This window comes from Zea mays, chromosome 2, assembly GCF_902167145.1.
Source record: "Zea mays cultivar B73 chromosome 2, Zm-B73-REFERENCE-NAM-5.0, whole genome shotgun sequence".
NCBI lineage: Eukaryota > Viridiplantae > Streptophyta > Magnoliopsida > Poales > Poaceae > Zea > Zea mays.
The window spans coordinates 10,906,347-10,974,620 of NC_050097.1; the positions used below are offsets into that span (position 1 = coordinate 10,906,347).

The 68,274-nt window shown below is 44.2% G+C and overlaps 9 protein-coding genes and 1 long non-coding RNA gene across 15 annotated transcripts; 4 read left to right on the top strand and 6 right to left on the bottom strand.

The window, feature by feature from the left end:
* The first annotated feature begins 546 nt into the window (after positions 1-546).
* LOC100282628 (zinc transporter 1) lies at positions 547-2,996 on the top strand. Its single transcript, NM_001155536.2, has 3 exons — positions 547-1,251; positions 1,693-1,842; positions 2,402-2,996. The coding sequence occupies exons 1-3, from the start codon at positions 604-606 to the stop codon at positions 2,705-2,707; spliced, it is 1,104 nt and encodes a 367-aa protein (NP_001149008.1). The 5' UTR covers positions 547-603; the 3' UTR covers positions 2,708-2,996.
* LOC103645952 (uncharacterized) lies at positions 1,246-2,452 on the bottom strand. Of its 2 annotated transcripts, none has more exons than XR_561912.3 (3): positions 2,341-2,452; positions 1,686-1,868; positions 1,246-1,596 (listed from the first exon to the last, which is right to left on the bottom strand). It is a non-coding gene; the product is annotated as an uncharacterized lncRNA (long non-coding RNA). The 2 variants fall into 2 exon arrangements; XR_004856136.1 differs by having other exon boundaries at positions 1,686-1,877; positions 2,341-2,428.
* Positions 2,997-3,877: 881 nt separating the features above from the next.
* On the bottom strand, positions 3,878-5,377 carry LOC100278829 (Vacuolar ATPase assembly integral membrane protein VMA21-like domain). Of its 2 annotated transcripts, XM_008669524.4 has the most exons (4): positions 5,008-5,377; positions 4,890-4,914; positions 4,450-4,566; positions 3,878-4,339 (listed from the first exon to the last, which is right to left on the bottom strand). In XM_008669524.4, the coding sequence occupies exons 3-4, from the start codon at positions 4,544-4,546 to the stop codon at positions 4,113-4,115; spliced, it is 324 nt and encodes a 107-aa protein (XP_008667746.1). In that variant the 5' UTR covers positions 4,547-4,566; positions 4,890-4,914; positions 5,008-5,377; the 3' UTR covers positions 3,878-4,112. The 2 variants fall into 2 exon arrangements, with proteins under 2 accessions (XP_008667746.1, NP_001145449.2); NM_001151977.2 differs by lacking the exon at positions 4,890-4,914 and having other exon boundaries at positions 3,880-4,339; positions 5,008-5,324.
* Positions 5,378-5,427: 50 nt separating this feature from the next.
* On the top strand, positions 5,428-8,142 carry LOC103645953 (pentatricopeptide repeat-containing protein At1g79490, mitochondrial). Its single transcript, XM_008670674.4, has one exon. It carries the CDS (start codon positions 5,454-5,456, stop codon positions 7,815-7,817), a length of 2,364 nt encoding a protein of 787 aa, XP_008668896.2. The 5' UTR covers positions 5,428-5,453; the 3' UTR covers positions 7,818-8,142.
* A 10,666-nt stretch (positions 8,143-18,808) lies between these two features.
* LOC100191885 (cinnamyl alcohol dehydrogenase 1) lies at positions 18,809-23,012 on the bottom strand. Of its 2 annotated transcripts, XM_035964496.1 has the most exons (6): positions 22,734-23,012; positions 20,832-20,945; positions 20,058-20,571; positions 19,521-19,674; positions 19,395-19,424; positions 18,959-19,320 (listed from the first exon to the last, which is right to left on the bottom strand). In XM_035964496.1, exons 1-6 carry the CDS (start codon positions 22,829-22,831, stop codon positions 19,088-19,090), a joined length of 1,143 nt encoding a protein of 380 aa, XP_035820389.1. In that variant the 5' UTR covers positions 22,832-23,012; the 3' UTR covers positions 18,959-19,087. The 2 variants fall into 2 exon arrangements, with proteins under 2 accessions (NP_001130781.1, XP_035820389.1); NM_001137309.1 differs by lacking the exon at positions 19,395-19,424 and having other exon boundaries at positions 18,809-19,320; positions 22,734-22,944.
* Positions 23,013-27,233: 4,221 nt separating this feature from the next.
* LOC103645954 (36.4 kDa proline-rich protein-like) lies at positions 27,234-28,006 on the bottom strand. Its single transcript, NM_001301442.1, has one exon. The coding sequence runs from the start codon at positions 27,950-27,952 to the stop codon at positions 27,515-27,517; it is 438 nt and encodes a 145-aa protein (NP_001288371.1). The 5' UTR covers positions 27,953-28,006; the 3' UTR covers positions 27,234-27,514.
* An 8,190-nt stretch (positions 28,007-36,196) lies between these two features.
* On the bottom strand, positions 36,197-37,673 carry LOC109944469 (protein ALP1-like). Its single transcript, XM_020549255.3, has 2 exons — positions 37,411-37,673; positions 36,197-37,334 (listed from the first exon to the last, which is right to left on the bottom strand). The coding sequence occupies exons 1-2, from the start codon at positions 37,638-37,640 to the stop codon at positions 36,302-36,304; spliced, it is 1,263 nt and encodes a 420-aa protein (XP_020404844.1). The 5' UTR covers positions 37,641-37,673; the 3' UTR covers positions 36,197-36,301.
* A 3,508-nt stretch (positions 37,674-41,181) lies between these two features.
* On the top strand, positions 41,182-43,120 carry LOC100273642 (Carbohydrate-binding X8 domain superfamily protein). The gene is made up of 3 exons (NM_001148058.1): positions 41,182-41,302; positions 41,489-42,355; positions 42,856-43,120. Exons 1-3 carry the CDS (start codon positions 41,215-41,217, stop codon positions 42,885-42,887), a joined length of 987 nt encoding a protein of 328 aa, NP_001141530.1. The 5' UTR covers positions 41,182-41,214; the 3' UTR covers positions 42,888-43,120.
* Positions 43,121-43,849: 729 nt separating this feature from the next.
* On the bottom strand, positions 43,850-48,979 carry LOC103645955 (ent-kaur-16-ene synthase, chloroplastic). Of its 3 annotated transcripts, none has more exons than XM_008670678.4 (15): positions 48,409-48,979; positions 48,035-48,217; positions 47,759-47,808; positions 47,386-47,671; positions 47,097-47,277; positions 46,600-46,817; positions 46,389-46,509; positions 46,215-46,312; positions 45,915-46,129; positions 45,729-45,841; positions 45,545-45,640; positions 45,253-45,468; positions 45,028-45,169; positions 44,708-44,953; positions 43,850-44,373 (listed from the first exon to the last, which is right to left on the bottom strand). In XM_008670678.4, exons 2-15 carry the CDS (start codon positions 48,126-48,128, stop codon positions 44,041-44,043), a joined length of 2,409 nt encoding a protein of 802 aa, XP_008668900.1. In that variant the 5' UTR covers positions 48,129-48,217; positions 48,409-48,979; the 3' UTR covers positions 43,850-44,040. The 3 variants fall into 3 exon arrangements, with proteins under 3 accessions (XP_008668900.1, XP_008668899.1, NP_001348116.1); XM_008670677.4 differs by having other exon boundaries at positions 48,365-48,979; NM_001361187.1 differs by having other exon boundaries at positions 43,874-44,373; positions 48,035-48,787.
* Positions 48,980-55,958: 6,979 nt separating this feature from the next.
* LOC100274033 (ent-kaurene synthase B) lies at positions 55,959-59,576 on the top strand. The gene is made up of 10 exons (NM_001148416.1): positions 55,959-56,141; positions 56,202-56,352; positions 57,110-57,207; positions 57,303-57,520; positions 57,612-57,724; positions 57,807-57,905; positions 58,000-58,215; positions 58,325-58,466; positions 58,549-58,794; positions 59,057-59,576. Exons 1-10 carry the CDS (start codon positions 55,976-55,978, stop codon positions 59,378-59,380), a joined length of 1,773 nt encoding a protein of 590 aa, NP_001141888.1. The 5' UTR covers positions 55,959-55,975; the 3' UTR covers positions 59,381-59,576.
* The last annotated feature ends 8,698 nt before the right edge of the window (positions 59,577-68,274 follow it).

Consider the following 68,274-nt stretch of genomic DNA (forward strand, 5'->3'; position numbering starts at 1 on the left):
TATAATTAAATAACTAATGACAACATAGTGTCAACATTGAAAGATGCTCTGACCATACAAGAAAGCACCATTGACCCATTCACGTCACAAGGTGCCAGTACATCCCACACCCTTTATTTGCAATGTTTTTCTTGCTCGATTCATTAGGTGAATGGAATCCGGTGCCCTATGCTTTTGCCCATCAACGATCCAGCAGTTGTGAACAGTGACAACCAGGAGATGTGGTAGCTGACTCATGATGATCACGAATTCACGATTCAGATAACTGAGCTTCAGGCTGAGGATCAGGGCTGGATCTCTTCCTTTTCATGTTTGATGGTTCAACGATCATTAAGCATCAACATAAAGTGGCAACTCACAGCAGCACTATGTTGTGGTGATGACAGGTAGAAGCTCCAGTATGAGCAACACCTCGCACTGCAGTTTTGACAAAAGAATATGGAAACTGAGAGTAGCAGACCCCACTCGGCCCATGGGATGCCAATCTGGCAACCATCACAAACAACACATTCCTCCTATATAAAGCACAAACCATATGCCTCTCTCATCGCAACTCATACTAGAACATACAGCATTTCACAAGACACAACATAAGCAATAGCCATGGGAGCTGTGAAGCATACATTGAAAATGCTTTCATGGCTCCTACTCTTCGCACAATTGGCTGCGGCCACCACCTCCAAGTGCACAAATGCCACAAATGGGACTGAGACTGACAGCCTGGGTGCAATGAAACTGAAGCTGATTGCCATTGCATCCATCCTCACAGCTGGAGCAGCTGGTGTGCTAGTGCCAGTACTTGGCCGCTCCATGGCCGCGCTACATCCTGATGGTGACATTTTTTTCGCTGTCAAGGCATTTGCAGCCGGTGTCATCCTGGCCACGGGCATGGTCCACATTCTGCCAGCAGCATTTGATGGGCTGACATCCCCATGCCTCTACAAAGGTGGCAGTGGTGGGAACATTTTCCCCTTTGCAGGACTCATTGCAATGTCTGCTGCAATGGCCACTATGGTGATAGACTCACTAGCTGCTGGGTACTACCGCCGGTCTCACTTCAAGAAGGCACGGCCAATCGACATCCTAGAGATCCATGAACAACCAGGAGATGAGGAAAGGTCTGGGCATGCACAACATGTGCATGTGCACACCCATGCAACACATGGGCATTCACACGGAGAGGTGGATGTCATCAGTTCACCAGAGGAGGCTTCAATAGCTGACACGATCCGGCACAGGGTGGTATCTCAGGCAAGTGTAGTCCCTTGATGTCCATAAGTCTCCCTTGAAAATAGTTAAAGTCAGTGCAACAAATAAAATCATAAAAAACATATCATTGCCAAAAGTAGTGCATAATCAATTAAGATATCGCAGCAGTTTGCTGAATTACCTTCAAATGTCTCATTATGATCAATCATATATTTACATTGTAAGATACATATGATTGCTGTTCACAGTCCCAGAGAACAAAAGGTGTAATAATATGTTTACAGTTCCCGTAACACACTAATGAAGAAATAGAGATTTGGACAAGGATATAAACACCTACAAAGTGGGTGTTACCTTGTGCTTCAGAGCATCATGTTCCTCTCCAGCCTGAGAAGTGGGTCTACTGCTCATCAGGCATCAGCTAGGTATAATTTTCAGGACAAAAACATATTAAAATAACAAATTAAATCTCTCACCATGCAGGTCCTTGAGCTCGGAATTTTGGTGCATTCAGTGATAATTGGGGTGTCCTTAGGTGCATCTGTGAGGTCATCGACCATAAGGCCTCTTGTTGGTGCCCTTAGCTTCCATCAATTCTTTGAAGGCATTGGCCTGGGTGGTTGCATTGTGCAGGTATATGCTTGGACTTGGACCATAACCTATAATACCTGAATATATCTCACTTAAAAAACTAACCAATCTCTTGCTTCAACCTATGACTGAAATAATGAGAAACTACAGCTTTTATGAAAAAGGCATTTTTATAACTCAGCATGTGAGGAAATTTATACCAAGTGCCCTTTTGGCAGGATGGGGGATAAAAAAAGAGAAAGAAGGAAAAAAGGAGATGTACAAAGTTGAAATGGAACATTCTTGGACAGCGACATGACATGTTACAAGAATAAACTGTTGCAAATCAAATTTTATAGTAATAACAAAAAGCACATATATCCCAACCAACATTTTCTGTTGAACAGACTTGTTGTGAAAGTTAAATCAGATAAATGTCAGACTTTTTTTAGAGAGAGAAACAACTTTTCCCAACTACTCCATGCAAATAGAACCTAGCAATGATATGTTAACATTTATTCAATAAAGAAAATATATGGACACAAAGAAGAAAGAATTAACCTGATATTGTGCTTGACATCAACAAAATCTAATGTCCTCTGGCTTCCATTCCTTGCTGCAGGCAAATTTCAAGTTGAGGGCTACCGTCATGATGGCAATTTTTTTCTCCCTGACTGCACCCATTGGCATTGCATTAGGGATTGGAATTTCATCAAGCTACAATGGCCATAGCACTACAGCGTTCATTGTTGAAGGAGTGTTCAACTCAGCCTCAGCAGGAATTTTGATCTACATGTCATTAGTCGATCTTCTGGCCACAGATTTCAATAAGCCCAAACTGCAGACGAATACAAAGCTTCAGCTGATGACATATCTTGCACTTTTCTTAGGTGCAGGGATGATGTCCATGCTTGCTATATGGGCATAGATTTTCAGACCATCAAAGGATGGCTAGAGTTGAAGAAATAAGTTTATTTGTCCAAGAGTTCTCCATTTTCTCAAACAAGATGCCCTTGGTGAAGGGTTCATCATATTAATCCACGAGTTCTCCATCTTCCGTACGATATAGCCTCAGATAGTCCTTTTGTACTTCATAATGTGAGATTACATGATTTGTCATTTGTTGGCATAGTCCATTATCCTAAAGCTATGATAGTCATTAGCTGTGGTTCATGTGCTGAACATTCAGTCATAAAGACAGAGCTAAGCCAATTCTATCATACAGTCAACCAATCTGTATCTTTAGCTTATCGCAATAACCAAAAGAAACATGTAAAAATCATAGTCAAACAAATGACATAGAGATATAAACTACAAAGGCCACAGATGTATGCAGGATAATCAACAGTGGTACACTCTTGTGACAGACAGGTTTAACAAATACTGGCCGAAGTGCTATTAGAAGTAAACCAAATTGGTCCTATGTTGAGAGAAATCTTCATAGAAGATTCACGTCGTTTAGAAAGAATGCCAAATTAACAAAAAAAAGCTATAAGAGTTTAGATGCCCTTCATAAATTTTATGGATGCAATTAGCTTCTTGTACATGAAGTTCTTTGTTTATGTGCATCTTCTAAAGTCTTCATTCTTCTCCTGACTCTCTGTATATGTGCCTATTAGGCTATTGAATAAAATCATGCAGCATTTTTCAACAAAATCCCATCTATCCTACAATAAAGAATACATGGAAGGTTGCTATAGGTCAAAAGAAAAAAACAGCAGCAGTAGTTAACGACCATACCAATTTCCATGTGTATTTCAAGGCAACCAATTTTTCTCCTTATGGAACAATAGCATTAATAATAGTCAACAACGACTTGGACCAGAGCTAATAAAGGTCACCAGTGTGCACAGAAAATATCTAATGCACACTGAAACAAATATTAGAAATATCACCATGTAACTATGTTGATGGATTTCAAATCCGAAAAGCCAGAATGGCACCACATATCAGCATATGTGTGTTCAAGGCACATCCTTAAAAAGAATCATACTAGCTCCATTCTCAAATATTTGTCGCCAATTAGTTCATTTTTGAACTAAACCGTGACAAATAAAAAAGAAAGGAGGGAGTACCAAAAAACCAAAAAGGACCAAAATACAACCAGCAGTAGTTCTGATGAGTATCCTGACTAAAACAACATTGAACAGAGTTTCCAAATCAAATAGGTACAAAAGGTTCAACTTCATATTGCTCCATAGCCATAACTGTCAAGATTTACAGCAAAATCATAAATTGTGAAAGGTTGCGGTCCTTGTGATGGTGTGGCATAACTATTCCTCCTAAATAACATGCACTTAACATACACGAGACCTAAGCCAACATGCTACAGCTTACTCGACCTTTCCCTTCCCCTTGGAATCATCACTCACTCGAGAGGATGTTGGCTGGTTGATACTCGCTTTGGCTTTCTCCAGGAAGGTGGGATCTGGCTGTGGCTCTTGGTGTGGAGTCTCCTTCATCGCCATGAATATGTAAAAGCCGATCACTAGATTAACTGATATGACAGCCAGGAACCCACTGGCAAGTGTCTGCGCCGAGGATGACATCTGACTCACACCTGGAAAGTAAGAAGAAAAAAAGAGCTACTAAATAAAATTTATGTACTCCATGTGAAGATAGTAGATGGAGTACACCATGCAGTAATGAGAGCAGAAACAGCAGCTGAACCTGGAAACACCTGGTAGTAAAACCCATACATGATCGCAACAGGGGCCATCCACATCACCATGGATGTAACCGCGAACTTTGTGATCACTCCTGACATTGCTTCTCCTGACTGGGATGCTGAAACCAACGTACAGACTCAGCCAGGATCCAAAAACCAGGCAAGGGGGCTAAATAAAACAGGGCTAGAAATCTTGCTAGACATACACTAGCAGTAGTGTAGTAGACACAATAGATATAACGAAGACCATAATTAACAATATCAATTTCGAAGTGCTCAATTAATCGCATAACATTGTAGATAGAGAAATAGAAAAGGAAGAGCCAAAATTTTATATATGTCTGTGATTGGCATTCAATTGTTACTACACACTGGCATAATGGCAATGTCATTCATAAAAGTATAAGACACGGAACTAGGAACAAATAGATACGGATCTTACTGCGAGCTGCGATGTTCTGCAGTACCTAGCAGAGGGCGCCGGAGCAGTGTTGCAGAAATATTTAGACTAGATCATTCACAGCGAAGAAGGGGTGACACGAAACAGTTGGATTTCTTACCGACAAAAGATGAAGTCAGTTCAATTTCCGATTGGATCTCCGCTCGACGCTGGGCCTGCAGAGGTGAGGGCAGCAACGGCTCGAATCCCGGAAGAACTCCTTCCGGGCGGCTAGTAGAGTGTGGTCACTGGCCGGATGAGATTCGACGCCGAGAGATAGAAGAAGCGACGAGAGGAGAGGAGCGGTGGCTGCGGAGTCGTCGACGTCGATTGGATCGGAACCCACCACGACGGGGAAAGAGACGCAGACTGGATCACTGGACCACAACAGTAGGCCGTCTCGAATGGGCCAAAATTTCTGTTTGGGCTACCTCGCTCATTCTGTCATTCATGGGATGGGAGGATCCTTTGCAATCTGGACCGTTGAATCGCGCTTGCCGTTGCCGAATGTCCACCTCCACCTGATGGCAGCGGCGACCAAACCACCGAGTGAGACAGGGAGAAGAGATGCTGCTCCGCGTTGGCCTCGCGCGCAGCGCCCGCCTTCGCGGCGGCGGTGGCGGCGTCTCCCTCTCCTTAGCCATAGCGCGGCATCTCTCCTTCGAGTCGCCGCCACCAGTGCCCCCGTCCCGGCCCGACCCCGAGTGGACGGACACGGTGGACTACCTGGACGAGTCGGGCGCGCTGCTCTCCTCGGCGCGCGGGGCGCGGCCGGCCGTGCCGGGCGCCGACCCCACCATCCTATCCGGCGCCTCCGCGCACCCGCTCCCGCGCCCCGCAGCGGCGGCCCGCCTCGCGGCGCTCGCGCTCCGGCACCGATCGGGCGCGACTCTCTCCGCCGCGCTCTCCGCACTGCCCTCCCCGCCAGACCCCGCGCTGCTCCTCCTCGCGGCCGCCTCGCTCCCGGCTTCCGACCCCGTCCCGCTCATCTCCCTTGTCGCATGGGCGCGCCTCCAGCCGTGGTTCGTCCCCTCCGACGACCTCTCCTCGCTCCTCGCCGCGCGTCTCCCGCCGGCAACTCACTCCTCCGAACTCCTCGCGCTCTTCGACGACACCCTCGGGCTCTCCGACCTCGCCACCTTCCCCAAGACCTTCAACGCCGTCGTCTCCGCGCTCGCCACCCACGGCCTTCTCGAGCCGGCCTTCTACTGCTTCAAGCGCCTCCGCGACGTCAGCTTCAGGGGCCTCGAGACGCCCGCCTACAACGCCCTCCTCTCTCTGTTGCTCACCAGGGGGCTTGCATTCAAGGCCTTCGAAGTGCTCGACGAAATGGCGACCTCGGGCTGCGCCCTCGACGAGGGCACATACCAGCTCGCGGTGCCTGCGCTGGCGCGCGCCGGGAGGATCGACGCCGCCCGCAAGATGTTCGATGAAATGAAGCAAAGGGAGGGAATTGGGCGGGCGCCGGTGGGCGTGTATTCGGTGATGGTGGACGTGCTGGCCAAGGCAGGGAGGCTTGATGCGGCCATGGGAATGTACAGAGAGATGGTGGTGGTCGGGCATCGGGTAAGCACAGCAGTGAGCACCGCCATGGTGGAGGCACTGGTGAGATCTGGGAAGCTGGATGCTGGGATGGAGCTTTGGGAGGAGATGAGGAGGGGAGGGCTCCGACCAAGCTTTGGCTTGTACACGATGGTGGTCGAGGCCAATGCACGGTCTGGAAGGTTGGACATGGCCGCCAAGTTGTTCGGTGACATGGAGAAGTCTGGCTTTTTCCCTACGCCGGCCACATATGCCTGTCTGGTGGAAATGCATGCCTCCGCAGGGCAGGTGGATGCAGCAATGCGGTTGTATCACTCCATGGCGAATTCAGGGACAAGGCCAGGGCTTAGCACGTTTACAGCGTTGCTCACAATGCTGGCGAATAAGAGTCTGCTGGATTTGGCTGCAAAGGTGCTGTTGGAGATGAAGGCGTCAGGTTTCCCGATAGAGGTGACCGCAAGTGACCTGCTGATGATCTACATCAAGGATGGGTCAACTGACCTTGCACTCCGGTGGCTACGGTTCATGGGTTCGGCTGGCATAAGGACCAACAACTTCATCATTAGGCAGCTGTTTGAGTCTTGCATGAAGACGGGGCTGTATGACTCAGCGCGGTCGTTGCTTGAGGCTTATGTCGCTGGGGCAGCCAAGGTGGACTTGATTCTCTACACATCCATCCTCGCGCACTTGGTCCGGTGCCAGGACGAGAGCAGCGAGCGTACAATCATGGACATCCTGGGCACCAGCAAGCACAAAGCACATGACTTCATGTGCGGGCTGTTCACTGGTCCGGAGCAGCGGAAGCAGCCCGTGCTCTCTTTCGTGCGCGAGTTCTTCCAGGGCATCGACTACGACAACGAGGAGAGTGCAGCCAGGTACTTTGTGAACGTCCTGCTCAACTACCTGGTGCTCATGGGGCAGATGAACCGTGCCCGCTGTGTTTGGAAGGTCGCCTACGAGAATAAGCTGTTCGCCAAGGCAATCGTTTTTGACCAGCACATCGCCTGGTCCCTGGATGTCAGGAGCTTATCCGTGGGCGCAGCTCTCGTGGCTACCGTGCACACACTGCATCGGTTCAGGAAGCGGATGCTCTACTACGGGGTTGTGCCACGGCGCATCAAGCTGGTGACTGGGCCGACACTGAAGATGGTGGTGGCACAGGTGCTGGCGTCGCTGGAGTCGCCGTTTGAGGTGAGCAAAGTCGTCTTGCGGGCACCCGGCGACTCGGTACTGGAGTGGTTTAAGAAGCCGATTGTCCAGCAGTTCCTCCTGAACGAGATACCATCCAAGGCCGACGTCTTGATGCACAGGCTCAACGTGATGTTTCCAAGTTCGGCTCCGGAGGTCCGGTCCTTGTCCATTCCAAGATCCCTTGGCATGCCTAGGTGATAACACGACAGACCTTGTTGCTTGAACACTGCAAGCTGAAGCATAGCTCACTACTCAGCGGAAGTAAACAAAACGTGAGACGAAACCAGTGGAGGACAGGGTGTCCGCTCATCCTCGCGTGAGGTAGGACTAGGATGTGTGCGATTTGTTTTTTTAATTATGCAATCCATGTTGGGATAAAAAATGTAGCAGGGATTAGTTTTATAAAGAAAAAAAATTAAATTACTCCCCTTGCATATGTATGATGTCCATATGCCCTTCTAAAGTATAAGTGTTGTTTAGTTCATTTTATCCCTCTATCTATTTGAATTGGTTTTTAGTTTAAGTTTTCTGGTTAGTAGTTGATGCCACAACTTAACCTAGGAAATATATTATGATTTTATATTATTTTAATATATTAGGAATTAGATAAGATATAACTTTAAGTTCAACTTATATGTGAAGAAACCAAAAAAACAAATCTTATTAAAAAAAGACTTATCTTTTTCATTTTAGTTTTACAAGTTGAATTTAATGTTCATATTTTGTAAGGTGTTTAAAGACATCATAACTTATGTTTAAAAAATATGTTAAGAATTTTCATCGTTATTTTATATTTAATTTTTTATTATTAAAGTTATTATCTAATCTGATCCCTAATCTATCAAAATAATTATGAAAAATTATAATATATTTTTTAGACTAAGTTATGACATTATCTAGCTACAAATCAACAAAATATAAAAATGAAAACTTAGTTTGTAAATAAGATAGGTTTTGTTAAGTGATAGATTAAACCAACTCAAATAAATGGTAGGGTAAAAGGAATTAAAAATAATTTAGGGCTCGTTTGAGATCAAGGGTATTGGAGAGTATTGAGAGGGCACTTTATTTAAAATTGAATAGTAAGGAATTTTAATCCCCTCAATCCCCTATTACACTTGCTCCCAAACAAAGCCTTAAGGGATCATATGACATCGTCCAGAGCGATGGGGCTATTTTGGACTTTGAGCGTGTCAGCTTGTGTCATTGCCTGGATGTGAGGCGGGGATTCCTAACAATAGATTATAGGTGTAATCAGATCGAATACGAATAGATATCATCGAAACTGAAAGGGAAATGTGCCCTTGGGCCATTTCTAAGTATTTCGGTGATTAAGTGCCAACACAAGTGCTTAAATGGGAATTTATGCTTATGAATGAACAAAGTGCAAATCAAGAGAAAAGGTATGTTTCTAAGTCTTAGTACATTGGTTTTGGGTACTAATATACTTGTCTAAGTGTTAGAAACAGAAAGAAGAAGAAAAGAAAATAGGTGAAAAGACTTGGCTGTGTACAGCCAAGACTCAGCTCGGTCTGGAGCACCGGACTGTCCGGTGCGCCAGGCTGACTCGGCGCAAACTGGCTGCTCTCGGGAAATTGCCGACGGCGTACGGCTAAAATACACCGGACTGTCCTGTGTGCACCGGACTGTCCGGTGTGCACCGGACTGTCCGGTGAGCCAACGGTCGGCCGGGCCAACGGTCGCCCGCGGAATCTGCGCGGGACACGTGGCCGAGCCAACGGTCGGAAGGGGGCACCGGACTGTCCGGTGTGCACCGGACTGTCCGGTGCGCCAACGGCTCCCAGATCTGCAACGGTCGGCAGCGCCATTTTTGGAAGGAAATCGGGCACCGGACAGTGTCCGGTGTGCACCGGACTGTCCGGTGCACCCGACGACAGAAGGCAAGATTGGCCTTCCAGATTTGCTCTCAACGGCTCCTAGCTGCCTTGGGGCTATAAAAGGGACCCCTAGGCGCATGGAGGAGCACACCAAGCAACCTTAGAGCAATCTTGATCATCCACACTCAGTCTTTGCGCATTCGTTTGTCATTCTCAGTGATTCGAGCTCCGTTCTAGTGAGAACTTTGAGATAGTCTTTTGAGCTCGATTCTTGGCCGTGTGTGTGCGCATTTTGCTGTGGATTTGTGTGTGTTGCTTCCCTCCCTTACTCCGTGCTTCTTTGTGAAACTCAATTGTAAGGGTGAGAGACTCCAAGTTGTGGAGATTCCTCGCAAACGGGAAAAGATCTAAGAAAAGAAGAACACCGTGGTATTCAAGTTGATCATTGGATCACTTGAGAGGAGTTGAGTGCAACTCTTGTCCGTTGGGACGCCACAACGTGGAGTAGGCAAGTTTTGTACTTGGCCGAACCACGGGATAACCACCTTGTCATCTCTGTGATTGAATTCTTGTGGTTATTGTGTCTTGGCTCCTCTCTAGCCACTTGACAATTATTGTGCTAACGCTTAATCAAAGTTTTTGTGGCTATAAGTTTAAGTTTTACAGGATCACCTATTCACCCCCCCCCTCTAGGTGCTCTCAATTGGTATCAGAGCCGTTCTCTTCAAGAAAGAGACTAACCGCCCGAATAGATGGATCCTAAGGGGAAGGGAATCGTGATCAACGACAACGAGAAGGAGTCTTTCGTCAACGAGCCAAGGGATGACAAGTCCAACGACTCAAGCTCGGGCCACAGACGCAAAGATGGGAAGAAGAAGAAGACAAGACGCATCAAGGAGATCGTCTACTACGACAGCGATGAGTCTACTTCTTCCCAAAAGGACGACGACAACGACTACAAAAAGACGGTCAATTCGAACTTTTCATTTGATTATTCTCGTATTCCTCATAGTTCGAATTCGCATTTGCTTTCCATTCCACTCGGCAAGCCCCCACACTTTGATGGGGAGGACTACGGATTTTGGAGCCACAAAATGCGTAGTCACCTATTCTCTCTCCATCCAAGCATATGGGAGATTGTAGAGAATGGAATGAAATTTGATAGCTCGGATAGCCCTATGCTTATAAATGAACAAATTCATAGAAATGCACAAGCTACTACTGTTCTCTTAGCATCTTTGTGCAGGGAAGAGTATAATAAGGTGAGCGGCTTGGACAATGCCAAGCAAATATGGGACACCCTCAAGATCTCTCACGAGGGCAACGACGTCACCATGCTCACCAAGATGGAGTTGGTGGAGGGCGAACTTGGGAGATTTGCTATGATAAGGGGGGAGGAGCCAACCCAAACATACAACCGGCTCAAGACCCTTGTCAACAAGATAAGGAGCTATGGAAGCACGCGATGGACGGACCACGACGTCGTCCGCCTAATGCTAAGGTCCTTTACTATTCTTGATCCTCATCTTGTGAACAATATTCGTGAAAATCCTAGGTACACCAAGATGACGCCCGAGGAGATACTTGGAAAGTTTGTAAGCGGGCGGATGATGATCAAGGAGGCTAGATACGTGGATGATGCATTGAATGGCCCAATCCAAGAGCCTCAAACTATCGCTCTCAAAGCTACGAGAAGTAAGGAGGCACTACCAAGCAAGGTGGCGCAAATTGAGGCGGCCGGGCTTAATGATGAAGAAATGGCTCTCATCATCAAGTGCTTCAAGACAGCGTTAAGGGGTCGCAAGGAGCATCCCAACAAGACCAAGACGAAGGGGAAGCGCTCATGCTTCAAATGTGGTAAGATTGGTCACTTTATCGCTAATTGTCCTGATAATGATAGTGACCAGGAAAAGAAGAGTGGAAAATGGGAAAAGAAGAAGAATTACAAGAAGGCAAAGGGCGAGGCACATATTGGAAAGGAGTGGGATTCGGATTGCTCCTCGTCCGACTCCGACAACGAAGGACTCGCCGCCACCGCCTTCAACAAATAAGCCCTCTTCCCCAACGAGCATCACACATGCCTCATGGCTAAGGAGAAGAAAGTAAGTACTCGAAACTCTACTTATGCTTCTTCTAGTGAGGATGAGTCTAGTGATGATGATGAAATAGACTATTCATGCTTATTTAAAGGCTTAGATAGATCTAAGATTGATAAGATCAATGAATTGATTGATGCTTTAAATGATAAGAATAAGCTACTAGAAAGGCAAGAGGATCTCTTGTATGAAGAACATGATAAGTTTGTAGAGGCTCAAAAATCCCTTGCATTAGAAATTAAGAGGAATGAAATGCTTGCTTGTAAAGTGTCTACATGCCATGATTCTATTTCTAACTTAAAGAGCATAAACGATGATTTAAATGCTAAACTAGTAGAAGCAAATAAATCCAACTCTTGTGTTGAACATGTTGAAATTTGCACTAGGTGTAAGGATATTGATATTAATGCTTGTAGTGAACACTTAGTTTCTATTTCAAAATTGAATGATGAACTAGCTAGTCTTAATGCTCAACTTAAGACTAGCAAGAGTAATTTTGATAAACTGAAATTTGCTAGGGGTGCCTACACGGTTGGTAGACACCCCTCCATTAAGGATGGACTTGGCTTCAAAAGGGAAGCCAAGAACTTAACAAGCCATAAGGCTCCTATCTCCGCCAAGGAGAAAGGGAAGGCTCCTATGGCAAGTAGTACTAAAAGTAACCATGCTTTTATGTACAATGATAGGAGACAGTCTCATAGGAGTTGTAATGCTTATAATACTTTTGATGCACATGACTATGATTCGCATGCTATGTTTACCTCTAGTTTTTCCTATACGCATGGTAGAAATATGTCTAGGAGAAATGCTATTCATCATGTGCCTAGAAAGAATATTATTTATGCTCCTAGGAAAGTAGTGAATGAACCTTCTACAATTTATTGTGCTCTAAATGCTTCCTTTGCTATTTGCAGAAAGGATAGGAAGATAATTGCTAGAAAATTAGGGGCAAGATGCAAGGGAGACAAAACTTGCATTTGGGTCCCTAAGGATATTTGTGCTAACCTTGTAGGACCCAACATGAGTTGGGTACCTAAGACCCAAGCCTAAATTTGCCTTGCAGGTTTATGCATCCGGGGGTTCAAGCTGGATTATCGACAGCGGACGCACAAACCATATGACGGGGGAGAAGAAAATGTTCACCTCCTACGTCAAGAATAAGGATTCCCAAGATTCAATTATATTCGGTGATGGGAATCAAGGCAAGGTAAAAGGGTTAGCTTGTCAGGCAGGTAAACAAGTGGGAGGAGCACATCACAGCAAGAATGTGATGACCACTTCAAGACCCCTGGAGCTGCTGCATATGGACCTCTTCGGACCCGTCGCCTATCTGAGTATAGGAGGAAGTAAGTATGGTCTAGTTTTTGTTGATGACTTTTCCCGCTTCACTTGGGTGTTCTTTCTGCAGGATAAGTCTGAAACCCAAGGGACCCTCAAGCGCTTCCTCAGGAGAGCTCAAAATGAGTTTGAGCTCAAAGTGAAGAAGATAAGGAGCGACAACGGGTCCGAGTTCAAGAACCTTCAAGTGGAAGAGTTTCTTGAGGAGGAAGGAATCAAGCACGAGTTCTCCGCTCCCTACACACCACAACAAAATGGGGTGGTAGAGAGGAAGAACAGGACGCTCATTGATATGGCGAGGACGATGCTTGGAGAGTTCAAGACCCCCGAGTGCTTTTGGTCGGAAGCCGTGAACACGGCTTGCCACGCCATCAACAGGGTCTACCTTCACCGACTCCTCAAGAAGACGTCGTATGAACTTCTAACCGGTAACAAACCCAATGTATCTTACTTTCGTGTATTTGGGAGCAAGTGCTACATTCTAGTGAAGAAGGGTAGAAATTCTAAGTTTGCTCCCAAAGCTGTAGAAGGGTTTTTATTAGGTTATGACTCAAATACAAAGGCGTATAGAGTCTTCAACAAATCATCGGGTTTGGTTGAAGTCTCTAGCGACGTTGTATTTGATGAGACTAATGGCTCTCCAAGAGAGCAAGTTGTTGATTGTGATGATGTAGATGAAGAAGATGTTCCGACGGCCGCTATTCGAACCATGGCTATTGGAGAAGTGCGGCCACAGGAGCAAGATGAACGAGATCAACCTTCTTCCTCAACAATGGTGCATCCCCTAACTCAAGACGATGAACAGGTTCATCAACAGGAGGCGTGTGATCAAGGGGGAGCACAAGATGATCATGTGATGGAGGAAGAAGCGCAACCGGCACCTCCAACCCAAGTTCGAGCGATGATTCAAAGGGATCATCCCGTCGACCAAATTCTGGGTGATATTAGCAAGGGAGTAACTACTCGGTCTCGATTAGTTAATTTTTGTGAGCATTACTCCTTTGTCTCTTCTATTGAGCCTTTCAGGGTAGAAGAGGCCTCGCTAGATCCGGACTGGGTGTTGGCCATGCAAGAGGAGCTAAACAACTTCAAGCGCAATGAAGTTTGGACACTGGTGCCTCGTCCCAAGCAAAATGTTGTGGGAACCAAGTGGGTGTTCCGCAACAAACAGGACGAGCACGGGGTGGTGACGAGGAACAAGGCTCGACTTGTGGCAAAAGGTTATGCCCAAGTCGCAGGTTTGGACTTTGAGGAGACATTTGCTCCTGTGGCTAGGCTAGAATCAATTCGTATCTTGCTAGCATATGCCGCTCACCATTCCTTCAGGTTGTTCCAAATGGATGTGAAGAGCGCTTTCCTCAACGGGCCAATCAAGGAGGAAGTGTACGTAGAGCAACCTCCTGGCTTCGAGGATGAACGGTACCCCGACCACGTGTGTAAGCTCTCTAAGGCGCTCTATGGACTTAAGCAAGCCCCAAGAGCATGGTATGAATGCCTTAGAGATTTCTTAATTGCTAATGCTTTCAAGGTTGGGAAAGCCGATCCAACTCTTTTCACTAAGACTTGTGATGGTGATTTGTTTGTGTGCCAAATTTATGTCGATGACATAATATTTGGTTCTACTAATAAAAAGTCTTGTGAAGAGTTTAGCAGGGTGATGACGCAGAAATTCGAGATGTCGATGATGGGCGAGTTGAACTACTTCCTTGGGTTCCAAGTGAAGCAACTCAAGGACGGCACCTTCATCTCTCAAACGAAGTACACGCAAGATCTGCTGAAGCGGTTTGGGATGAAGGACGCCAAGCCCGCAAAGACTCCGATGGGAACCGACGGACACACCGACCTCAACAAAGGTGGTAAGTCCGTTGATCAAAAAGCATACCGGTCAATGATAGGGTCATTACTTTACTTATGTGCTAGTAGACCGGATATTATGCTTAGCGTATGCATGTGTGCTAGATTTCAATCCGATCCTAAGGAATGTCACTTAGTGGCAGTAAAGCGAATCCTTAGATATTTAGTTGCTACGCCCTGCCTCAGGCTCTGGTATCCAAAGGGGTCTACCTTTGACCTAATTGGATATTCAGATTCCGACTATGCTGGATGTAAGGTCGATAGGAAGAGTACATCGGGGACGTGCCAATTCTTAGGAAGGTCCTTGGTGTCATGGAAATCTAAGAAACAAACTTCCGTTGCCCTATCCACCGCTGAGGCCGAGTATGGTGCCGCAAGACAGTGTTGCGCGCAACTACTTTGGATGAGGCAAACCCTCAGGGACTTTGGCTACAATCTGAGCAAAGTCCCACTCCTATGTGATAATGAGAGTGCTATCCGCATGACGGAAAATCCTGTTGAGCACAGCCGCACAAAGCACATAGACATCCGGCATCACTTTTTGAGAGACCACCAGCAAAAGGGAGATATCGAAGTGTTTCATGTTAGCACCGAGAACCAGCTAGCCGATATCTTTACCAAGCCTCTAGATGAGAAGACCTTTTGCAGGCTGCGTAGTGAGCTAAATGTCTTAGATTCGCGGAACTTGGATTGAATTGTAGCATACATGTGTTTATGCCTTTGATCATGTTCATTCTGCATTTTGTTGCTTATTGTGGTGCTCAAGTTGTACAAACATTCCCCGGACCTCACAAGTCCCTGTGTAAGTGATGCACATTTTTAGGGGGAGTTGTGTTACAACTTGACCCTTTGAGACTAACCATATGCTTGAGTTTGCTTGATTTAGTCTCGAAGGAGAATTGAAAGGGAAAAGATGGACTTGGACCATGAAAGACTTCCACTGCACTCCGATGAGAGGGTAACTTACTCCAAGTTCATCTCATGTACTCTTATTGCCTATTTGCTCTTAATTGAAGATTTTGGTGAGGCAATGGGGTTAAAGGGCCAAGATTAATCCCGTTTTGGTGCTTGATGCCAAAGGGGGAGAAAATAAAGGCCAAAGTGATAAATGGATCGGCTACCACTTGAGAGATTTTGAACATAGTAGAATAGAGCTTTTGGTTTGTCAAAACTCTTTTATTGCATCTCTTGTCAAAAGTTGGCTTCTTGTGGGGAGAAGTAGTGATTATAAGATAAAGGGGGAGTTTTTTTTGAAATCTTTGATCAATCTCTTTTGGAATGACTCTCTTTATGCTTCAACATGTGTGTTTGACTTAGAGATAGAGATTTGAGTTTGATTTGCAAAAACAAACCAAGTGGTGGCAAAGGATGATCCATATATGTCAAATTCGATTCAAAACAAATTTGAGTTTTTATTTGAAGTGATATTGCACTTGTTCTAGTTGCTTTATGTTGTGTTGGCATAAATCACCAAAAAGGGGGAGATTGAAAGGGAAATGTGCCCTTGGGCCATTTCTAAGTATTTCGGTGATTAAGTGCCAACACAAGTGCTTAAATGGGAATTTATGCTTATGAATGAACAAAGTGCAAATCAAGAGAAAAGGTATGTTTCTAAGTCTTAATACATTGGTTTTGGGTACTAATATACTTGTCTAAGTGTTAGAAACAGAAAGAAGAAGAAAAGAAAATAGGTGAAAAAGACTTGGCTGTGTACAGCCAAGACTCAGCTCGGTCTGGAGCACCGGACTGTCCGGTGGTGCACCGGACAGTGTCCGGTGCGCCAGGTTGACTCGGCGCAAACTGGCTGCTCTCGGGAAATTGCCGACGGCGTACGGCTAAAATACACCGGACTGTCCGGTGTGCACCGGACTGTCCGGTGAGCCAACGGTCGGCCGGGCCAACGGTCGGCCGCGGAATCTGCGCGGGACACGTGGCCGAGCCAACGGTCGGAAGGGGGCACCGGACTGTCCGGTGTGCACCGGACTGTCCGGTGCGCCAACGGCTCCCAGATCTGCAACGGTCGGCAGCGCCATTTTTGGAAGGAAATCGGGCACCGGACAGTGTCCGGTGTGCACCGGACTGTCCGGTGCACCCGACGACAGAAGGCAAGATTGGCCTTCCAGATTTGCTCTCAACGGCTCCTAGCTGTCTTGGGGCTATAAAAGGGACCCCTAGGCGCATGGAGGAGCACACCAAGCAACCTTAGAGCAATCTTGATCATCCACACTCAGTCTTTGCGCATTCGTTTGTCATTCTCAGTGATTCGAGCTCCGTTCTAGTGAGAACTTTGAGATAGTCTTTTGAGCTCGATTCTTGGCCGTGTGTGTGCGCATTTTGCTGTGGATTTGTGTGTGTTGCTTCCCTCCCTTACTCCGTGCTTCTTTGTGAAACTCAATTGTAAGGGTGAGAGACTCCAAGTTGTGGAGATTCCTCGCAAACGGGAAAATATCTAAGAAAAGAAGAACATCGTGGTATTCAAGTTGATCATTGGATCACTTGAGAGGAGTTGAGTGCAACTCTCGTCCGTTGGGACGCCACAACGTGGAGTAGGCAAGTTTTGTACTTGGCCGAACCACGGGATAACCACCTTGTCATCTCTGTGATTGAATTCTTGTGGTTATTGTGTCTTGGCTCCTCTGTAGCCACTTGGCAATTATTGTGCTAACGCTTAATCAAAGTTTTTGTGGCTATAAGTTTAAGTTTTACAGGATCACCTATTCACCCCCCCTCTAGGTGCTCTCATCCATATGTGTTTTTATATTTTTATTTGGATTCGTATTCAAACACGGATAGCTTCAGATACGAATACAAATACAGATGTGAATATATCTTGTGTCGAATACGAAACTAGTCGGACACGGATAGTGTTGGTAATTGATTTTTTTTGTAGGGTACCGTGTAAGAGACCATTTCACACACATCATGGTTGTTGGTTGTTGTAGTCATTAAGCCACTCCTTGAGTCCAAACACTTTTAGGATTATACGTGGACATATATTGTGCCTCCATAATTTTTTATGAATTTCTAAGACTATTTATGCATTGTTAATTTCTTTCTACATAAAATCATAAAAATAATTAAATTCAAAAAATCTAGCATTGACCAAAAAATACAAATAAATTATCAAGACTAATAAACATTCTATAATAAGATAACCTCAAGTCCCCACATGAATATGATAAAGTGAAGTATTGATTATATTAAAACATGAATATTTAGAGTGATTTCATGTGTGACTCACGCGATAAGTGGAAGTGAAATAGAAAAACAATGACATTTTATGGATTTTGTGGCCCAAACATTTTTGAGGAATATATATGAACATATGTTACGCCTCCGTAATTTTCATGAATTTTGAGGCTATTTGTGTATTATTAACTGTTTTCTTCAAAAATCATCAAAATTCACACAACTATTTGAAGAAAAAATATCTGAATATCCAGTAAGATATCCGAAATCCGATGAATATCAACCATCTCATATCCGATATCCAAACTATATTATCCGGATTCGAATCTAAAATCCGAATATGTTGTGGATATCCGAAAAAAACTATCCGACTTAATAATTAACCTCTTCGAATGGTCGGATACTCGAATAATATCCATAACATTTATACCCCTAATAATAGTGAACGTTATTTAGTTCTCTCTGTTGTCTGAAACTCAGGTATACATAGAGGGAAAAACAAATGTCCAATGTTGAAACGATATAAAAGTATAGATTATTTTAGATAGACTTTTATTATTTTTATTATGGCTTGTTCGGTTATTCCTATCTCATATAGATTGAATGGGATTAAAAAAGTTATAAAATATTTTGACTTGTTTGAAATTTAAACATATTTAATCTCACACAATCCATATGGATTGAGAGCAAAACACAATCTATATGGATTGAGAGCAAAACGAACAAGTCCTTAAATGTTATCCACCCAAAATTTGATTTATTTTATGCCTAATACGTAGACGTAAGACCAACACTGTTCACAACATTATTCTCAAGCAAATTGTTTAGGGATTTTTAAATTTGTGTCCTTAATTCAGCATCACAGACTGGTTTTGTCGCGACGAGATCCTCTGAGTCGGCTCCCGTTACTGACGCCCCCGGTTTTGTCTCTCAGTACATCGTTTCATCTGTTACTACTAGTACTAGACTACTAGACGAAGGCAAAACTATGCAGTACCCAATAAACCAAAGCCCAAATAGGACCTAAGACAAACAGTATTACTTGCGTTTAAATTGAGTTCCTTTTTATTCCAAATATACTTGCTTATCGCACGATATATCGACAAACAACAATATGTTTATGTGAGCATTTGTTGATCAACAAGTGCCGCAGCTACAGAGCTGGGACCGGCGAGCTCCCTAGTGATGCCGCGTTGAGGGTGTTGCCGATGTCGATGACGAAGCGGTACCTGACCTCGCCCTTGGCGAGGCGTTCCATGGCCTCATTAACTTCTTCGGTGCCGATCAGTTCGATGTCCGCTGCCAACCCGTGCTTGGCTGCGAAGTCCATCATCTCCTGCGTGTCCCTGATGCTCCCCATGCAGCTCCCGGCCAGAGTCTTGCCCCCTGTGTGCACAGATTAGTTGTCGTAATATTTCTCATCACTCACCGACCACCGCCATGAAAGATCACCAGAGTACCATTGTGCAAGATGTACGGGTGCCGCCATCCTTTCATCAGTATATGCAAGATGATGAAATGGCGTAACGCGTGCCATTGTTGAGAGTGATCTCTGCAACGGTATCGGAATCAAGAAACAGACTTACCAGTAACCAAAGAGAAGGCAGAGATCTGCAGAGGCTTCTCAGGCAGGCCAAGCAGGATCATCTTGCCCTGGGGCTTGAGGAGAGCAAGGTAAGCGTACATGGACATGCTTGCAGAGGCCGTGTTCATAATGCCATCCATTGTGCCCTTCGCAGCCTGTAAAAATAGGGATAAAAAATATACATACGTGTGGCACTTGAATAAAGAAGATGACACTATGGTATCAATTGGCGTGTTCTCAAGTTTGGGTCCATAAAGGTTTGGACGTTTTGTAATGAAGCAGCATGGGGAGCAAATAGACTTACCACCATTGATAGAGATCTGAAGCTGCACCCTATCTACAAACAGATAGATTGGTCCCGCGACGATAAATAGTTCATGTACTCATAAATCATAATGCAATGCAAAGTGGTCCTTATCAACTAGTACATGAGTATTTTTATCATCCTGTCTATCCCTTAATTAGACTACTTGTTTTAAAGAAATTAATTGGTCTACTTTGAAGTCCCATGAAGCCAAGCCAGCCCAACATTTCTTACCTTCATCTGGTTAGCATCACCGCTGACAACAAAGGCGTCTGCACCAAGCGTCTCCATAGCTTCCTCCCTCTTCCCCGGGGACGTGCTGATCACGGTCACCCTCATCCCGAACGCCTTCGCGAACTTCACGGCGACGTGCCCAAGCCCCCCGAGTCCAACCACGCCGATGTGCTTGCCTGCCTCGTTTAGCCCGTGGTGCTTCATGGGGTTGTACACGGTTATCCCTGCACAGAGCAGCGGCGCGCCTCTGTCGAGGGGCATGCCATCAGGGAACCGGATGACGAAGCGCTCGTTGACGACAACCATGTCAGAGTAGCCACCGTAGGTGACGGTGCCGTCCCTGTCGTGGGAGTTGTAGGTGAAGATGATCTTGGAGCAGTAGTTCTCGTGCCCTCCCTCGCAGCTCTCGCAGGACTGGCATGTGTTGACCATGCACCCGACGCCAACCTTGTCTCCGACGTTGAACCTCTTCACGTTCTTGCCAACCTCGGTGATCAGCCCGGCGATCTCGTGCCTGCATCCATCCGTCAGCGTTATTTGTGCTCAGAGCAACCAGTCAGAGTTACCTCTGTTAGAGGTTAGAGGTGTAGTATTCTCTCACGTTCAGAGAGGATACTGTTTTCTCTCCTCCTGGACGAAGATTCAAAGCGGGCATCATGCAAGTATGCAGTGGGCAGCTAGAATTGACGAAGTCTTGATAAAAGAATTATGAGGTCCTACAAATGGAATTATGAAGTGGTGCCTCTTTTCTTTTCAAGACGTGAGAACACTTACCCAGGGACAACAGGGTAGTTGGCGTTCTTCCACTCGTTCTTGATGGTGTGCAGGTCAGAGTGGCATATCCCGCAGTACAGTATCTGTATGGCAACATCGTCATCTCCAGTGTCCCTGCACAATGGCAAGGTATAAAGCATAATTTCACGCAGCAGGCCCATTCTGCTTATCTGTCCGATCTATTTGAAGGTTCAAGTCAGGGAAGAACTGTTCGTTACAAGCTGGAGCGACAATAGTTCAGTCTCCAGAGTTCAAATTTTGTCGCACATACGGTCGCGAATTTCCCCACACAAAAAGAGGCTATTTATTTTCCATGCCCAACCGAAAATATTTCATGGACATGTTTGTAGACCAGATTATATGGGCAGTAAAGTACCCAACTCAACTTCATACCCAAGGTTTTCACTAGTCCAAGTCTTTTTTTTTCTTGAACCCGCAGCACATCTCTGTACTAACAAGGAAAAGGGGCAAGAATTCTTACAACACAGACCTACACATCCATGGATCTAGAAAAGCATTTGGCACCCTATGCTTACAACAAAAAAGATCTCGACCAAGATGCCAGACACCTAATGCTGCAACCAACTCATGGACCCGTTTTCAACATACCATCTTCAGTCTCCTAAAGGGATATTGCTGGTCTGGTTGAAACGTTCGACACATGAAAGGTAGAGATATATATATTTACTATACATGAATATGAACATGACACAGCTCAGTGCTCACATAGATTCTCCATGTGCGTCAGGCCCTACATACAGGTTGAAACACATGATCCATCATCCATGCACGGACCAACGCCCGTGATGGGCATTTATTTACCTATTTATTTATTATTTACTAGGAGGTGGAGGAGGCTCCACAAAGGAAGGAAATGGCGACCGCGACGGTAGCAACCACAACCAGAAACCAGAAGAGAGGAGACGGGCGGTGGTAACTGCAAGGAGTGGGCTCAATAAATTCCTGCAGGGGGGGAGCAATGGCGTTTGTCACCTTGTATACTGATGCCGCCGTTGAGATCTGATCAGATCTGGCACGCCTACGGCTACGGTTGAGCTGTCACTAATCCATTCCCTGGCAAGTCAGGAGTAATTGCTGCTGTGTATGGAACCTAGCTGCCTCAGCGAGCTTCAGCGACTGCCGACTGGATGGAATCGTTCTGGACTAGAGGTTTCTACGGTGGTTTATCTGCAATGGAAGGGCTGAACCTGAACAGATACTGGAACCGTGAGGAAGTAAGTACGACAGCAGACATCCGGCGGGCGATTGCTAACAGTTTTTGTTTGTTTGCATATAAGCTAGCTCGCACACAGTATATTTTTATGACACTTTCATTCCACTGCAACACTGCATACGGATGCTCAACTCAACTAGAAACGTTGAGATAGTAAAAAATAGGGTTTTTTAAATTGGTGCCCTCTGCTAATAATAATAAATTTGAGGTTTTACCTCTAAACATCCCATGAAATACGCTAGCTATAGGTGCAGAATGCAGATCGACGCCCACGCTAACAAGAACCACAGAATCTCAATTTCGCAGCTAGCAACAACTAATCAAAGATCCTGCTCGCCTCTCATAACCTTGCAAAAATCCGACATTGCACCTCAACTCCAAACCAAGCCAAATTAGCCGCACACTTCCTCAGACGGGAGGCGAAAACATCCAGCAACCCGCGACGCCAGATTCCTTCCACCCGCGCGTCGGTTTGCTAATCCTGCACTGCATGCACGCACCCGATTCCACGCCGATGCACATTTCATCAACCGACCGCAATTGGGTGAGGCCAGCAACCCATCACTAGCTAGGCGGCTGCTAGAAACAGGTCGAGCGGGCAGCGTCGTCTGGCTACGGCCAGCTGCCAGCACCACCCGCATGCGGCATGCGCGAACGCGTAGGCGTACCTTCGCGAGATGCGGATGGGGGAGACGGCGCCGGAGGCGTCGTGCGCCGCGAGCGCCAACGCCCTCCGCCGGTGCTGCTCCGCCTCCACCGGTGCCATGGTTTGTGCGCGGTGGTGGCTTTGATTCGCACTTCGCAGTGTCAGCAGCGGAGGGGGGGCGGCTGGTGAGCTGGACTGGAGAAGCGGGGAAGAACGGTGCCGATACTGCGATTGGCGGCCAACGCGGCGCAACGGCTGCGAGTTGCTGCTCTCTTTATTGCGCGACCATTCTATTAAAATCCGTTTTTCCAAAAACGATTATATCCTAATAAAAATTATATATAGACACACTCATAAATTGAACTGTGAGCTGAGTTTTGTTTTTGTTTTTGCACGGAGTCATTTGAAAAAGTCATAACTTCCTCATTTGAAATCCAATAGAGATAAAAATTACAGAGCTCCGATCACATCCGGGGCGTGGCTCCAGAACTCCAAGAAAGCTAGCAAGAGACTGTCAACACACTAACTCGAGATTTACAAATTTCATAGAGTTTTTAGAGCTGCGGTATAGATTTTTAAAGTACCTCTCTTGCTGCTCAAAATTCTCTAAAAGGCGGTATAGATATGTAGTTTGAAGTTATTTACCAGCTACTAGACCACTACCATTGATTATGAGAAAACAATTTAAACTCTAAATCAGAGCTGCTCCATCCATAGTTTTGAACTAGAGATAATCTAAAGTGGAGCAGATTCATACCCAACACGCCCCTACATACATTGTTCAATTTTACATCGACCTACATTGCTGACATGAGTTACATGTCTCCTTGACCATTATAATTTTCATATGCAAAGATATAAAAGGGCCATTATATCTTTTAGCATGGTTAAGGAGAGTGAACGAATAACCACGATTTTATCCACTCGCTAGTGTATAGTATCTTAAAATAATGGTGCCTTTTTTATATGCCATTACATGAACATAAAATCTATATGAACACTAATACAGTACGTGCATTGCAACGGCCACCGTGTGCAATCACCGGTGCTCTATCGTCGATGCCCGAAGTTACTATGGAAGGCAATAGTGGACATATGGGAGGCACAAAAAAACATTGCCAACGAAGTTACTATGCTTGAAGCCCGCGACGGGATAATAATCTTCAAAGTCATGTAACAAAACACTGGCAACTTCATCAAACAAAAGAAGCCATTTGTTGGAACAATGACATTGTATCTGATGAACAATGTGTCGATCAAGGGGTGCACACATTGTTCAAATATTAATGACGATGAAGGGCCTGAGGTGCCATAGACGTGATCAAAGGTGCAGACATGGGGTCCAATTTAGAACTGAGACAACACATAAACAAATCATTGTATGTTTGAACATTATGTACCGTGGTAGAGAGGTATATGCTGAGCTTGTATGCGTTCAGAATCTGATTCAACAAGTATATTGTAATTTTTTCTACGAAATTGTATAATACTATAGAAGAGTCACAAAATCAGTAAATGATCCTGAGAAAAATCCTCCAGTGGAGATCTCCATCACCTATGTAAGCCCTTGGTGGATGAACTCGCCCATTTTTTAATACAAGCCATGCAGACGAATGCATCAATTCAAAACCCTTGAAGCATCAAAGTTTTTCACCATCTGCCCACAACAATCAAACAAAACAAATCAATGCATGTGGGTCGCTGGGCGTGGCAGTGACGCAATTTGTGCAACCATCCTACAACTCCGTTGTGATGAGTGGCCTTATATTGACAGGCACCTTCATGTTGTCCTTTAAAGGATGCACTGCAATTGTTGCCTCTAGGTTCTCCATCGAAACACTAACCATGAATTCCCCTAACTAATCACGCAACACCAAAGAGTACCCTAAAATCGCATCCAAGTTGCGTGAAAAAACCACTTCAAACCGGCGTATCGGTCTGGATTGACGACACCCTTCTCGGTGGGCGGCGGCGAGGTGGCAGGTGCCGCCCCATGTGAACATTGCATTGTTGTCTACCAACTAACTGTTACATTGGATCAGAAATATATATGCCAAGCAAACAACTCTGACAAAACTAATTGAACTATAAAAGACTATAAATAGTCCATCAATATAATAAACCATGTGAAATCAAACTGATAGGCAAAGGTGACTTTGATAGGAATTAATTGGTGCTCCTCCAAACGCGGCAACTACCATAACACCTATCTGATACTGAAATTTTCTCACCTCTTCATGAATCTGTAGCTCACAAAAAAATGTGAGTCATTATATCAAGAGGGGCAAAAGTCCAAGCGGACAAACATAAAGTGCAGAGAACACAAAAACAAAAAGGCGCACACCCATGAACTATAGCAACACACTCCACAACACAAAACACCCACATCCCCTCACGAAGTGATCTATGGCATTATATTGGTGACTACCACAGTGTTGGGAAAGAAATCAAGGCCATAAGTTGGAAGCCCTTTTGCTCCAGCCATACCCCATAATTTGATCTTTAACATTCCATGAAATGGAACGGGTGTCTGGAACAACACCCTCAATCACACACTCATTCCTATGTTTTGAAATTTACCAACTATCAACCATTTGGATTTGCATCTATGATTCTAATGCCTAGTCTATCCCATTGAATCAATATGACCTAACATGCCAATAGCAGGCACTGTATAATTTCTTGGGCGCGTGTACAACAGCCGCTACAGCTTAGGGGTTTGGAAATATACAATTTTGAAACTTTGGCTTGGGATGGGCCCTATGAATCCGTTGACTTTGGTTGGAAAAAATTGATGCCCCTCGATTTTGGTCTAGGTTGCCTATCCATGTCCTAAAGAATGCTCAAGAATAATTTGTTCAATATTTCTATCAAGACAATCATGGATACTGATGCTGATAGAAAAAAAATCATATAGTATATGCAACTAAGGTATGTACAACGGTGATGCTAGTATGGCGATAATATATCCACTACTCTAGCAACTCATTGTAGTTCAGTTGAGTAACCAGATCCTAACTTACATAAATCTATGCCAGCTTTTGACTTCTTATACTCACAACTGTTATTTATTCATTGTAGTTGTCAGGTCGAATGCATGAATTACTGAACTACGAAGCACATGAATTCCAAGGTTTTGGGGCCATTTATAAAAGGGTGATGTCTACAACTTTAATGTGGTGATGCTGGAACTTCTTAGGGCATGTTCGCTTAGGTTTAAATCCCCGTCTAGTCAAAAATGGCTAGACAGGGATTTAAACCCCTCCAATCCCCCTCTGGATTGGTCTAAACGAACAAGCCCTTACTGGGCGTAAACCATATGATAGGTATGGGGTTACTAAAAGCAAAAAGGCTAAACTTGGCCGGTATGTTTTCCTAGTTACAGGCGATGCTCGAACTCCTGAAACCCCAAAATCCCGGCCCTCATCTAAATGTCGAGAAACGTATAAAACACAATTTCAAAGCGCTAAAAAATCATCAACCACTGCAACAATCGAGATGTACCACGCGCGTGCCCACCTCCAGAGGAAGCTGGGCTACCCACTGACATGGACGCAGACGAGGAATAAACGAGGGAGTTAGTTTTAACTGAAGCTTTTCTTGGTACTTTGGAGGGCTGGAGGCACTGAAACATCTGTACAAATCGCCAAATCGGACAATCCTTATCACAGCTTCTGAACCTCTGTTTTATTTTGGAAAAAAAAACTGAAAAAAGTTTCAGGCAGTTTTTGAGCAGATGGATGTGTTTGATTTCGAACAACTTTTCAAATGAATTCGTAGGTGCCAGGGCCATACACAGGTACGCTTCTTCTCCAGTTATTTAACTTGAGCATTCAACTGCTTGTTCCTCAGTCCTCACCATCATTCAATATGCATCTTCTTTCAACCTAAAGCCCAGCAAGAAGCGCCTCCGCCTTACCAAGACAGAGGCGACGCCCGCTCCGACTCCTCCATCTCCATGCACAAGCCCAGCAGGAAGCTCCACCCTCATCGTTCTCAGCTAAGGCGAACCAACGGAGGAACGTCTGTTCACTTTCTGTTAAGGGTTGAAGGGTGAGGGTGGGAAAGAATCAGGGGGTTTTAATGAATTTTTCACGCCAAGGAGTGGATGCTGTGGGAGTTTTTTTTAAATAAAACTGTCTTGTACCGTTGAATCAAGGATGAACGGCTGAGATTCAATATGTGTATATGTGCACCTCATGTGCACTGGATATGCTCCCTTGAATAAAATCTCCATTGTTCCAAAAAATTCTTTCCATTGGTTGAGATGTCTCCGATCAACACGCGAAGAAATGAGCAGAGGCTCCGATCAAGACCGGCCAGAAAAATACCCAATAATGTTGCAGAAACAGAAACATATGAACACATGAAGCTTTCAAGAGCAAATGAGCGGATATTTAACAGAAGTCTAATTAATCTAATCATGTTACATTACGGGAAAATAATGTTGACATGTTTGGTTTGTATATACTAGGGAAAGTTGACTGGTTTTATCAACATTTACACCAGGAAAAATCATATATGTTACACACGTTTTATTCATGGTTTTACTTAATGATGACTTACAAGCACCCCCACCAAGGCCACAACTCTCACACTGGTTTATGATACTACAATATAATACTGGTACATGATTTGAAAATGAATGCACAACCCACAGCTCCATGTATGAAGCTACATATATATGCGTGTATAACTTTGACCGCGTATAAACCCTTAATCACCCATGCATTGATGCATGCATGCGGATATAGATTAGTGGTGGTGATACATCATAGTAGCACATATATGCAGCTGATGTGATTACGGGCACTGGAAGCTGGAGGGCACATGCTTGCCGCACTCGTTAACGAGCACCGAGATGGCGACGGGGAGCACGAGGCTGACGCTGAGCGCCTTGGCCTTGATGGTGGTGCAGAGGCAGAGCGCGGCGTCGAGGTCGGCCACGCCGGAGAGCAGCGGGCAGCAGGTGTCGCTGGCCTTGGTCCCGATGACGGCGTGCACGAGGCCGTTGAGCGCGTCCACGCACGCGAGCAGCTTGAGCGTGTTCACGGGGCACTTACCCGTCGGCGTGGACGGCGACGGCGAGTAGGGCGGGGGAGGGCACGGCGTGGACGACGACGACGGCGGCGGAGGCGGCGGCGGCTTCGGCGTCGGGCAGTAGGGGCAGGCCGCGGCCTGCGCGAGCAGTGTGGCTGCGACCAGCAGGAGGGGCACAATGCGGTGGTTCATCGTGGCCATGGCGCGCGGCGCTGCGCGGGTAGCTAACTTGTCAGGTTGTTGATTAAGCGGTGCGAGCGAGTGGTGAACGAAGCGGGGCGGGCTTTATATAGGCGTATATGTGAGTGAGGCCGTGTGGAGTGGCATTGGCAAATGGCCGAGCTGCTGCCATGTCTCATCGTCTGTCTCGGCTGCCAAGGTTGTGTGGCTGGCGTCGATCGAGTTTGATGGGAGCATCGTCGTCGTTGCTTGGACGCCCAAGCTAGTCATATGGCGACTTGCTGGGCGAGCTGTCCTCCCGGCCGTCTCAGCTCGTTCTTGGAAACGCGCGCGCGCATGTGAATTGTGACTGTGTGAGGACGGACGTGCAGTAGGGTCCGCGGCATGTCGTGGTTGAATCGACCGCCTGCCTACTGCCAAACGAGTTTGGCTCCCGTGCATCGAGCTGTTGTCGGATCCATTAATCCATAGCACGAATGTCAGGTTTATCGTGCAATACTCATTTTCGTATATATATACACACGAGTGCTAATTCATGCTGTAAGCCTCAGCAACATCTAGGTGTCACAACAAAATTAGTCCTGCGCGCATTTTATGCGAGGAGTCCTGCACGGAAGCTGAACTCCCGCTAGACAGTCGTCTTCTAAAATACTCCATTTGGTTGTAGATATTGGAGCACATAATTGAAAATTGAATCAGCTTTTCTAAATTCTGTTGTTTGGTTGCATGTGGAATTTAGATTTGGAATAGAGTCCACTTCCTTGGAATAGGATTATAACTAGAAAGTAGAAACCCCTCTCTCAATACAAAGCCTCACCTCTTGGTATTACATGGAATTAGACCATACATTTCCAAATTCTAATTTAGTGACATCCAAACAATAGAATAGAAAATACACCTCATTTCAATACCATACATGATTTGGTATTCAACCCAATTCAATTCAATCATCTCTAACATCGACATCCAAACGGAGCATAAGTGTCGCTCGACCGCTCGCATAATTGTTTCGGGCTGAATAGATTAGTGTCGGATCTAGGACTAAAAATTGGTCTACGACAGACTATGAAGGCATAGAATCCTTGAAAATTTATGTTGTAAAACAATGAGGTGTTAAACATACATGACCAATAATACACGTGTTTGATTTTCTTTTTAATATAAAAAACATAACTCTCTTATATATTTTACGTCTATCATTTATCATTTGATAAGATATATGATAAAGATTTAGTGTTATGAATTTTTACAAGTAAAATACTAAAAACTATAATATAAATTTTCATAGTAGATTTTATATTCTATTCATTTGAGCGGTCCTCGAACGCCCTTCCAGCTTGCCTTCCTTCCAAGTTCCATCATATCGGACGCTGGTGGTGGTGGTGAATAAACCAAAATAACCAAAGAAGTTGGTCAACAAGCCTAGCAGCCTACACGACTACACGAGTATGGTTTATCATTTCCTCTCGGTCATCAATCAACTCATCACTGTTTCAGTAATTGCATTGCAGCGTGTACGCGTTTGGTTCTATGGAATAAAGTTTAGCTCGTATTATAATAAGTATTGAAATGGCTATTATAAGTACTTAATATAGTCTAATTATAAAACTAATTACAGAACTAAAAACTAAACGGTGATACAATTTTGTAAGCCTAATTAATCATAGATTAATAAATGTTTACTGTATCATCATGTGAGTGAATCATAAACTAATTATATTTAATAGGTTCGCCTTGTCGTCCTCACACTAGTAGAAAAGAGCTCTAAGGTGGCGGCACACAGAAATTTATATTGACGGTTTCAATTACAGCACGCCAGTGAAAAAAATAGGTGGACCCGCCTTAAGGAACCACTAGTGTAAATATATATACACTTGCGGTTCACTTAACTGAACCGTCAGTGCAAAAGATGTATTTACACTGGCGGTTGTATTAAGTACACCGCCAGTGGAAATATCATATAGACTGGCGGTTCACTTAACTGAATCGTCAGTGTAAATGATGTATTTACACTGGCAGTTATGTTAAGTACACCGTCAGTGGAAATATCATATACACTGGCGGTTCACTTAACTGAACCGTCAGTGGAAAGGATGTATTTACACTGACGGATGTATTAAGTACACCGCCAATGGAAATATATATACACTGGCGGTTTACTTAATGAAACTGTCAATGCATTGCATGAATACTCGGTACTAGAGAGAAATCAGTACCCCAATACATTGCATGATTACTTAGTGATCGGTACCCCAATACATTGCGTGATTACTCAGTGATCGGTACCCAATACATTAAATGATTTCTCAATACCAGAGAGGTGATCAATACATTGCATGATTACACAATCTATATACCCATCAATCTGAGATGCACAATATATCACTAACTACTTCATTACATACACTACATCAATGATACTCCAGCAGCGATCCAATCCCTCAATAATGTCATTTCTTGAATTGCATTTACATTCACCCAATCTGACACATCGTAATCAACTTGGCCATGCGAACTACTCTCTGATCCTCTTATGTGGCCTCGGTCCACAAATAGTTATGTAAAGCAAAACAAACAATTATAATTTTCACTTGCATGCTTTTTCGTAAAATGGGAGTACTCGTAGCACATGTCAACTTGATTTGAGTAGTCCAAAAGCCCGTTCAACTACATTTTGTAGACTCGAGTGGTGGAAATTAAACTTTTCCTGCACACTCTCTACTCATGTTTGATTAAAATCTTCTAAGTGATGTCTCTGATTTCGATATAGTGGCAAGTAACCTTCGCGAATCGAGTAACCAGCATCCACTAGATAATACCTCTCTGTACGCAAACAAATAAACTTAGAAACCGTTATAATTAATTTTATATTTAGACTATATTTAATACCTCCAATTAACATCTAAATATATGATATGACGGAGGATAAAAGCGAGGGCTGGGGATGACCATACCTGGCCAAATTAGTAGACCCGAGCTTGATGCGATCACGTCGTTCGCGTAGGCACGACAACACAACACGAGCTCTCGAGCCGTGCATTGCATATATACACGGCTGTGTGAAAGAAACCTTACCCATAACTAGCGACCTGATCTAGCCAGCCAGCTATAACGCGTGCACACAATACATCCTACTGGCCGGTTACGAGCTGAGGCAACAAAAATCTTTCTGTACTGCACAGCAGCAATACCAGCTGCAACATCAAAGTCACAAGTAAAAAAAACCAAAAGAAATGAACTGTGTACGTACGTAGTGCTAGTTCAAGAACTTGAGTAGCTGGCGTGGTTTTGTCGTCGATCGTTACTCTATGCAACACGCACGCACCATGTGTATATGCTTGCAATCCGTTTGCGATTTCGCATGGGCCCTATACTCAGATTGTCCTCCATTGGCAGTTTGGCACTATCTTCAGATATTTCTTTGAAATAAAACTAAAAGACACACTGGATGATTACATTTATACTACTGTATATTTTTTTGTATTGATATTTTCAGGCTGTGCCGATCGAGGGACGCACAGCATCTGTGTAGTAGCTAGCACCAGTGGACTTGTGGACGATCCACTGGCCGGGACGGCTACATATTTAATATTTTGGACTAGTTGAGCTGCAAGTTGGAAGAGCAACGATGAACGATGGACGGACAACCCTCTAATACCATCATCATGCACCCGTGTACGACGCTGCTAGTACGCGAAGTCGCGAACAGACGTGGAGCCCCGTAACAGAACAGTGCAGACTGCAGAGGGAGGATTGATGTGACAGGGAGGCGACTGTGTGTCCCGTCTCCCGTCCAACGGATCCAATGCAAGACCCGAACAGCTTTGGCGCCTTCCCGTGCCGACCTCCACGTACCTGTCATCCAGGCATGCAGAGCTTCTTGGCCTCTTCACGGGACTGCGGTTGTTTTAGACTACCTGCAGCGCGACCCCCTTCCCCTCCCCTCTCCTCCCCTAGGACTGTTCACAGTGTAGCGGCTACAGTTCGCCCCCCACGCGCGCAGCGGCAAGCCCTACGGGCAGCTCTCCGTCGCGCTCCCCTTCTCTCTCACGCCAGATGAAGGGGACTACTGTTGCCTCCGCTACGCGCTCTTGTCGCCGAAGCCAACGTCCGCGCCAGACGGCGGAAAGTTCCAGGTCGACTTCTCTTCCTCTAGACGGCTCTTGGCAACGGGGGCGAGAAGGGGCGACGCGACGGCGGATCTGGCGGCGCAAGGCCGATTCCGAGCCGGTGGAGGTCGGCGCCGACGACGACCACGTCCTGTTGCTGACGAGTGAAGTCCGTTCGCCTCGGAAGCGCAAGCGCCCACAAATCCCACTCCGTTTTGCCGGTACGTCTCGCCATCAGTGGATTTCTTCTCCGACCATCGAGGGCTCGCTTAGATCCAGAGTTCATCGGTTCGAATCTTGTTGTTGCGGCCCGGATCTTGAGCTCATCAGGTACGAACATGGTGTTCCCCCTCTTCTCAGTGACTTGTTTGTAACTTTTTGTTGGAAATTTTTATGTTTCAGTTCCGTAGTTGACCGAACTAATGTGAATGAACCGATTCCAGTACGATGTGGCCGCCAAACTAACCTTACATTTCGTCTTTAGGTTAGGGTTTCATGAACACTAACCGACGGCGTCAGCAAAGAACTCTATATTAATCTGTTGGACGATAGATCCGTTTACGGTGATTAAGACGACAAGCAAATCAATACGGACCATACATTGGGGGCCACATTATTTTAGTTTCTGTTCTTGTCTTAGCAGCATAATTATATGGTTACTACTAGTATTACAAATATCACATTTCTAGGAACTTCTATGTCATATTCGTATGCAACATTTGAGGACATCATTTATTTTGTCTCCCACATGTCCTGTTCTTAACACAAGAGTATGTTTGCTGCTAGAGCGTATTATTTAAATGTACAAGTTTTAAAAATACCGACTCAACAATTCGTTTTACAGCTAAAGCACATCAAGTGCAAATAGTACTGACTTTTGTGTCCCTATTGTTGTAAACAAATCATGACTTGTCCATTTACTCTGTAAATTGCTTATTATGCTCTTCATGTTTTCAAAGTTGTCCAATTTAATTTATTTAACAGTGACTTAATTCGTTATTCAGCTTCGTGAGCAATTGTTAGCGGTGAATTGTGATATATAAGTTTCTTATTTCATAAAGTTGATGAATTCATGATACAAATTTTTACTTGTCTTCATATTACTGACACATGAAAGCCTCTCAACAATATATGAAGTTTGCCTCATGTATCTTTGGTTCCAGTTTTGAAGGAGGACACCATCTATTTTTGAAAGCATACTTATGCACTAAATGTCACCCACTTTATACTGTTCTATACCAAATGTTCCAGTATAGATATGTCTTACACAAAGTGTACCTAATCAGCTTAAAGCTTAATTGTACAATACCTCTAGACCTTTTATTGTCTGATATATGCTTGTTACCAAACACCAATATTATGTCACATATTTCTGTCTTTCCACGTACTGCAGAATGAAGCATATTTGCTTCGCTTTTGTTACATGTCTGTACCTACATTATTTGTTGTAGTTTTTTGCAACTTAATAAATCCATGATGCCTTTCTGGTTTGTAAGGCTATCCAGTTTGTTACTTCTTTTATTAATTGTTTGCAGCACATTTGATCATGGCATCCTCGAAAGAAGATAACATGAAGGCTTTGCTGAAAGTCCTTGTGGACTGTGCCGAGGATGCCACAAAAACATTGGGTGGTTTAGTTGATCATGCTTTAGATCACATGCATGATGAAGAGATATTAGCTAGAACCTTGTATGCCATCAAAGATAAGCTAGAATTGCTGCAACAAGATGCCTTAGAGGCAAAAGTGCAAGCATTTCCAGAAATTGTTAAGTACGATGGCGATGACATAAGTGTTGAGCCTACATCTCCATCGACCCCTCCAACAGTTACTGAACCATCTGTTGATGAAGAGGAGTTCTACTGCCCTGATGTGTCTGATGAATGGTACTTCAGCGACTCAGATAGGTCGACTCGTAACAGCTACTGGAATATATATTAGGCATGTATTCCAGTTCGACGTAGATGTCATCCTTTTGGACGTCTTAGTAGTCGCGCAAGGACGGAAACTGTTAGGATCTGTGCTTGTAATCCACAATAACTGTTGGGAACAATGTCTAAGTCTAAGGCAAACGAACTCATCATAAGCTACAATTATGTCAGGTCTTTATGTGTATTTTGTTGACTCTGTTGTGTTTATGTGCTGGTGTTGCTACTCAGACAGTTCATGCGGACCTTTACATAATATTGTCCTCGTTGACATGCTTGATCTGTTATAATGTTTTCATAGTACTGTCCATTTCTTTGAGTTTAAAATATTTTACTACATCTATGGCATGTGGACATATACTAGAATGGAGCAAGCAAACAATGCGACATCTTCTCAGCCGATGTCAAACACAGCAAGTACGCAGCAATTTCCCCCTCAACCCCCTTTATGGCCTACGGGCTACATGCAGCAGCCTCCAATGGATTACAACATGATGGCCAACATAAATTTTCCTAATCCTGGCCAAGGTCCAACTACAATGTGGGCTCCCATGCAGACTGCAAATTCTACTTCCCAATCAACCATGATTCCTGCCTCACAGTCTGCAGTTTATTGGAACCATTACCTCAACTTTGTCAGGAATCCTCTCGGATCAGTGGACCATCCTCCTTTTGCTGACTGCTATCCTCCTTCAAATACCAGTACACCATTGCAGGGTTCAAATAATATACCTTCCTTACCTGTCAACCTTGAGTCAGATGCTGAACATAGTGTTCAGGACATCAATAGTCCAGAAAAAAATGCAGCACCTGTTTTCAAAAATAAGAAGTCGAAGGAACAAAACTTTACAGCTCCTGAAGACCTTCTCCTTTGCACAACATGGTTGCAAATAAGCAGTGACCCAATTGTGCACACTGGACAAAGAAGGGAGGGGCTTTGGGCTCGAATTGAAAAAAGGTACAACGAACAAAGGGGCCAGTACCCTTGTAGAGTTAACAGAGCACTAAGCAGCAGATGGGACAAGATTAGAGCTGATGTGAGTAAGTTCTCAGGCTACTACGCAAGAGTATTAAGGGAGAACCAAAGTGGCTTAACTGATGACGATAAGGTATTTAGTACTGCATAGTTGTTACTACATTTGTCTAAATCATATACACTTGATATCTAGTTAATTATTTAGTAGTGCATACTTGTTACTACAATTGTCTAAATCATCTAATATTTGTGCAGACTTCAAAGGCGGCAACATTGTTTGCACACGACGAACAGAAACCATTCCATTTTATGCATTGCTGGCATAAACTTAAGGGTGAACCCAAATGGGAGAGTATATGTGCAGGACATTCGTTCCGAGGCTTAAATGCAAAATCTATTGGATCTTCAGGTAATCCATCTGGTGACCCACTTGAAACTGATAGTGGTTCTGCTGGGTTGACAGGCAAACGTCCGAGAGGTCGTGATTACAGTAAATCTGAGAGAAAGAAAGGTGCATCTTCCTCTTCTACAGAGTACTTAAGCCGTTTGCAAGAAATGACAGAAAAACAAATTCAGAGGTCTATTGAAAAATGTGAAAAGAAAGAGAAGAGCACAAAAGAAGACAAGGAATTTGAGAAAAAGAGGCTGGAATTGGAAGCCCAGAAAGTGATAATTAGACAAAGGGAATTGAAACTTCAAGAACTCCAATCGGCCCAATCACGATTAGAGATGCTGTGTTCAACGAAAGAGGAAGATGTTGATCCAGAAGTTTGGATTCTCATGAAGGAACAAAAAAAGAAGTTGCAGCAGTTTATTTTTAAGTTTGAGTAATTTTTAACGTTGTCTGACATGGCGTCTACATCAATCCTGGCGTGGACAGTTGTTATGTGATATCTTTGTTGACAACATTGTTTTTAAGTTCGAACCATAAATCGTGGAGGACATCATAGCTCTATGTTATGTCGTCTAATGTTGTAATAGACAATAATTGTGCCCAGGCGTGGAACCATGTTACATAATTATTTGAAGCATATGTATGTCATGGATTTGTTTTGAACCATTATTGAAGTTTGTATTGAATTGGAGTCTTTGCGTCAATTCGTACACAATCATATTAATGTTGTGCTTTACAATTTTATGGTCCACATGGTTGAAACTTATTGTGTTAGTAAAACATACGTTTGTAGGTAGGGCAAACAGGAATCATAAATTTCTCGTTATTTATGCAACACACATAAGTAAGAGAAGACAGTGAATTACAATAGCTGATTTGGAAGTTCAAACAAAGTACTAAGACAAGACAGTGAATTACAATAGCTAATTTGGAAGTTAAAACAAAGTACTAATGAAACGACACGTTTACATGGTGCCACGTCGAGCCCACAAATGCTCGACAAGATCATTTTGGAGGGAGCAAGACCTATCTTGACGACGAATATCAAAGTGGTTAATGACCCATTCTGCCCTTCCTTCTCCAATTATTTGAGATGCGTCTATGCCGGAAGTGTTATCTCCGAAATCAGTATTAGCAGCCAAAGGGCCTTCGTCTTCCACAATCATATTGTGCATGATGATGCAAGTTGTGATTATCTCTGTTAAACGGTTGCGATCCCACCCATATGCTGGACCACGGAGCACCGCCCACCGTGCTTGAAGAACTCCGAAAGCACGCTCAATATCTTTTCGGCAACTCTCTTGCATTTGTGTGAAATAAACTTTCTTTTCCTCATACGGGTGTCTGATAGCTTTCACAAAAGTAGGCCAGTTCGGGTAAATACCATCAGCTAAGTAATATCCGAAGTTGTAAGCATGCCCATTTACTGTGTAATTCACAGGTGGCATTCGACCAGTTATCAAAGGGTCAAAGACTGGTGATCGGTGCAGCACGTTAACGTCATTGTTTGTACCTGGCATGCCAAAAAAAGCATGCCAAATCCATAGATCATAAGTTGCTACCGCCTCAAGTATCATGGACGCTCTACCATTTCGACCACAAAACTGACCACGCCAGGCTGTAGGACAGTTCCGCCACTCCCAATGCATGCAATCTATGGAACCCAACATTCCAGGAAAACCCCTTGACTCGCTACTGTGCATGATACGTGCTATGTCTGCTTCATTAGGAGTCCGTAGATACCAGGCACTAAAATATTGTATGATTGCGCGACAAAAATGATGAAGACATTCTCTAGCTGTAGACTCCCCGATTTGAATGTACTCGTCTACCGCATCAGAAGGTAAACCATATGCAAGTATGCGAAGTGCCGCACATACTTTTTGTAGGGGACCGAGTCCTAGCATGCCTGTTGCGTCAACCCTTTGTGTAAAGTATGTATCCTGCTGTTGAAGTCCTTGCAAAATACGGAGAAACAGAGGCCTACTCATGCGAAACCTAAACAAAATAACAAAGGATCGTGGTAAATACTATGGAATTATCACAACCTCTTAGAAATACATGATGTGCGTACCTTCTACGAAACACGTGCGATGGATACACCGGGTTCGGCCCGAAGTAGTGATGCTGGATAAGGTTTTCTCCAGCAAAATGATCCCTGCGAATAACGCGGCGAGGTAACCCGGACCGTCGTCGGTGTTGGCGTCTAGCCTCAATGTTGAGGGTGAGCAGATTAACAAGTATCAGTGTTTCGTCGTCACTGTCACTTGAATCCGAATCATGATGCCTACGACTTGGAGACATTTGGAGCAATGGTTTTGTTGTGGAACAAGTGATAGATGCAAGTACATATTTGAAGACAAACATTGCATATATATAGACGAGAGAAACTTGGCTTCAGGGACAAGCTACTGGCTTACGTCCGAAGGCAGCCTTGGCTTACAACGTAAGTCAAACGTGGCTTTCGGTCGAAGACAAGCGTGGCTTCCTGTGTAAGACTAAACGAGTATGATTCAAGCATAAGCGCGGTTATGTCATATTGCGTACAAATACTTTTGTGAAATTGTTATGACGGAGTAGTATGAACAAGTAAAGTGTGGCATTACGAAATTTTTTTTAAACTTAAAACTTGTATTACGTCTTTTCCGTATTTGAAAACAAACAAATAATATTTTTTTTTCATTTTTGTAATAGGAGCGCACAATACCGAACGCATGAAAACATATAAAAAATAGAAAATGAAGTTGGTTATGTTAGTTATATGGAAATGTATATTTAATGAGTAGAGGGATATATAGGGGAAATTTAGGGGGAACGGTTGCGGGACGAGTGAATATAGGGGAGAGAATCTTGCTGACGTGGCTGCATAATAATATTTAGGGGGAAAAATTTAGGGGGAACGGTTGCGGATAGTCTTAATTTGCCGCTAGACCCCTGCTGCTGTGTACTCGTACAGACCAGTCTGAACGCAGTGCGTGTGCATGATCCATTGATCCGTCATCGCCTCGCCTCGATGGATCCTCCTGCTGTCGTCTACATGCCAGATGCCGCAAGCTATGACCTCCCATTGCTCAGTTGTAATGTATGGAGAAAGAATTAATTGATTAAACTGCGTCGACGACGTTGAAAAAAAAAAGAGAAGCCCTTAGAAGGCTTTTTTGACAACTGTCTGACAAAAATCACTCGGCAAAGCGTCGAGTATTCGGTAAAATACCTGGATTCCGGTAGTGAGGGAGGCAAAAAAAAAGGCCTAAATTTTTGTAGATATATATATTTTTTCATGACAGACATGACACGCTTTCCTAAATACTTAGCTATGATAATTGTGTCTATAGGAACCAAATGGCCCTTGGCCCTTTCAATTTTCTCCACAAAGATATACTATGTGGAAATAATATATAGTCTGACTTTTTGCTCGTCGACCGGTTCGATGAGATTACACAACCAACCAACGCGACGATGTACTCAAGTCGATGGGAACGAGAACAATGCATGGCGAAGAAGATACGATCAAATCCATGTACAGTCCAAAATAGTGGACAGAATGTCGTAGATGCGTGCTTCAATACACGTGGATTGAGTTCAATACCAGAGTATCCAAACTAGACCTCAATGGAAATTGTATGGTCAAACAAGGCTAAGGAGTGTTTGAAAATAAAGTATTTTTTTAGTTTTGAGGAAAAAAAATCATGGTATTGCAGAATACCATAGTATTTTTTTTTGCCACGAGGTGTCTGGCTGTATTATAAAAAACTCTGTTTTGAATGTTATGGTTTTGTAGATAGCATGGTATTCTTAGAGTATTTGAAACTCCACTCCAACCCAAAGTTTTTGTCTATGACTAGCATTGCATATGTATACTAAATACCAAGGTTTAAGATGCTTTGTCGCCAAACACGTATTGCTACGGAATGTCATGACATCTTAAAACCGTAGTATTATAAAACCATGGTTTTGGAATACTTTGCTTCCAAATACACTCTAACTCTCGCTATTATTGTCGTCTTGGCCGGATTGTCTCCAACTCTCTTGATTTGGGTTTTGATGAATCTTGTTGTGGGTTCATATGGGAAGTTAAATGTACGAATCTAGATTGAAGGTAGCTCTACCACACTTTTAATTATAGTCTAAAGGGATGGTGTAGTTTTATATGCATATACCTCCTATGGTTAGACATCAGATCTACCGATCTACGTCATTTTTTCGTTCGTTTCACAATATGTATAAATGGTAGTCGCAGGTTCCTGTTGCGGCGTATATACCAGTCGTGGTTTGCCTGGCAGCGCCCGGCATGCATCCATGCCCGCTGCCCTTGGGACGAGGGAACACCAGCAGGAACGCGTGTGCATGTATTGTACACTAGTATCCGCTGAAGTTGCTGATACATAAATCGCTCATCCAAAATCAACATAATCGGCCGCCGTGCCCGTACGTTGTAGCATATGATGGGCACGGATACCTGCCCGTACGTCGTCGCCGTTCGGCCACTCAGCAGCAGATCTAGCCGCCCTAGCTATAGGTTACTAGCTAGGTCGATTATCGATTGACCGACGACAATGCAAGCGAGACGACCTCTCGACCGATCTCCGGCCGGCACGGGCAGAGCGCGCGGCCGTGACCGATCGTCGTTGTCGGTAGGCACGCGTCGTCGCACGTTGTCCGTGCATGCAGTCCATGGCAATGCTCTAGCTCGCGCGCTTCGTTCCTGACTCGCTGGGTGTGTCTCCGCGTGTATTGCTGACCGCCTGACCCGGCCGACCGATGACATACAGAGCCAAACGGACGAGGCGGCGGCCGGCGGCCAGGGTGCCCACGGACAAGGGGCATCTACAGTATCCACTAGCCACCACCGGCATGTACTCCTAGACAGACGTAGGCGTAGCGCAGGCCACCAAATCGGGCGCGTGCGCGTCCATGGATGGATCATGGATGGAGGTGGGCCGTGGGCGTGGCCCTCAGCAGGATATCGGGCCTTTTCCCTTCTCTTCCGCGTCCGTGTCGTGCGCGGGCCGAAACAACCGGGACTCCCAAACTAGCCTGTATAAGGCTACAGCCGCAAGCCCGTTTTCCTATCTCCAAATTGGAGGATGGAAATTAGCTATTTTGCTTTTTTTTTTTACCCCCTCCGCTTTCGATCAGAAAGGTTTTCCGGCCCCGTCAACAAGGAAAGGATTCGTTCTCTCGGTGGCTCGGTGGTCAACCAAAGCTTCTCAATGCAAGAAGGCCGGCCGGAACACAGAAGCCACTAGTGATACAAGTCACACTCACCCCCACAGCAGTAGGAACATCTCTTCCTTGAGCACAAAGCAAGCTGAAGACGCAGACACGTCGTCGCACGCGTTCCCCGTCCCGCGCGACGGCGCCCCGGCCGGACGTAGTACTATTACTATACTAGCGTTTTCTCTAGCGGCAAGCAAGCATAGATGCTAAGATCAAACAACAAGCTAATGAAGAAAGGCAGCGCAGCCACCTCGTCACTCCCCCTCTATCCTCCATGGCCACTGCCCAATGCCAGTGCGTGCAGCAGTCGTCGCAACGTACAATCCTGACGCGTGCCTCCTCTACGTTTTCTTCGGAAAGCGAAAGCAAAGAATGAGAGCATACATGAGCAATTGTTGAGAGCATCATCCACCACCGCCACCGCCACCGCTGCCGATCGATCCCTTCTTTTGCCTCTTTCCGCTGCGCCGCCCGGCTTTTAGAGTTTCCCCCGACGCTTTGGAGATCCATGCATGGCCCGGCCGATCCACACCGCTGTTCCAGCTGCTCCTTTAGCCTCGCCAGGCCAAAGCCACACATATAACGGCCCCCACTGCTGCCTGCTTCGTCTGCAGACTGCAGTGCACAGGGACCGTACCGGGGAGGGCCGGCGGCAGCCATGGCGCGCAAGGACACAGTGCCGCTTGTCACTGCTTCCGGCTTCGTGGTGGCGTCGCTGCTGCTCCTGCTCTGCGCCACTCGCTGCGGTAAGTACATGGTGCTGCACTTCACTCGCACGGACGACGGACCGACCAACAGAGATATCGTAGTAAGGAAGCAACGATCGATGCGGTCCTCCTCGTCGCAATGCTGGATCACTAGCTAGCAGTATAATAATAACTAAGCGAGAGGGTTTTTGTTCGTGCATGCATGGGAATGATGGAATTGAGCAGAAGCGAGGGTCATGGCGGCGAGCAGGAGCAGGAGCAGGAGCACCAGCCCGCTGCTCAACGTGCTGTTCAAGCTCAACTTCATCCGCACGGTGGAGCCACCGCGCCGACTTCCCACTCCGACCGCCGACGCCACCGTCAGCCTCGCCGCGGGCGACACCAACTCGCCGTTCTGCGTCAACCCACCAGACGCGCCGTCGTCCACGACGCCTCCGTCCACGTCATCCACGTCATCCACGACGCCTCCGTCCACGTCGTCCACGCCTTCGTTGCCGGGCCAGGCCCAGGCGCCGCCGCTGCCGCCGATCACCCCCGTGCCGCCGTCCTTCGAGCCCAGCCCGCCGGAGAACGGCGCCCCGGGTGGAGGCCAGGGAGGAGGAGATCAAGGCCAGGGAGGAGGAGGTCAAGGCCAGGGAGGCCCACCGGCATCCACGACACCGAACTCGCCGCCGCAGGCAGGTCCGGGAGCGCCGTTTGGGTCGGTGCCGCCGAGCCCCATCGTCATGGTGCCGAGCCCGCCAGGATTCGGCCCTGGTCCCGGCTCCGGCTCAGGCGGTGGCTCGGGATCCGGCGACGGCGGCGGCCCGTTCCAGCCGCCGATCGTGTACCCACCTCCGCTGGCGCCGCCGATGCTGCCGGGCGCCGGGCAGACGCTGTGGTGCGTGGCCAAGCCCACGGTGCCGGACCCCATCATCCAGGAGGCCATGGACTACGCGTGCGGCTCCGGCGCCGAGTGCGACTCCATCCTGCCCAGCGGCGCGTGCTACCACCCCAACACCGTGCTCGCGCACGCCTCCTTCGCGTTCAACAGCTACTGGCAGCAGAACAAGGCGACCGGCGGCACCGCCACCATTATCACCAGAGACCCGAGTAAGCATCATCATCAGCTCCCTTACCTTCAATGCGTTCACATCTCCTGATAACCATTGTTGATTTGTTTGCTTTGACTTTGCTTCATGTCGATGTTGCTCCAACTCGAAGATGTTGTTTGGCCTTCACTGATCACTGTCAATCTTGCTCAGTAACGCTGTAGACTGTAGAGTGTAGACTACTCTGCTTCAGACTGAACTAGTGCATTGCTCTGAGGCTCTGAATGAACTGAACTTTTTAGATACTTGCCTTCCAGGACTTGTTCATCCTTGTGAAGCACATACTCCAGGTTTTGAAGGAATCGAATTGTTTCCTTTGAAATGCCTTTGTTCAAACCGGCATCTTACCCGCTCTAGTTCTCCTAAAAAATGACTTCAATATTCTTGTTACTATTGGTGTAACTTGCGTGTTAAACCCAGCACAACTGCATTTCCCTCCTAATTTACTTGAGTTGGATTGTAACCCTACTAACCGGACTATTCATTGTTTCATCTATGTAGGCTACGAGAAGTGCAAATTTGACCTTCTGTGACGAGGGAGGGTACGTAGATATGCAGGAGAACAGACTGCAGATACCAAATTTTTTCCCCAAGCTTCAGTTGGAGTTAACATTCATTTTGCTTCTAGGCCACACCGATGCACATTTTGTAACTAGCTCTTCTTCACTAGTATGGTTTTGAATTTTGTAAGCCTGATACTGCGCAAAAGGGGAAACTAAAGGTGATTCCTTGACATATTTGATATACAAGCTCTTGCTCAGACTGCAGCTTGCCATCTTTCCACTTTCAGACCTTTCGCCCAATTATTTTTGAGCCAAGCATGCTAACTTGATGCTCACGCCTACTCCGGAGACCTTTATCTCTGATGTTAAGCTGTAGTAGGATTTGTTATCTCTGATCAAGATGCATTCTTTTGACGGTGTTTGATTTGGAGACAACAGCCAAGCATGTGCAGTGCAGAAGTGTGACTAGCTGGATAGCAAGAAAATCTCAGTCGTGACGGCACTTCATAATCCTTATCATAAATTCACAAAATATGAGCTCATAAGACAGCTTACTATTTATGTTATGGGGAAACAGAGAAAGACTACGGATGGGGTGCGGATTTTTGGTAAGGATACTGCAAATTCTCGACAAAATTTTGCAAATTCTATTGTTGCTACAGTACTGATCAGCAACCAACAAACACGAGAGCAGTCAAACGTGTCGTTGATGCTGATACACAAGGACATACGGCTCACTCTTATTCGATTGTTTTGTGGGTCTTGTAATAATGATTCATAATCCTTTACTCGCACGTTAACTAGTGTATTGTGTGCCTATTTAACTAATAACTACACTCTCACTGTCAAAGACTCATGTGCCGTTTGGTTCACGAAATATAACCTAAATGGTAATAGTAATGATTCACACTCGAATACCGATGGTAACAAGTTTGAATAAGCCGATATTCATTTCTAGTGTGGTATCGATTACGGTTGAAATTAAGCAAACATAATTTAACGTTATGGTTTATCCATTATGTTATCAATATGTGAACCAGATCTTCCTAATACCTTGATCCACATACAGCAAAGTTGTAGCTTCACAGATCCACAGCAGCCCAGTCACAAACTTACAAATATCTTAAGCTTGCTGCTGTTGCTTCTGATCCATATGAACAGGATAAATTACATGATATCCTCGCTACCTTGATGAACTAGACAAAAACGTAGTACTGTTTTGGACTTTGAGTGGCTCGTTGATAACAGCATTCACTGCACTGACCATTTCCTTTGGGGAGCTAAATCCATCATTCTGAGAGTAAAACAGGTGAAGTATCTTACACATCTTCCAGAAGAGCTCCTTGCATGGCCTAGGAACAGCACTTTCTTTCCTGAGAACCAATCTTAGCAAGTCTCTCCTAGACACGTCTATGGACTTCTGCATTGCCTTTTTAGCGGCTTCTATGGACATAGAACCACCACTGTGGAGCACAAGTAGAGAAACACTATTCAGCTTCCCCTGGTTGCCTTCCCTCTGCAGCCATGGATCAAAGATTTTGTAAGAATCTTCCAGTAGCAAGCTTATAGTGAATATATAAATCATGGTTCAACAATCAACAGTATCCTTGTCAAGTATAATAGCTATAACCAGAAACAGAACATGATCATAAATCTTTATTTTCATAAATAAGTGTTTTTTCATAACTTTGTAGTGCTTGTAATCTTACACATTTTAGAAATAAAAAGGGAGTTTTTGTTTAATGCTGTGTGAATTCTAGAGCATAAAGTGAGAAAATATGGAAAAATTCGAGCAGATATGCTAATTTAGTAGACAATCATGTCTTTTATGTGTGAACGGGTTCAAATACCTCTAAACTTTGGTAGTCATTGAGGAGCCTCCCGCAAGTGCTCACTAGCCTAAATAATTTATCGTACTCTTCATCTTTGACAGCATGCTCTAATAGCTCTTGCCCTACAAAATACAATGCTGGGAGCACAATTGGGCCCAGTGCAAATGAGACAACAGCATTTGTCATGTATTCTTCAACTGTTGGTACATATTGGCATCTCTGCCATTCTGCCTCGACCATCATAGATCTTAACAAATCCAGCCACTGCAAATGTGTTCTCAGTTGTCAGTGCTTAACATAACCGAATGCAAGATTATTGGGACGCACATCGGACTTACTATTTCTACTAGGTGGTTTGTAAGATCACGGCCTTGTGCTGCAGAAGCCATTGCTCCAAGATGGTTCACTGTTGTATAAATAGCAGAAAATACTATTTTCACCTGTTCCGAATAGAACTCAACTGCATGGTGCCCATGCCATCTATGAAAACCATCAGCCAGAAACAGGAGATTAATTAGGCATGCATAAGTGATCAGTGTTACTTCATAAAAGAGTAGACATACTTCTCAACTAGTGCTATCAGGTTTTCTAATTCTTCTTTTGATCCACCAACATCGAAGAAGTCATCAACCACAGTTGTGAGGACACCATTTTTGGCCCATGAAATGCGAGCGTCAGACAATTCAGAAGAAAATACGGTAGCAGCAGCAGACAGATAGCAATATGTCAGTTTCTGCCGAGCAAATTGTAGCTGGTCCAGCTTGTTCTCCTTCACCCAACTGTTGCAACAAATTTAATCAATTTACCCAAGGGAGAAAATTTAAAATAAAAGTGAACATATGGCATTTAGATTACCTATCAAGATGCCGAAGTTCATCCCGGTAAACACGTTGAGAGAAACTGAAATCTTCGACTGCCAAAGCTAGGAATTCTTGATTGATACGAAAAGATCTGATACAGCAAAGTGTACAACATTGGTACGCAGCATCTAAACTACTTAAAACTGATGAGATGTACTTCTGTGAAAATAAAATCTTACGAGGATTTTGTTGTTAGCATCAGAGAACCCCAAGCATCAAAATGTTCGATGTTTCTCTTGTGTTCTAGACGCTCCAGTGTGGAATACAAGGGAAAATTAACAGCATACTCGATCTGAAATCACAAAACACAGACATAAACTGAACCTCCAAGGTGAAAATGAGAATTTAAATTTTGTTTGCAGCACCTCTCCAAAAATCGAGTCTTTTTGCACCCTACTACAGCACATCTTATCCTTCAATAAGTTGCCAGACCAGGATCCTATGCGATCTAAGATCAGATCGTTTTCTGATAAGGTGACTTTTGAGGTCTTGTACAATTCCAGTAGGGATTTTGTATCATTTAAATATCCTTGTAGTGAATCATGGAAAGTGGAAGCTCCAGCAACGTGAGACAGCTCATCTGATGTAAATTAGTCATTAGTTTCGTCAATGCCAAAGAAAATCCAATGCTGTCTGGAATACCAGATTTGCGAGTCCTGAAGTACCTGAGGAAACATCGTAACCATTCATCCTCAAAAGGCGAAATGCCATTGCAAATGTTGCTATGTCCATCATGAGTTCCTCATCATTCTGTAACCAGCAACTGCAAGATGGATGTAGTCAAGTATATAATATAAGTTACTAAAGGAAGATATAAAATTTTCAAACAAGACAATTACTTGTATGCCATGTCCAGGATGCTTTCTATTTCACTGACAAAGCGCTGAGAAATTCCCATTTTTTCAAGCGCGTCCACCATTGAAAGCTGACAATGTACCCTTGAAGGATACATTGCTGGTACTGCAAAAGCCTTATGCCATTAGCCATTAGGTATTAACCAACAGTCCAAATGCTAGAACGACTGTGAGATAGAAAAGTACAGCATCACACCTGCACTGCCAAATTCATTGACAAGCAAATTTAGGTATTGAAGGGCTTGGTCGTTGTATTTGTGGATTAATGCAACAGCAGTTGTGGAAGGAGTGCTGAACAATGATCCATTCTTCCTCTGAAACTTCATAACTTGATCCCAGTCCAGCATATTTCCGAATCCTTCTGGGATAAAAGCCATATATGCTTTTCTTCCAAAAGAACTATCCACAGCCAGCCTAAATTAAAACAACTATCAGGACTTTCAGTACATTATTCACAAGTTCATGTCAAATTCTGGTTTACTCAAAAGTCAATGTGAACAACCATCACAAGCACTCCTTTCCAGCAAACTATGGTTATCTGACAAATTAATGCAAATTCCTTTGTTCTTCAAAAACAAGAAAAATAAACTAAACGACGGGTAAATCTGCTCATAAGATAAAAGTTCTCCCTGGCATGCAAACACAAGGGAAATACTAGATGGTTTTTCATGCCAGGATAAGTCAGTGACAAACCTTTTCAATTCCATCTCCCGGCGGTGAAGAATGCCACAGACATCAATTTGTCTTACAGGAAATTCTAAACCCATATCAATGCCGAGGCTAAGCAAACCAGGAAAGGTGAAGTTGAAACCTATAGGAGAAGTGAACTGCTCGTCCATAGCAACAGAGAAATTCCTCCCGATGAAATGCAGTCCTGTCCAAAACAAAAAAAAAAGAAAAAGAAAAAAAAGTGAATGTCAGCATCAATTTTCACTGAAATAAAAACACCTTCAAATCTCTCTCGATGAACCTCAATTTATACCTCTCCAAATGTTCTCTCTGCCAACATTCCATCTCTTCAACGCAAGAACACATGCCAACGTGGATAGGAGAACATCCTTGCTGACCGATGAGTCAGATTGGCTGACACCCCAAGATCCATCATCCTGCTGGTTCTGCAGTATCCACTCAACACACTGTGGGAAGCGGGGAGTCTGATGAGAGCCCCGCACTGGCACCATAGAAACCCACGCTGTGTCGTATGAAGAAGGTGGCAACTGGGGCTTCCGGAGCTGATTCCTTATTATAGTCTCAAGTTGTTCTTTATGCTGCAATTTATTAGCATGCTAGTGTGTTATTTAATAGAATCTCACAGCAAACTGCACGTGTATAATAATTAATAATGAGGCTCATACCATGTTTGGCAGGCTTGTGTTTTCTGCAACCAACCGCCTCTCGGCATACGCTGTTGGAAGAAAGGAATCAGATAGCAATCAGGACACCAGTCGTGGAAGATTCGTCGCAGGCATAATAAGAATATTAAGTAACCCTTTGCAACTTGCAAACGAGTGCTCATATATATAAAAGAAAAAAAAACAACCCTTTCTAGTAGCCATCGAAGGCGACAAAAACTACAACAAATAACATTTTTCCCCACAACGGATGGAACCAAAAAGACGGCGTGTACGTACCTCTAGCGACCCCGGGAAGAGATGCTCTGCCTCTGCTCGGAATCACCCCGCGAGGCGAGAAGCCGGTTAGGGCTGCGGCCATAACGTCGGGCATCGGGCCCAGCGAAACCACCCGTTGAAAAAAGTCAGGAGCCAATTCCTGTGGCGTCCACCGAGACGGGCGCGCCGAAGAAGAAGAGGAACCTGATCGAGAAGTTTGAGTTTTTGGGACTGCTTATTATAGGAATGTATGTACCACTCGCGACGCGAACCCGAAGATCTGAGAACTCGTCGCCCGCACCCAGAAATAAAAAGGAAGAACGAAGCAAGCAGCTAGTAGGTTTTAGTCACCAGCAAGAAGGCAATCAGCTGTCGGGGGCGGAGGAGAGAAGAACCTCGGTGGGTGGGACTGGAAGAAGTCGAGGAGAACTGGCTGGCTGCGTTCGATCGCCGACGAATGAGGAGGAATCGGGGGCTGGAGGCACAACAAATCGAGAGGGGATCAACGGCGGAGTATAAAGCGTTCGAATCGGAGGATAAAAGACGAAGTCAGTTGAATTTCCGATTGGATCTCCGCTCGACGCTGGGCCTGCAGAGGTGACGGCAGCAACGGCTCGAATCCTGGAAGAACTCCTTCCGGGCGGCCAGTAGAGTGTGGTCACTGGCCGGATGAGATTCGACGCCGAGAGACGGCAGAAGCGACGAGAGGAGAGGAGCGGTGGCTGCGGAGTCGTCGACGTCGATTGGATCACTGGACCACAACAGTAGGAATCGGGGGCTGGAGGCACAACAAATCGAGAGGGGATCAGCGGCGGAGGAGAGAAAGCGTTCGAATCGGTGCCCACCCTGCGCTGTGATTGTGAGCACCGTTTCTGACGCTCAGGTTTATGGGTGGGAAGACTACAGTACGCTGTCAGCTAGCACAACGATGCTCAGCTCTGAATCTCTGAGTACTAGTTGGTGCGTAGCGAGACCATGCAGCACAGGTCATTTAATACTAGTAAGTAGTAACTGACGCGCGCAGCGAGCGTTACCGCGTTTAGTTTCATTAGTCGTAGGTTACTAAACTTTCCCTGCTGATTATATGGACTAAATAAATTTTGAATACATTAAATGCAACATCGAAATACCTTTTTCTTGTTTTTTTTGTGTATGACGTCAGTTTTATAGACAAATTAATTGAAGTAAATGTTATCATTTATTCTTTTTTAGCATCTATGTGAAGGACTAAAGACTAAAATCAATTAGTCTCTATTTTAGTCCTTCCGTTTGGTAAATAGGGACTAAACAAGACAAAAAACTAGAGACTAAAGATTAGTCCATCTAACTAAAGAAGGTCTTATTTGTGTTTTAAATAATAATAGAATTACTTAGACGAGTGATAGAAATTGATTTTATTTATATGTGTAAAATGGTATACACTTTTCTTTCTAAAGTAAAGGCGGAGAGGAACTTCGGAGGCAATTTTGTCAGGGTTTTCTTTAGCTTGAGGCATGTCGTCCTATGAATTAATAGCTAATATGGTTAGACAACCGAAAAGAAAAAAAAACTCATACAAATACACATGGAGGAGCGCGTGTAACTCTCTATATAACAAATATAAATGTATCACTCAAGAACTTCTATAGCACAAATCATTCACGTAAGCAACGAACAGAAAGTTATAGAACTGGATAAAAATTGAAACATGATACTAATAGAGAAAGCAAACAATAGATAATATATCAGTACTAACGAAACAATGCAAATTTATACAAAAGAAACGATTAGTACGAACTTTTTTTCCTTTTTTTCTTTGTCCCTATTTGGTTTGATGTCAAAACAAAGAACAGAGTATTATTTGTTCAAAAGTTTGTAAGTCAAACGTAGAGATATGAAATGTTGACAATGTTATTATACAATGCGATTAATTACAAAGTGCACCTACAATTAAGAAGATAAATAGCGCACATAAACATGTATTTAAAAGAGAACCACCTATATTATGAATGTACATTAAAAGAGATAGCGCCTTATGGTGAAGCACAGAAGTTACACACTGTCAGATTTAGATCAAAAGGCTATAAAAAAAGAAAATGACGTGGCGCTTCGAGGGAGGAGCTTTGCTCCGCTGTTTAATATATAGTAAAGTAAAGTAATAACGCATTAGTTGACTCTGGAGGGGAACCATCGACGATGGTGTTCGTTGCGAGATCCTCCTGAGCCGAGTTTTGTCCCTGTCTTTCGATCTGGCGGGCTGTTCCCTTTGAATTAAAGTTATTGGATGATACAATTACAATATAGAGAAAAAAAGAAGACGTTACGTTTTATTTGAGTGTTCAGCTGTTCTGTAGCCATAGCTGTAGTTACTACTACTATTCGGACTACTGTAATCCGTAAAAATAAAAATATTGTAAAAGTTACGGACACAGTCAGATTAATAAAGCTACAAGCCACAACCACAACCAACAAGCCAGAACCTAGGAGGCGCTGCTGGCCTGCTGTGGCCTATGGGCGTGCAGCGTGCTTGCTGCTATAGATGTTCAATAAGCACGAGGCCCGCGAGCCCGGCACGAAGCCCGTTGTTTGAGCCCGGTCCGAGCCCGGCACGGCCCGGTTCTATGCGGGCCCGGGCCCGCCCGGCACGAATAAGCGGGCCGGGCTCGGACAAGAAACTAGGCACGGTGGGCTAGCCCGGCACGGCCCGTTTAGCTCTAAGCCCGTTAAGCCAGCTTTTTTTATACTAAAACGTGTTTACCGACCCGCATAACCCGCTTTTCGGTCCGCTTTTTTCGGGCTAAACGTGCCGGCCCGGCCCGTTTAGGCCCGCTGCGGGCCAGGCTCGGACAAGAAATTGAGCCCGCGTGTCTAGACGGCCCGGCCTAAAACGGGCCGGGCGGCCCATTTGTACAACTCTACTTGCTGCTTCGTGCGGGCAAGCAAGTAGGAGAGGCCGACGGCCGGACAGGGACGGCCACGCGCACACGTCACGGAGGGAAGGGGCTGGATCATCTCGTAATTCCAATTCATAAGCTACTACTGGATTGATCTTCCTCACGATTTTGTACGGCCCAAAGTACCGAAATGACAGCTTGTGATTCATTCGTTCGTCATGCACTGATGACTGCCAGTATGGTTGTAATTTGAGGAATATTACTTGATCTCCTACTGCAAACACACGGTCCTGCACGCACTGCAAGTGCATTCGCACCTGTTGAGCATCAGTTGTCTGTTCTACAGAAACTGTTTCAAGTCCGCCACAACACATTGATCCACAACAGGGGACTCCAAAGTGAGATGGTGGGTGATTTGCCAAGATATGAGTGAGAACAAGTGTTATACCAGACGTCTTTGGAGTGCCTTTACGCAGGGGATTAATCTCCCACTCCACCTTGCTAGGCTGCTACGGCGGCACTGGCCTTTTTCTCTTTGACAGCAGCATCGGTTCCTTAAAGCAACGTAGATAGGCCTTAAAGCACTGGTTTATTCTTTCGGTTTGGCCGTCCATTTGTGGATGATACGAGCTGCTCATGCAAAGTTTAGTGCTAACCAACCAAAATGATTCTTGCCAAAGCTTGCCAGTGAAAACGGGGATCACGACCCAAGATGATGGAACAAGGAAGACAGTGCAGCTTGTACACTTCTTTCAGATAAACTTTTTAAAGCTGTGAAGGGATGAGCTAAAGCCAAAAATGAGCATATTTTCTAAAACTTATCAACTACCAGTAGAATACGATTGGCCCGATGAGAAGGTGGCAGTCCTGAAATGAAGTATAAAGAGTGTGTTTGGTTTGAGGAACGAAGTGATCCATCTTCTTCTCACCTCTCACTTTTTTATTTGGTTTGTATAATAGAATGAGTTGATCCATCACTACATCATTCCTCATAAGCTAATAATTAGTATATACATGAGTAGTGAGTTGATTCTACCAAAATTGATGAAATAAACTTATGATACATCACCTTATGAAGTATATAGTAACTCCATAAACCAAACACACCAAAACTGACCACATTGATTCTTTCTGGTTTAGCTTGCTGACAAATCCTACCGGACCGAACATACTCTCTGGTTTGCCCTTTCATTCCTAGCCACGCAAACAGCGCTTTGATCCGACTATACGTGATAGGAAAACCGGAGTGCCCACCCCTACAACGCTATCATGTAATGCAGATATGACTGACAGTTGCAAAGTTTGGTTGTTGCCAAGCCAAGCCAAATTCTTCCCTTGAACCTCTAGCTGCTAGGCATTCGACCAATCGTTTGGCCTCCGGGTCGACGTCATAACCTTGTGTAACTTGGCTTAACCACCAAGGAACCACTGAAGAAACCGACACTGCATTTAGTTGAGCTTCAGAAACATCCTGTTCCATACCCTGGTCTGCGAAATAAGGCGTCGGCCACCCGGTTCTCACTCCCTTGCCTATAAACAATGTGAAACTAGAGACCCATAAGTTTTGTTAGTGCTTTCTATTGCCAAGGGGTGGAAGCTCGTTGATCATCCAAATGAACAAGACTTTGATGACCAGTTTTGATAACGAATTCAGCATGCTGGAGATACGGTCTCCATTGTTCGACAGCGAATAAAATAGCTAGACACTCCTTTTCATAAGTTGACGGTCCCAGGTTTCTAGGTCCCAATGCTCGACTAATGTATGCAATTGGATGCCATTGTTGTTGCAGCACTGCTCCAATACCTCCACTGCTAGCATCTGTCTCGATGGTAAACTGTTTGGAGAAGTTAGGAATGGCAAGCACAAGAGCCTCAGCTAAAGCCTTCTTCAGAGTAAGAAATGCCTGATTAGTTGTTTCAGTCACACAATTACACAAAGATGGTATCCTTTTTGGCAGATTAGTGAGTGGCCTACTTATAATGCCAAATTGAGCCACAAATTTTCTATAATAACCACCCATCCATAAGAAGCTGTGTAGTTCTTTAATATAGGTTGAAATAGGCCACTACTGACTAATGAACACCTTCTTGGGATCTGTGGACATACCATCATCACTCACAATATGTCCTAGAAACTCCAATATATCTTGAGCAAATAAAGTTTTGTTTGAATCTTCGTGGGCTCATGGAATATCTAAACACCGTGCTACTAAAGTCTCTCCTTTTGAGCTTGTTTATGGACAGGAAGCTATCTAGCCTGTGGAGATAAGCCTAAATACTATCAGGTTTGCCATGCAGAACAATCTAACCGTCGGAGATTATTATAATTTGTTGATGGACAATATTGATGAAGTAACCGACAAAAGAATCATGGCTCTAGGAGAGATCGAGAAAGACAAGATTATTGTGGCCAAAGCTTACAGCAAGAAGGTTAAGGCTAAGTCACTCCAAGTTTGGGATCTAGTGTGGAAGACCGTCTTGCCACTAAGAAGCCGGGTCACCAAGTGGGGAAGGACCTTACAGAATCACATAGGTAATAACCGGTAATGCCTACATGTTGCAGACTTTGTAAGGTGAGGACCTACCCAAGGCGTTGAATGGTCATTTCTTAAAGCAATATCATCCTATTAAGTGGTAAGATGCTTAGGAAAATCGATGTTGTTGCATCGAGTTGTTTCCAGCCTGCACCAGTACTTTTGGTTCACTTGAGCTTCCCCAAAAGGTAGGGGCGTGTGTTGAGCACCGTTTGTGGCACTGGCACGGTCGGACGGTCTGGCTCTGAGGCCCGGATGGTCCGCGATTAGATCAAATCAGGCGGATTAACTCCTATCTCCATGCGAGTTTATCCCTCTAAACTCGTGAGAGTTGTTGAAGGACACATAGGAACGGGTTCAGACCTCTCCCCTATATATTTGAAGGGGTACAACCGATTGAAAAAAACCAACAATCGAACCAACTCAATATATCTCTAATCCCTTTATTTTGCCCTAAGAGTAGACAGTAACATAGCCTTCTTTACCTCAATCTTCACCTGTATTCGACTCTACGTCGTCTGAAGGCGTCTTGGTGGTTTGTCGATCTCAAGACAAACCCTTGGATCTCTCTTTTCTGATGGGGTCCCTCCCGGAGGGTCAGATCCAGGTGCTGTTGGCGAACGCCGCCGCCTTTGCGCACTCGCGGACCGTCCGATCATTAGGCGCGGACTGTCCAATCATCTGGCGCGGACCGTTTGGCTCGGCGCAGAGAAGACTTAACTCTTGCTGCAGATCGTGGACCGTCTGACCTTAGGACCGTCTGCGCTGCCGTTGAGAGCACCTCCGTCGATACACCTCATGTATGGTTTTGTTTCCCAAGCAAGCAACTGATTGATGAACACATCGTAGTAACCTCAATGGTCTGCGCTCCTCTAGGTAGGGATGAAAGTGGTAATCCGAACTGTTAGAACAAATTTAATATTTTAAAATAAATATGTATAAAATTTGATGTTGATCTTTTCTTATGTTATCAAGCACATTAGTACAAATATGAATAAAATATTACATAAAATGTCTTATGTATTATTTGGTCCCTACAACACAAATAGTTAAAAAAAATACCGAATTTGTTTCTGAATCCATACCGAAGTTTATATCTATTATTTAAGAAAATATATAATGAATTTAAGGTTTATCCTTTATGAATCTTTACAAGCTGGATGTAAAAACAAGAATACAAATTTGTATTGTAGATTCTATATCCTATTTATTCGCAATCAAAGAAAAACGACTAAAAAACTGATTACCGAATAAATATCGTTTCCGACCGTTTTCATCCCTACTTCTAGGGACCCCTGCCTTCTGGGTTGTGGTCACCAGCTCGTCTATCTCACTCTATAATTTAAAAGTGTACTGTATAAGCAGTATTTTACATATACACTCTTGTGATATTCAGCCTCACAAAGCCACAAGTACTTGACACTTGCGTAGGAAATACATTTTTTCTCTCAAGTAAATCAATATAAGGGTGCATTTTTAGGTCGAGTTTGGCAATTGGACAACGACAAGTGAAACAGAATTGGTGGTGGACACAGATAATTTGAAAGGAAGACACATAAGTCCAGCTGCTCATGTTGAGACAAATCAAGGGAATTTTGTCTTAGTACAACACCCTTGTGTTGAGAGGCTTCAACGACCACCGATTAACCATGCTAGCTCAGCTTGTCGCAAGGAAGAGCGACCACGTACGACGACGACCTTGGCGAGGAAATGAATAAGCGAAGCATAAGACCCCGGCCTGGCTGGTGAGCACGACGGCGAAGGAGACGGATTAGGAGATTGGCAGGATACCTGTCTAGGTGACGAGGAAGTTGGAGAGAAGACTGGGTGGAGCAGGGGCGGCCGTAATAGATCGTGGTTCAAATGTTTTTTTATAAATAGTTTAAGATCTTAAATAATTTTAGTTCAAAAGTGAATATACATAAAACTCAATTTTAATCCGTTCTGATCCTGAATTTTATAGATCCTAAATTTTATAGTGTAAATTTTAGAATCCATTTTCACCCCTAGAGGAGGTGCAAACCAGTGGTGGGCGATACGCAGACGAGCCTCAACCGTGGGTGACTCACAAGACAAGCAACCGAGAGAAAATTTTGGTCTGACTATACTCACCGAGACGAAGCAACCGAGATATAAAAAAAAACTACAGTATTAATTAAACCATGGTTTAATACTATGTAGTATTACTACGGAACTCCATAAATACCACGTTCAAACAGGGTCTTAAAAGCGTAGAGATAACACACACACCGAGCGCACGTCGGCAGGTCGGCACGTCGACGCATGGCGCAGAGTGCGACTGTGCTCGGATGGTCATCAACCAACCACGCTGGGCCGGCCGGGTCCCCTCCCCTCCCCTCTACGACAGCTTGTTTGGTTGTATTGTTTTTGAGCTAGCAAGCACCGGCCTCAACACCGGTAGTACGTAGCGTAGGTATCGTCCACTCGTCCGGCCGTCGCGCGCGCTGCTCCTGCCTTCTTCCTCTCGCTGATATATTGGCGACGCACTTACGATCGAGGCCAGCAGCTGGGGTTGGACTTGGATAGCTAGCTAGATGGCCAAGCCACTGAACCTGACTCCTGCCTTCCTCTCGCTGATGGCCACCAGCTGCCGCTTCAGCTCCGGCGGGCATGCGCACCGCTTCGCCTCGTCGCTACCGTGCGGGAGGACGACGCCGACGCCACGGACCACGTCGTCGTCTACGCGCCCTGCGGCTCAGGGTAACAAAACTTCAAATTCATCATGTACTGTATGATATATGTAACAGTTTCTTGCTTCAGTTAGCCCTGACAGAAGCAAGCAACGCGATGACGAAGCAGCATCGGAGACTACGATAAGGCAGCAGCTCCAGCAAGTCGATGTGCTTGAGAACACGGGGATTTCTCGGCATTTTGCTGGTGAAATCAAGTGTATCCTTGACAGGACATACAGGTACCAATGCAATACTGTAGCGAAAACCAAAATTTCCTGTGGGCTGTGGGGAACAAGTTTTCTGTTAGTTTTTGGTGGAAACGACGGAGAAGTCAACGATTGACTTGTCGGTACTGTTTAAACCGAGAGGGAAATTGAAAGATAACCAACAAGCAACTTAGCACCGTCGATTAATTGCCAGAAAAAATATTTTAAGGGCTAATTTGATAACTCCTTTTTTCCAAAGGATTCTCATTTTTCTAAACAAAAATAAACTAATTTACCTTTAAAAAATAGAAATCCATTGGACAAATAGGGTTGTAGTTTGGGAACCATGTTTTCTCAAGGGATTTTCATTTTTCTAAGGGAAATTAGTTCATTTTCCCTTTGAAAAATAAGAATCCCTTAGAAAAATGGAGTCCCCAAACTATATATATATATATATATATATAAAATGTTATGTTAGAAAATACTAAATGAGAAAATACACAATTTAATATAAGTAATTTTGTTATTAGTGATCTACTCTATGTATTTCAAATTAAAAGGCATTTTAAGTTTTCTAAACATATAGCTTTTGCTATGTATTTAGATGTGTTGCCTAGATACATAATAAAAATTATTTTAAAAACAAAATATGTTATAGTTTGAAATAAATGGATTATTAAACACTATTATTAACTAATAATTTTATCTCCTAAACTTCAAGCTTATAGGAGAGCACAACTTGATCGACTATTTTTCGAAATTTATGTACTTACAACCAGGAATTTTGCAGATGTTGGTTAGAGAGGCACGAGGAAATTATGCAGGACACAACAACATGTGCGATGGCATTTCGTATTCTAAGGATGAACGGATATGATGTCTCTTGTGGTATTTCACTAGGCCTAGAAATTTTCAGCACTTTCAACAATTGGATTTTAACTTTTAATCCTTAACACACTTGTCCACTTGAAAACGTGGTGCAGATCTGTTGTATCATGTTGTTGAAACATCCGGGATCCATGATCCACTTAGGGGACATTTGAATGACACAAGAACCTTGTTAGAATTACACAAGGCCTCTACAGTTAGTATCTCTGAAGACGAGTCTATCCTGGATAGCATAGGCTTAAGGTCAAGTACCTTACTGAGGGAACAAATGGAGTCTAGTGGTGCTCTACAAAATCCTCCACTCTTTAGAGAGGTATCCTTTGGTGACCATGTTGTTCTTGTCACTTTTAGAATTTGGAATATTGAATATATGTTAAACACTATATTTTGTATTTTCTCTTTAGGTGGAACATGCTCTGTACCATCCCTTCTACGCCACATTGGACCGTCTAACCCACAGGTGGAACATTGAAAATTTCAATACTACAGAGCACCAGATGCTAGACACACCATACTTGTAAGTTCTCAGTCCATAAAGTAAGGTTTCTTAAAATCATTGTAATGTAGATACTTGATGATACTAAATATTATTGAACCAGGTCCAGTCGATATACCAGTAGAGATATTCTAGCCTTGGGTATCAGAGACTTCAATTCCTCTCAACTTACTTACCAGCAAGAACTTCAACATCTTAAAAGGTAAATCGGATTGTTATGCCCTCCTGTTCTATGACAAGCCTACAACCATCAGCAATTCAAGTTATTTATGGATTGCAAAATCTTGTTGTTGCAGTTGGGTGAAAGAATGCAGGTTGGACCAACTACCATTTGTGAGGCAAAATTTGGCATACTTCTTATTGTCCGCTGCTGGCTGCATGTACTCCCCTGAACTGTCTGAAGCTCGCACTTTGTGTGCAAAAAATGGTGCACTCATAACTGTTGTTGATGACTTCTTTGATGTTGGAGGATCAAAAGAAGAACTTGAAAACCTTGTCATGTTGGTTGAGCTGTATGACCCTTGTCCTTTACCACGATGCCTTGTGCATCATCTTTCTTTATTAAGCAAAAGCGATGGCTTCTTATCATAATAACACTCTCTCGTTTTTATGTTTTTATAGGTGGGACGAGCATCGCAAAATTGAGTTTTACTCAGAACATGTAGAGATTATATTTTCTTCAATTTACAACTCAGTTAACCAGTATGGTGCAAAGGCTTCTTTGTTACAAGACCGCAATGTTACCAAACACCTAGTACAAATAGTAAGTCTAGTCTATAGACTTGTTTGCAGTATTTTTGTCTTTTCAACTTTGAGTATTGACTAGTGTTAAATGGCTTATGCAGTGGTTGGATTTGCTAAAGTCTATGATGACAGAGGTAGAGTGGCGTTTGAACAAATATGTGCCAACAGAGGAGGAATACATGACAAATGCATCTTTAACATTTGCATTGGGTCCCATTGTATTGCCAGCGTTGTATTTTGTTGGACCGAAGATCCCGGAGTCTATTGTTAAAGATCCAGAATACGATGAGTTGTTCAAGCTAATGAGCACATGTGGTCGACTCTTGAATGATGTTCAGAGTTTTGAGGTACATTACTGAGTTGCGAGTCTTAAGCTTTCATGACAATCCTGTTACAGGCTCAAGAAAGTATTAGTGCGATTAATTAATTAGCATAGGACACAATGGGTAATTGAGTTAGTTTTCATTCTTAGGTGCTATTATTTAATAGGTATATGAGCATGGTATACTAAATAATACCACTTTAGCCTTGACTAGTTTTAGGAGGTGTCTTCTTTGTAATCGAGAAAAAGGAAAACCCTTGTATATTCAAATTGATATATTGTTGCAGAGGGAGTACAAGGAGGGCAAGTTGAACATTGTTTCTCTCCTCGTTCTTCATGGTGGCTCCATGTCCATATCAGATGCCAGAAGGAAATTACAGAAGCCCATAGACACATGTAGGAGAGACCTCCTAAGACTAGTTCTTCGTGAAGAAAGTGTTGTTCCTAGGCCATGCAAGGAATTATTCTGGAAAATGTGCAAGGTCTGCTACTTCTTTTACTCGAGAACTGATGGGTTTAGGTCACCAGTGGAGAGGGCCAAAGAAGTGAATGCAGTGATCAACGAGCCATTAAAACTACAAGAAAACCATACACACATGTCTGTTTTGTGAGAGGAACCAAGTGTCGATGTGATGTCTTCATTTGATTTAGTAGGTGTGCTTTCTATATAAGACAGTTCGCTAGGTGACTGCATCAGGTGGTGCATAAAAACTCAGCACATTGGTAATGTATAGAAGTTGGCCCATATGTATGTCTGATTGTGGTTGGTGAGGTTAGTATTATTTTGAAATTTAAAAGGGTGACACCACTATAGAACTAGCATTTACTATCGTTCCATTACTATTGATTTCTAACGAGCCGTCAATTATAATAATTTAGTATTTATGCATTACTTGAAAATTTTAAAATGACTGGGGTCCATATTTCTCAGCAAGTAAAGGTCCCTATCTCTGTCGACTCAAACCATAAGACAATAGTAATCATTATTGGTTAAAGCTAGAAGCAGTATTGATAATGAGACTATCATTGTTGGTTGGTGACTTTAACAGATAGGGACATGTCACTGTCAGTTTGTGGCTTGAGTCTATCACTACTAGTTGTTGATATTAGCTCACAATGATATATGTATGGTACAAAATCTTCCTCTCTCCTCCCTCCCATTCTGAGCACAAACATTCAAGGAGGCAAAATTATTGAGTGCATCATCTCTACAAATTGAATCCAACAAAACATACATAAGTTCAAAGCAATACTTAACAAGATGATACCAAAATCATAAAAGATCCATTTTATAGTAAGACTAATGACACTTAACAGATCCATTTTATAATCCATAGAGAAAAGTTTCCTACTCTTTTAATCTGTGAAGGGGTCAGAAACAATTTATTCTGAGGAATCCCTCAACAAAAAGCCTCTGAAGAAATACAAGAATACATGATGAAGGTAATCACATTGGCAACACTAAAACCACGAGACAACTTGCTTGTGTACATATCAGCCACAAAAAACATAGTAAATGCAATCTTGGTCCAAGAACAACAAAAACAACACTTCAACAAAAACAACTTGCTTGTGTACATATCATGCCCTTAAGATTTCACATACATGATTTATAAATGACATAAGTGCAACATTGTCCTTTCTCTTTCTTTCTTGCTACACAAGTCTCGTACTTCATTGTGTGAAAGCCTCTTTGTGCCGAAGCTTCCAGCTTCGAGTTTCATCCTTGTCATCTGTGTGCGTGCCGAACGAAGCTTCTCCCCGCATTGCTTCGGCTATTCTTGATACAGCTTCGGCCGAGGCCTAGCTTCGCCTGTTGTTATTTGTGTACCTAAAACACATTTGTTCACCCCAAAACAATAGTTATTTGGCCAGACTGCATCCTTCCTTATCATAGGTGTAGGATTGTGAGAGCACCTAAAGGGGGGGGGGGTGAATAGGTGATCCTGTAAAAACTTGAAACTTAATGCCACAAAACTTGATTAGGAGTTAGCACAATAAAGCCAAGTGGCTAGAGAGGAGTTCTTGCAAAACACAATAACCACAAGACGATCAACACAGATAGGCACAGTGGTTTATCCCGTGGTTCGGCCAAGTCCAACACTTGCCTACTCCACGTTGTGGCGTCCCAATGGACGAGGGTTGCACTCAACCCCTCTCAAGCGATCCAAAGATCCACTTGAATACCACAGTGTTTTGCTTTGTTTCACTATATCCCGTTTGCGAGGAATCTCCACAACTTGGAGTCTCTCGCCCTTACAATTTGATGTTCACAAAGAATCACGGAAGTAAGGATGGGATGATCAACACAAACAAGACACAAAATCAGAGCACAAACACGCACACAAGTCACAACTCGAGCTCACAACACAACCCGAAGAGTTCTCTACTCAAATGGAGCTCTAGTTGCTATCACAAAGAATCAAATGCGCGGAATTGGAGTCTTGGTGCTTAGGAATGCTTAGAGAATGCTTGGTGTGCTCCTCCATGCGCCTAAGTGTCCCTTTTATAGCCCCAAGGCAGCTAGGAGCCGTTGAGAGCATTCCAGGAAGGCAATTCTTGCCTTCTGTCGCCTGGCGCACCGGACAGTCCGGTGCACCACCGGACACTGTCCAGTGCGGATTTCTTTCCTATACTGGCGCAGCCGATCGTTGGCGATTTGGAGCCATTGGCGCACCGGACACTGTCCGGTGCACACCGGACAGCCCGGTGCCCCCTTCAGACCATTGGTCCGGCCACGCGTCACGCGCGGATTGCGCGGCCGACCGTTGGCCCGGCCGACCGTTGGCTCATCGGACAGTCCGGTGCACACCGGACAGTCCGGTGAATTTTAGCCTTACGCCGCCGACGAATTCCCGAGAGTGACCTTTTCACCAGAGCCAGCCTGGCGCACCGGACACTGTCCGGTGCACCCAGACCGAGCAGCCTTTTGGTTGTACATAGCCAACTTCTTCATAATTGTTTCTCCTGTTTCTAGCACTTAGACACAATACATTAGTCTTCAAAATAATGTACTAAGTCTAGAAACATACCTTTAATCTTGATTTGCACTTATTGATCCCTTGGCATAATTTAACACTTAAGCACTTGTGTTGGACACTTAATCACCAAAATACTTAGAAATGGCCCAAGGGCACATTTCCCTTTCAATCTCCCCCTTTTTGGTGATTTATGCCAACACAACAAAAAGTATCTAAAAGAAGTGCAACATCAATGCAAATGAGAACACAAATTTGTTTTGATTCAAATTTGGCATATTTGGATCATTCTTTGCCACCACTTGGTTTGTTTTTGCAAATCAAACTCAATTTCCTATCTCTAAGTCAAATTCACTTGTTGAAGCATAGAGAGGGATATTCCAAGAGAAATTGATCACTGATTCAAAAACTCCCCCTATTTTCCATAATCGAACATTCTCCCCACAAGAGGCCAACTTTTGACAAGAGAGACAATAAGAGAGTTTTGACAAACCAAAAGCGTTTTGACAAACCAAAAGCTCTATTCTACTATTTTCAAAATTCTCAAGTGGTAGCTGATCCATTTATTGCTTTGGCCTTAATTTCTCCCCCTTTGGCATCAAGCACCAAAACGAGATCATTTTTGGCCCTTTGAACCCCATTGCCTCACCAAAGTCTTCAGTCAAGAGTAAAAAGGCAATAAGAGCATGGAGATGAACTTGGAATAAGTTACCCTCTCATCGGAGTGCAGTGGAAGTCTTGCATGGTCCAAGTCCACCTTTTCCCTTTCAAACCTCCTTTGAGACTAGATTAAGAAAACTCAGGCACATGGTTAGTCTCAAAGGGTCAAGTTGTAGCACAACTCCCCCTAAATATGTGCATCACTTGCAAATGGACTTGTGAGGTCCGGGGAGTGTTTGTACAACTTGAACACCATAAATACATAACAAAATGCATAAAGGAACATGATCAAAGCATAAGACACATGTATGCTACAAGTCACTCCAAGTTCCGCGAATCTAAGACATTTAGTTCACTACACAGCCTGCAAAAGGTCTTCTCATCTAGAGGCTTGGTAAAGATATCGGCTAGCTGGTTCTCGGTGCTAACATGAAACACTTCGATATCTCCCTTTTGCTGGTGGTCTCTCAAAAAGTGATGCCGGATGTCTATGTGCTTAGTGCGGCTGTGTTCAACAGGATTATCCGCCATGTGGATATCACTCTCATTATCACATAGGAGTGGGACTTTGCTCAGATTGTAGCCAAAGTCCCTGAGGGTTTGCCTCATCCAAAGTAGTTGCGCGCAACACTGTCCTGCGGCAACATACTCGGTCTCAGCGGTGGATAGGGCAACAGAAGTTTGTTTCTTAGAACTCCACAACACCAGGGACCTTCCTAAGAATTGGCACGTCCCCGATGTACTCTTCCTATCAACCTTACATCCAGCATAATCGGAGTCTGAGTATCCAATTAAGTCAAAGGTAGACCCTTTTGGATACCAGATCCCGAAGCAAGGCGTTGCAACTAAATATCTAAGAATTCGCTTCATGGTATCTAAGTGACACTCCCTTGGATCGGATTGAAATCTAGCACACATGCATACACTAAGCATTATATCCGGTCTACTAGCACATAAATAAAGTAAAGACCCTATCATAGACCGGTATGCTTTTTGATCAACGGACTTACCTCCTTTGTTGAGGTCGACATGTCCGGCGGTTCCCATTGGAGTCTTTGCGGGCTTGGCGTCCTTCATCCCAAACCGCTTTAGCAAGTCTTGCGTGTACTTCGTTTGGGAGATGAAGGTGCCGTCCTTGAGTTGCTTCACTTGAAACCCAAGGAAGTAGTTCAACTCGCCCATCATCGACATCTCAAACTTTTGAGTCATCACCCTACTAAACTCTTCACAAGACTTTTGGTTAGTAGAACCAAATATTATGTCATCGACATAAATTTGGCACACAAATAGGTCACCATCACATGTCTTAGTAAAAAGAGTTGGATCGACTTTCCCAGCCTTAAAAGCATTAGCAATTAAAAAGTCTCTAAGGCATTCATATCATGCTCTTGGGGCTTGCTTAAGTCCATAGAGCGCCTTAGAAAGCTTACACACGTGGTCGGGGTACCGTTCATCCTCAAAGCCAGGGGGTTGCTCTACGTACACCGCCTCCTTGATTGGCCCGTTGAGGAAGGCGCTCTTCACATCCATTTGGAACAACCTGAAAGAATGGTGAGCGGCATAGGCTAACAATATGCGAATCGACTCTAGCCTAGCCACAGGAGCAAAAGTCTCCTCAAAGTCCAAACCTGCGACTTGGGCATAACCTTTTGCCACAAGTCTAGCCTTGTTCCTTGTCACCACTCCGTGCTCGTCCTGTTTGTTGCGGAACACCCACTTGGTTCTCACAACGTTTTGCTTGGGACATGGCACCAGTTTCCAAACTTCATTTCTCTTGAAATTGTTGAGCTCCTCCTGCATGGCCAACACCCAGTCCAGATCTAGCAAAGCCTCTTCTACCCTGAAAGGCTCAATAGAAGAGACAAAAGAGTAATGCTCACAAAAATTAACTAATCTAGAGCGAGTAGTTACTCCCTTGCTAATATCACCCAAAATTTGATCGACGGGATGATTCCTTTGAATCGTCGCTCGAACTTGAGTCGGAGGGGCTTGAAGTGCTTCTTCCTCCATAGAATGATCATCTTGTGCTCCCCCTTGATCACATGCCTCCTCTTGATGAACCTGTTCATCGTCTTGAGTTGGGGGATGCACCATTGTTGAGGAAGAAGGTTGATCTTGCTCCTTTTGTTCCTGTGGCCGCACATCTCCAATCGCCATGGTGCGTATTGCGGCTGTTGGAACGTCTTCTTCATCTACATCATCAAGATCAACAACTTGCTCTCTTGGAGAGCCATTAGTCTCATCAAATACAACGTCGCTAGAGACTTCTACCAAACTCGATGATTTGTTGAAGACCCTATACGCCTTTGTATTTGAGTCATAACCTAACAAAAACCCTTCTACAGCTTTGGGAGCAAACTTAGAATTTCTACCTTTCTTCACTAGAATATAACATTTGCTCCCAAATACACGAAAGTATGACACATTGGGTTTGTTACCGGTTAGGAGTTCATATGAAGTCTTCTTGAGGAGTCGATGAAGGTAGACCCGGTTTATGGCGTGGGACGCCGTGTTCACAGCTTCCGACCAAAACCGTTTGGGGGTCTTGAATTCTCCAAGCATCGTCCTTGCCATATCGATGAGTGTCCTGTTCTTCCTCTCTACCACACCATTTTGCTGTGGTGTGTAGGGAGCGGAGAACTCGTGCTTAATTCCTTCCTCCTCAAGGTACTCCTCCACTTGAAGGTTCTTGAACTCGGATCCGTTGTCACTCCTTATCTTCTTTACCTTGAGCTCAAACTCATTTTGAGCTCTCCTTAGGAAGCGCTTGAGGGTCCCTTGGGTTTCTGTTTTATCCTGCAAAAAGAATACCCAAGTGAAGTGGGAAAAGTCATCAACGATAACAAGACCATACTTACTTCCTCCTATGCTTAGATAGGCGACGGGTCCGAAGAGGTCCATATGAAGCAACTCCAAAGGTCTTGATGTGGTCATCACATTTTTGGTATGATGAGAGCTTCCCACCTGTTTACCTGCTTGACAAGCTGCACAAGGTCTATCTTTTTCGAAGGTTACATTTGTTAGACCTATTACATGTTCTCCCTTTAGAAGTTTGTGAAGGTTCTTCATCCCCACATGTGCTAAACGGTGATGCCACAGCCAGCCCATGCTAGTCTTAGCGATTAAGCATGCATCTAGACCGACCTCCTCTTTTGCAAAATCAACTAAATAGAGTTTGTCGTCTAGTACACCCTTAAAAGCTAATGAACCATCACTCCTTCTAAAGACAGACACATCTACATTTGTGAATAAGCAATTATATCCCATATTACATAATTGACTAACGGACAACAAATTATACCCGAGCGATTCAACTAAAAACACATTAGAGATAGAATGCTCGGAAGAAATTGCTATTTTTCCTAGTCCTTTAACCTTGCCTTGATTCCCGTCACCGAATATGATTGAGTCTTGGGAATCTTTGTTCTTGACGTAGGAGGTGAACATCTTCTTCTCCCCCGTCATGTGGTTTGTGCATCCGCTGTCGATAATCCAGCTTGATCCCCCGGATGCATAAACCTGCAAGGCAAATTTAGGCTTGGGTCTTAGGTACCCAACTCTTGTTGGGTCCTACAAGGTTAGTGACAATATCCTTAGGGACCCAAATGCAAGTTTTATCTCCCTTGCATTTTGCCCCTGTTTTCCTAGCAATCACCTTCTTATCCTTTCTACATATAGCAAAGGAAGCATTGCAAGCATGATAAATTGTAGAAGGTTCATTACTTGTTTTCCTAGGTACATGAACAACATTTCTTCTAGACATAACATTTTTCTTAGCCAAATTTCTATCATGCATAATGGAGGAACTTGAAGCAAACATGGCATTTGAATCATAAGCATTACAACTCCTATCATAATGAACATTTCTAGAATGTCTCTTATCACCATAAATGAAAGCATGATTCTTTTGACTACTATTAATCATAGGAGCCTTCCCTTTCTCCTTGGCGGGAATGAGAGCCTTATGACTTGTTAAGTTCTTGGCTTCTCTCTTAAAGCCAAGCCCATCCTTAATTGAGGGGTGTCTACCAATGGTGTAGGCATCCCTTGCAAATTTTAGTTTATCAAAGTCATTTTTGCTAGTCTTAAGTTGGGCATTAAGACTAGTCACTTCATCATTTAACTTTGCAATAGAAACTAGGTGTTCACTACAAGCATCAACATTAAAATCTTTACACCTATTGCAAATCACAACATGTTCTACACAAGAGTTAGATTTATTTGCTACTTCTAGTTTAGCATTTAAATCATCATTAGCATTTTTAAACTAGAAATGGTCTCATGGCAAGTAGATAGTTCACAAGAAAGCATTTCATTCCTTTTAACTTCTAAAGCAAGAGATTTTTGTGCCTCTATAAATTTATCATGTTCTTCATACAAAAGATCCTCTTGCTTTTCTAACAATCTATTCTTATCATTCAAAGCATCAATCAATTCATTGATCTTATCGATTTTAGTTCTATCTAAGCCCTTGAACAAACTAGCGTAGTCTATTTCATCATCACTATATTCATCATCACTAGAAGAAGCATAAGTAGACTTTCGAGTGTTTACCTTCTTCTCCTTTGCCATGAGGCAGGTGTGATGCTCGTTGGGGAAGAAGGACGATTTGTTGAAGGCCGAGGCGGCGAGTCCTTCGTTGTCGGAGTTAGACGACGAAAAATTCGAGTCCCACTCCTTGCCAAGGTGTGCCTCGCCCTTAGCCTTCTTGTAAGCCTTCTTCTTTTCCCTCTTCTTCTCTTGTTCCTGGTCACTATCATTATCGGGACAATTAGCGATAAAATGACCAATCTTACCACACTTGAAGCAGGAGCGCTTTCCCTTCGTCTTGCTTTTGTTGGGATGTTCCTTGCGACCTTTGAGTGGCGTCTTGAATCGCTTGATGATGAGGGCCATTTCTTCTTCGTTAAGCCCGGCTGCCTCAACTTGCGCCACCTTGCTAGGTAGCGCCTCCTTGCTCCTCGTTGCTTTGAGAGCAACGGTTTGAGGCTCGTGGATTAGGCCATTCAACGCATCATCGACGTATCTTGCCTCCTTGATCATCATCCACCCGCTTACAAACTTTCCAAGTATTTCTTCGGGAGACATCTTGGTGTACCTAGGATTTTCACGAATATTGTTTACAAGATGTGGATCAAGGACAGTGAAAGACCTTAGCATTAGGCGGACGACGTCGTGGTCCGTCCATCGCGTGCTTCCATAGCTCCTTATTTTGTTGACGAGGGTCTTGAGCCGGTTGTACGTTTGGGTTGGCTCCTCTCCCCTGATCATTGTGAATCTCCCAAGTTCGCCCTCCACCAACTCCATCTTGGTGAGCATGGTGACGTCATTTCCCTCATGAGAGATCCTGAGGGTGTCCCAAATCTGCTTGGCGTTATCCAAGCCGCTCATCTTATGGTATTCATCCCTGCACAATGAGGCTAACAACACAGTAGTAGCTTGTGCATTTTTATGAATCTGCTCATTGATGAATAAGGGACTATCCGTGCTATCAAATTGCATTCCATTTTCTACTATCTCCCATATACTTGGATGGAGAGAGAACAAGTGACTACGCATTTTGTGACTCCAAAATCTGTAGTCCTCTCCATCAAAGTGTGGAGGTTTGCCAAGAGGAATGTGAAAGTCGCCTAGAGGGGGGTGAATAGGGCGAAACTGAAATTCACAAAATTAATCACAACTACAAGCCGGGTTAGCGTTAGAAATAGAAACGAGTCCAAGAGAGAGGGCGTAAAACAAATCGCAAGCGAATAAAGAGTGTGACACGCGGATTTGTTTTACCGAGGTTCGGTTCTTGCAAACCTACTCCCCGTTGAGGTGGTCACAAAGACCGGGTCTCTTTCAACCCTTTCCCTCTCTCAAACAGT

Excerpts from the sequence above, each read along its gene's own strand:
- LOC100273642 (NM_001148058.1), top strand. The coding sequence starts at position 41,215 with ATGGCGCGCAAGGACACAGTGCCGCTTGTCACTGCTTCCGGCTTCGTG. Across the intron at positions 41,303-41,488 it reads GCTCTGCGCCACTCGCTGCG|AAGCGAGGGTCATGGCGGCG; the intron begins GTAAGTACATGG and ends GGAATTGAGCAG. Across the intron at positions 42,356-42,855 it reads CATTATCACCAGAGACCCGA|GCTACGAGAAGTGCAAATTT; the intron begins GTAAGCATCATC and ends TCATCTATGTAG.
- LOC109944469 (XM_020549255.3), bottom strand. The coding sequence starts at position 37,640 with ATGTCTCCAAGTCGTAGGCATCATGATTCGGATTCAAGTGACAGTGAC. Across the intron at positions 37,335-37,410 it reads TCGCACGTGTTTCGTAGAAG|GTTTCGCATGAGTAGGCCTC; the intron begins GTACGCACATCA and ends TATTTTGTTTAG.
- LOC103645953 (XM_008670674.4), top strand. The coding sequence starts at position 5,454 with ATGCTGCTCCGCGTTGGCCTCGCGCGCAGCGCCCGCCTTCGCGGCGGC.
- LOC100191885 (XM_035964496.1), bottom strand. The coding sequence starts at position 22,831 with ATGGCACCGGTGGAGGCGGAGCAGCACCGGCGGAGGGCGTTGGCGCTC. Across the intron at positions 20,946-22,733 it reads CCCATCCGCATCTCGCGAAG|GGACACTGGAGATGACGATG; the intron begins GTACGCCTACGC and ends GCCATTGTGCAG. Across the intron at positions 19,675-20,057 it reads GTGATGCTAACCAGATGAAG|GCTGCGAAGGGCACAATGGA; the intron begins GTAAGAAATGTT and ends CTATTTTTACAG.
- LOC103645955 (XM_008670678.4), bottom strand. The coding sequence starts at position 48,128 with ATGCCCGACGTTATGGCCGCAGCCCTAACCGGCTTCTCGCCTCGCGGG. Across the intron at positions 46,313-46,388 it reads ATCCTGGACATGGCATACAA|TTGCTGGTTACAGAATGATG; the intron begins GTAATTGTCTTG and ends TCCATCTTGCAG. Across the intron at positions 45,641-45,728 it reads ATGCTAACAACAAAATCCTC|ATCTTTTCGTATCAATCAAG; the intron begins GTAAGATTTTAT and ends TTGCTGTATCAG.
- LOC100274033 (NM_001148416.1), top strand. The coding sequence starts at position 55,976 with ATGGCCAAGCCACTGAACCTGACTCCTGCCTTCCTCTCGCTGATGGCC. Across the intron at positions 57,906-57,999 it reads GAACTTCAACATCTTAAAAG|TTGGGTGAAAGAATGCAGGT; the intron begins GTAAATCGGATT and ends TTGTTGTTGCAG. Across the intron at positions 58,216-58,324 it reads CTTGTCATGTTGGTTGAGCT|GTGGGACGAGCATCGCAAAA; the intron begins GTATGACCCTTG and ends ATGTTTTTATAG.
- LOC100278829 (XM_008669524.4), bottom strand. The coding sequence starts at position 4,546 with ATGTCAGGAGTGATCACAAAGTTCGCGGTTACATCCATGGTGATGTGG. Across the intron at positions 4,340-4,449 it reads TTACTACCAGGTGTTTCCAG|GTGTGAGTCAGATGTCATCC; the intron begins GTTCAGCTGCTG and ends CTTACTTTCCAG.
- LOC103645954 (NM_001301442.1), bottom strand. The coding sequence starts at position 27,952 with ATGGCCACGATGAACCACCGCATTGTGCCCCTCCTGCTGGTCGCAGCC.
- LOC100282628 (NM_001155536.2), top strand. The coding sequence starts at position 604 with ATGGGAGCTGTGAAGCATACATTGAAAATGCTTTCATGGCTCCTACTC. Across the intron at positions 1,252-1,692 it reads GGCACAGGGTGGTATCTCAG|GTCCTTGAGCTCGGAATTTT; the intron begins GCAAGTGTAGTC and ends CTCACCATGCAG. Across the intron at positions 1,843-2,401 it reads TGGGTGGTTGCATTGTGCAG|GCAAATTTCAAGTTGAGGGC; the intron begins GTATATGCTTGG and ends TCCTTGCTGCAG.